General features: G+C 40.5%; 1 protein-coding gene across 2 annotated transcripts; it reads right to left on the reverse strand.

Moving 5' to 3' along the window:
• Positions 1-3306: 3306 nt before the first annotated feature.
• dtx1 (deltex 1, E3 ubiquitin ligase) lies at positions 3307-57100 on the reverse strand. Of its 2 annotated transcripts, none has more exons than XM_042487712.2 (10): positions 56583-57100; positions 55495-56122; positions 25887-26634; positions 16735-16796; positions 16427-16558; positions 13108-13169; positions 12787-12945; positions 10504-10665; positions 7685-7774; positions 3307-7358 (listed from the first exon to the last, which is right to left on the reverse strand). In XM_042487712.2, exons 2-10 carry the CDS (start codon positions 55751-55753, stop codon positions 7134-7136), a joined length of 1899 nt encoding a protein of 632 aa, XP_042343646.1. In that variant the 5' UTR covers positions 55754-56122; positions 56583-57100; the 3' UTR covers positions 3307-7133. The 2 variants fall into 2 exon arrangements, with proteins under 2 accessions (XP_042343646.1, XP_042343645.1); XM_042487711.2 differs by having other exon boundaries at positions 16427-16588; positions 56583-57095.
• Positions 57101-72089: the final 14989 nt, after the last annotated feature.

The following is a 72089-nucleotide window of genomic DNA, read 5'->3' on the forward strand; positions in this document are numbered from 1 at the left end:
ATCACCATAATTTGGCATGTCGAAAAAATGACCAAAAATCCAAGACTATAGTAAGGCAAAAATGTCAAAATAAGACATGTCCCAAAAACTGCTCAAAATAGCTGGAAAAAGCTCTGTAGAGCGTGCCAAGATGAGCTATAGCAAAGAAAGTTGCAGAAATGTCGAAAATCACCAGAATTTGGCATGTCGAAAAAATGACCAAAAATCCAAGACTATAGTAAGGCAAAAATGTCAAAATAAGACATGTCCCAAAAACTGCTCAAAATAGCTGGAAAAAGCTCTGTAGAGCGTGCCAAGATGAGCTATAGCAAAGAAAGTTGCAGAAATGTCAAAAATCACCATAATTTAGCATGTCGAAAAATGACCAAAAATCCAAGACTATAGTAAGGCAAAATGTCAAAATAAGACATGTCCCAAAAACTGCTCAAAATAGCTGGAAAAAGCTCTGTAGAGCGTGCCAAGATGAGCTATAGCAAAGAAAGTTGCAGAAATGTCGAAAATCACCATAATTTGGCATGTCGAAAAATGACCAAAAATCCAAGACTATAGTAAGGCAAAATGTCAAAATTTGACATCTCCCAAAAACTGCTCAAAACCACTGGAAATAACTAAGATCAGCCTGCCAAGACACGCCATAGCATTGAAATTTGCAAAATTGGACAAAAACACCAAAATTTGGCATGTCGAAAAAATGACCAAAAATCCAAGACTATCGTAAGGCAAAAATGTCAAAATTTGACATCTCCCAAAAACTGCTCAAAACCACTGGAAATAACTAAGATCAGCCTGCCAAGACACGCCATAGCATTGAAATTTGCAAAATTGGACAAAAACACCAAAATTTGGCATGTCGAAAAAATGACCAAAAATCCAAGACTATAGTAAGGCAAAAATGTCAAAATTTGACATCTCCCAAAAACTGCTCAAAATAGCTGGAAAAAGCTCTGTAGAGCGTGCCAAGATGAGCTATAGCAAAGAAAGTTGCAGAAATGTCGAAAATCACCATAATTTGGCATGTCGAAAAATGACCAAAAATCCAAGACTATAGTAAGGCAAAAATGTCAAAATAAGACATGTCCCAAAAACTGCTCAAAATAGCTGGAAAAAGCTCTGTAGAGCGTGCCAAGATGAGCTATAGCAAAGAAAGTTGCAGAAATGTCGAAAATCACCATAATTTGGCATGTCGAAAAAATGACCAAAAATCCAAGACTATAGTAAGGCAAAAATGTCAAAATAAGACATGTCCCAAAAACTGCTCAAAATAGCTGGAAAAAGCTCTGTAGAGCGTGCCAAGATGAGCTATAGCAAAGAAAGTTGCAGAAATGTCGAAAATCACCATAATTTAGCATGTCGAAAAAATGACCAAAAATCCAAGACTATAGTAAGGCAAAAATGTCAAAATAAGACATGTCCCAAAAACTGCTCAAAATAGCTGGAAAAAGCTCTGTAGAGCGTGCCAAGATGAGCTATGGCAAAGAAAGTTGCAGAAATGTCGAAAATCACCAAAATTTGGCATGTCGAAAAAATGACCAAAAATCCAAGACTATAGTAAGGCAAAAATGTCAAAATAAGACATGTCCCAAAAACTGCTCAAAATAGCTGGAAAAAGCTCTGTAGAGCGTGCCAAGATGAGCTATAGCAAAGAAAGTTGCAGAAATGTCGAAAATCACCATAATTTAGCATGTCGAAAAAATGACCAAAAATCCAAGACTATAGTAAGGCAAAAATGTCAAAATTTGACATCTCCCAAAAACTGCTCAAAACCACTGGAAATAACTAAGATCAGCCTGCCAAGACATGCCATAGCATTGAAATTTGCAAAATTGGACAAAAACACCAAAATTTGGCATGTCGAAAAAATGACCAAAAATCCAAGACTATAGTAAGGCAAAAATGTCAAAATTTGACATCTCCCCAAAACTGCTCAAAATAGCTGGAAAAAGCTCTGTAGAGCGTGCCAAGATGAGCTATAGCAAAGAAAGTTGCAGAAATGTCGAAAATCACCATAATTTGGCATGTCGAAAAAAATGACCAAAAATCCAAGACTATAGTAAGGCAAAAATGTCAAAATTTGACTTGTTCCAAAAACAGGTCAAATCCATTGGAAATAACTTATAATAACCTGCAAAGATGAGCCATAGCATAGAAAGATGCAAAAATGGCAAAATTACCATAATTTTGCATGTCGAAAAAATGACCAAAAATCCAAGACTATAGTGAGGCAAAAATTACAAAATTTAACATGTCCCAAAAATAACTCAAAATGACTGGAAAGAGGTTAGAATAGCCTGCTAAGATGAGCTATAGTAGAGAAAGTTGCAAAAATGGCCAAAATCACCATAATTTGGCAAAAAAATGACCAAAAATCCAAGAAAATGTCAAAATGTCAAAAGTTTGACGTGTCCCAAAAACAGGTCCAACCCACTGGAAATAACTTAGAATAACTTGCCAAGATGAGCCATAGTACAGAAAGTTGCAAATATCGCCAAAAACACCATAATTTGGCATGTCAAAAAAATGACCAAAAATCCAAGACTATAGTAAGGCGAAAATGGCAAAATTTGACATGTTGCAAAAACAGCTTAAAACAGCTGTAAATAACTGAAAACAACTTAGAATAGCCTGCCAAGACAAGCCATAGCACATAAAGTATCATAATGGGCCCAAAACATCAAATTTTGGCATCTCAAAAAATGGTTAAAAGCAACAGTATTACAGCTGTTAGAGATGCATCATAGTATACAAACAAAGGCCAAAAAATGCCATTATATAGTATGTTGAAAAGCTTCAAATTCTGACATCTAAAAATGGCTAAATTATGCCACACTTAGAATGTTTTCAGCCATTTCTTCTCCAGCATTATTTAAATGTTAATTAGAGATGATCTACCTGCAGTGATGCAGCAGCGTATCCCTTCCAGCTTTCTCATTCTGAGAGGTGAGCAATGGGAGGAGGGGGCTAAGAGGAGACTGACCCCAGAGCTGCTGGGTCAGTGCTGAAGGGGAAGAGGGGTGTGTTGACGTGGAAGCTGATCTCCCACAGGCCCTTGGTGAACAATCTGCTTTAGTATGAACCAACCACAACTCTTCACCACAGCTCCAACATACAGCAGCCAGTAAAAGAAAATTTACTGCTAGTGAGAACTGTTCCTGCTGCACTCCACGGCTCCAGCAAAGCTCATTTCTAACCATATAAAGAGGTGTGGAGCACGAGGCTGCTCAGGGAGAAGGAAATGGTGGAGGTAAATGACAGAGGACATGCTACCGAGTGGAGGAGAAAACGACAAAGAGCCAAGGTGACAAAAGGTCAAACAAACTACCCCTGTCCAGGGCACATTTATTTTTCCACAAGAAACACACAAACATGCAACAAGGTCATCACAATTCAATAAAGACCAATAGATTAAGAAGCCCTTTATAGTTTAATCAATGTCTCTATGTCTTGCTTTTAGTTTCTCTTTGTGAACCATTTTAAATAGCAATATGTAGACACGGCTTAAGAGAAATCAAACCACAGAAATCATGATTTTTAAATGTCAATTAAAATGGGCACTTCAAATGCAAAACATTCTGATGTTTTACATGTTGTCAAAAAGAGTGAGGAGAGCAGCCAAACGCTGCCTCGTCCCCATTTGTATAAATCAAATTTGACAGAGGAAAAAAAAAAACTTTCTAACTAACTGGAGTAAGATGCAAAACCACAGTGCTAAATCACCAGGAGACCTGGGTGATATCTCTAAAGAAGCTATGATGTTTTCATACGCAAGAAAGCTATGTCGTTGTTGACAAACTCACTCATAGTTTGGTTAACATGCACCTCTAGGAGAACATTACTGTGTCTTTAAAGGACATGAACCTAAGATTTGTTTCGACACACATTCACACACACTCGCACAGACAAACAGATAGAAACACACAGTATATGTATAAATGTTAAGGTATCATTTAGAGAGAGAAGTACAGTTTGCAGTTGACACCATTAGAGAGTACAACTTTAAATACTTCATATGTTGGGATTTAAGTGACTTCATCCCACTTCTAATCAAATGGAAAATAGTATGGAATGAATCTTAATAAGAGTTATACAGCAATGTTATGTAATAGTTCTTGTAGACAATCATCATTCAAAAAAAGACATCAAAAATATATGTTTTCTAATACATAGCATGTGAACATCTTCAGATCGCGACCCCTTTTATTTAGAATCCTGGAGGTAGGCACCCCACACAGAAAACATCCATTGTCATTAAAAAAAAAAAAAATCTGCCTTCTTGCTACACATAAATCATGTATTAGATCTTAAAAATAGTAAATTGCATAAACACCATCTCTTTCTCTCTTTTTTAATCAGACAAAAAGCCTACCAAACCAGGTTTTATTCATCATTATAAGTCTGTACACACCTGAAAAGTCTAAAGGGCCTGCAATCGTTCACACTACAAGGCCGACAAATGGAAAGGAAAAGTCAAAGAAGCAAACATTTGGATTTCTCTGGTTAATGAAAATCCACTTAACATGGAAAAAATTCCCTGATAGGTTGGAAGCATTCTCTCTTGCTGTCCCATATTATAAAGGGAGTCAAAAACGTTGTGAAGGAGAAAACTAAAGATGGAACAGGCCAAATTACAATTGTTTTCAGCACCTGGGTCAAAATCACAAATACTTCTGTGGTCTGTTTTAGCCAGAGCAGGCGCCAGAAAGTAGGGGGTTAAATTGTATTGTGTATTGGTGTAAGATGATTGAGACAACTGGTTTTCAGGGCATTTATAAAAATGTTGATCAGTGCACTTAGACTATCAACTGACTGGTCAATCGCACCAAACTATTGCTCCAGTTAGCTAAAACAAACACCAAGAATTATTTGTAATTTCTAATTAACCCAGGTGTGCCGTTTTCACCTTCGAACTAAACAAAGATCGCTGACTACATCCATTCCCACATTCTGGACAAGTACAAAAACAGAAATGGCCCGTTTGGGGGGAAGGGACATCGTCATGCTGCTAAAGCTCCCCCACCAATAATAAAGACACATTTACTGTATTTATTGGAGTCCCCCAGGGGGTCAACTACACAGATTCTACATTAAGGTAACGACAGCAGCATACGCTAAGACTACTTGTAATATAAGACGTCCATAACATGTCGTACATATTTCAACAGTCCCTGACATACTGACAAATTAATCTTTGCCAGATTTTATGTATTCATGTTAACATGTGCCTGTGTATAGATATGTGGGCCAGTCTGTATCTTTATATTTTCTATATATAAGAGTATAAAAATAAATTAAACTTACACCATTGACTCAAATTGAGCTTGAATTTAAAGGTATTTCACATCTGCAAATGTATATCATATATATTTTCTCAAAGCATCGCAAGCCGCTTTATAAACAACAAATTAAAAAAAAAAAAGACAGATTTAGTCGCAATTTAAGACGTTTTCCTAAAAATTAAACGACTGATTAAACAATACTGTTGCCTCAAAGTTCTATGGAAGACTATGATTCACTCCAAAATGAAGCTCACAGCTGGGTGCCCACGCGATAAACCTTATATCAACACCCCCGCTCATTAAAATTGATCAGATATATTTATGGAGATTAATGCAGCACTGGGTTATCTTTTATCTCTAAAGAAACAGCACAAGATCTCCAGCAAGGACCATCACAAAGTCTTTACCTCACGGGCATAAAGTCTGAGAGGGAGAGAGGAGCGTAGGAAGAAATAGTTCCCAGCGAACAACATACCAGACCAACACTTTCATGCTTCCTCGAATTAACTGCTGCTGCTGAGGAGGAGATTGAGGGCAGGGCCATACATCAGAATCGTCCCTTACAACTCTGAGCACACACAGGGAATAAGATGTTTCACTGCTCGCTATTCAAGCAGTGGAGCCCAGTGCACTGCCCAGCAGCAAACAAGCTCACAAGAGACTTGTGGATTGCAGGCGAACCCAAGATGGATCTCCAAGGGAGAACTGTTGAAAGAGGAGTGTCCTTGTGCGAGGAGCGTGTTCAGGTTTTCCCCTCAAGGACCTCAAGCCAGCATATTATTGCTGCAGAGCACGCAATCACACACTCGCCCCTCATGTATGGTCAGCATGATGGATCGTGCCGACGCCTGGGTTTGCCTCCAACAGGGAGAAAAATAATGCAGTCTTTATATTCACAGAGGTCAGCGTCATCAGTGTGTCAACAAAACAAATGAGTTTAACCTTGGAGCGTAGCAAATCCCGCTTCACAACCTCAGCCTGTCAAGTTACAACGCCTCGTAACAAGCATCAAACTGACTGGTAAGATGCCTGTTTCATCTATTTCACATTGCCTCCTTTACGGTCCACAAGGTTAACCATACAACATACGTTTATTACCAAACACTAATATTTCATAGCCTGTATCTCTCTGGAATCGACTTCATGCACAACAGAGCACACTTCCATTTTACAGAACAACTGACCTCAGGTACCAGAAAAATGTCACAGATGCCCCGTGCAACTTTACAGTCACGTCCCCAAATCCTCTCCTTCACATCACAAAACCAAATGTCACCACTTGTTACAGGACAATTAATTATTTGAGAAAAAAAGGGATGTAAATAATCAACTCATTTAGATTAATCCAGAGTGCTGATATTCTCTTAAAATTCTCTTCACAATATCAAGCAACAACCGGTCTATTGACATCTCACCCTATTGCTATTGATATTTAGCCAACCTTAATTATGAAGCGTTAGTCTGGGCCATGCATTCTGGAGTTGAGCATTTTACAAATATGCCTTGAACAGCTTCAGTTTAAATCTGAAAGGACTTAAATACCATATCAAGATGGAAATCTCACCTTGTCTTCACATTCTTCAACCCTCTGAGTAAATCTGGCATGAACACAACATGCTCAAGGCATGTATTTAGAGACAGCAGGGGGGAAATCTTAGGTTTTATAAACCAAAATATTGACCATAACCACGTCATTTATTTTGCTTCTGTTGCTCTTGTGCCACCACTTCTGCGGGGTACTTTTGTTTGTGGGGAGTAAAGAGTTGTCGGCTTCTTGTTGGCCCGTCATGCAGCGTCCTGTTCTCTGAGAGACAGCAGGGCATGGTGGGTTGTGTTCCTGTGTACCAGCTCAGCTGGACATCAGTCCTTCAGGTTGTCCTCGCCTACCCCCTGGGCTGACAGCTCTGTCAGGACGTTGTCCAGGTAGTTGGGGTCAGGGTAGCCGTGGCCAGTCAGGTTGGAGCCAAATTCTGTCTTGTGGTGAATCTCGTTCCACACCACTGTGTCAGACTCACCCGTAGTGCTGGACGTGCCGATGGTGAAGATGAGGCGTCGGTCCCAGGCCATGATCAGCAGTTTCAGGACCTGGAGACACAACAGAAGGTGGAGCAGGAAGTTATTCTCCCTATGCAGCAAGAAGAAAGTAATAATAATATTGGTCTTCTTTCATAATATCATTTTTTCTAAAAACAAATGTCAGACAGCTCACTCATGCTCCTCAAAGAACCAAGGTTACACAAGTAGCTCTAAAGTTTTAGTTAAACAAAATCTACAAGCACAGATTGCAGAAAAAGCAAAAAAGCTTTGCCCTGTGAAGAGAGAAATTGAATGTACTGAAACCAGCACGCTTTTAATGCTTGTCAAGCTTTTAGTATTACATCATTGTTTTCTGGACCAGTGTCGGAGCTTACCTTCCTGCCTTTCTCGTTGTCAGGGAGGTAGCAGTGTCGAGGGAACCCTCTTGCACTGAACTTCTTCCCGGGGCTGGGGTGCTCATTGGTCTGGTGAAAAATGTCAAGAGCAAAAACAAAAGTAACAACTCCTTATCTTCCCATTAAGGCTTAATTGTGTAGAAAATGTCAACAGCACCCACAGGAAGGGCTTTATTGTTAATGTTGCTTACAACGACCCTCATCATTAGAGAGGCATGCTACTGTAAATTTACAATTATTTCTTTCAGTATGATATTTTAGAAATTTGTTCTCAAGGCTCCGATTTAGGAATAAGCTAAATCCTAATAAATTCACAGGAGTGTGTGAATCGTGGCAGAGGAAGCACTGGTCACCACCAACATCTGCTTGGCAACTCTTCCCGCATCCCCACCAGATTATGCCCCACCCTTATTTACGAAGGATTATTTATGGTTACAGTTGATTTGTCATATCAAATTAGTCACATCATGATACTTATTTCTAGTGAGGTTTACATTTTGTTGCAAACAAGCTCTTCCAAGCCTTTTTGTGATTTTTTTTCAGCCTGTAATAGGCCTACTAGTTGGGGCAGATTAAAATGTCACTTTTTAAAAATGACTGCCTTCCTCTTTCTTTTCACTGGGAAGTATGAATGGTACAATGAGACAGACCAACAAAACAATGTGAATGCAAAGCAGATACTGAAAAGATACTTAAATTACACATGAGGAGATATTTGGGGATTGTAACTAGTATTTTTTGCTGTTATCCCTTTAAGTAATAATATCTAAGTCAATATCTATCACCGAATGAGGTAACACAGTGTTGATTAAATCGATGGCCTACTGATAAAAGTATTGTATTTTTTTATATATCTGCAGTATTATAAACTGTGTGTCTGTGGCAACATTCATGGAAATATGCTTTATAAAGTTACTGCTAATACAAACATTTCCTGCTGCAGCAGCTCTATGATAAAAGCATTTAAATGGTGAAATGTGTTGACTTTTATTATGAAGGGATCATGGGCAGGAATGGCCAAGTATGTGACCCACTGTGGGAGATTTAAAAATCAGCTAGCAGCAGTTAGCGGCAAACTCAAAGAAGATTAACAGCAGCTGTAAATGTCCACATATTGAGAAAACTATGACATTTGGGAGCTAATTACCCTCTAAGCAGAGGACGAGATCACAGAGATAACAGAGACGGTAAATGATTCCTATTGCCATTTTAATGCCATTATTATTGTTTAGAAAGCGCTGCTGACACAAATGTTATATGCCACACTAGAGGCAGATTTGGATCCACAATGCCGGCATGCTATCTTAAATCACACACAGGAATGGCATGATGTCGCCACTGTTTGGTGCTGTGTAAAAATGCAAAGGCGGGACTTTGTAGCAGCCGTAAAGAGCAATCTGTGTTTAAGAAAGGGTGATAGCCATCTTTTAGAAGAAGAGTCGCAATAAAAACCTGCACACCTTCAACCTAGGTCTGGGCAATATGGAGAAAGTCAAATATCACATATTGACCAAATTCCTCGATACTGATATTGCAACGATATTGTAGGGTTGACTAATGGTGCTTTCACCAAATATTTACATAATGAGATATCTGATGTAAAATCACCAGTAATGTAGATATAATGACTAAGTGAGTAAAAGCAAATAAGAGAACAGCTAGAACAGTCTGGTATGTTCATTATATCACGTCACTGTATTGTAATGCAGCCTTTAAAGCCAGGAAAAACTACCAATATTACAATATCCAAAATCTAAAATGATATCTAGTCCGATATCACAATATCGATATTGAAAAAAATATCATATCGCCCAGCCCAACTCCAAACCTCCAACACAGCGACATAACCAGCTCATTTCACTGTGCCCTGTTGTCTGCAGGCTCATGCCATGTGCAGCGTAAAACCAAATGGTTGCTCACAGAATGATGGAAAAGGCCAATTATTGCCCGACTTCTTCATTAAAACGACAATAGCTTGTTTTGCTGCCCCCAGGATTCTGTGACCTGTAATATTAAACCATATTTGTTGCTACCACCAGCAACTGCAGGTGTCACTAAATAACCAGGACTGAAACCTTCAAGATTGTCACTTACGTCTATTACAGAGTTGTGTATTACCTTGCTTAACCAGACTAAAATAGTCAGGATATTTAGAGTGTGGACTGCAGAGCGAGAGGAGAAATAGAAGCAGGAGACCAATAGAAATGCTCCCTGGCGATTGTGCTGCTGTGCTGACCTGAGTGGTCAGGTCACCCCCAGTATTCTCTGTCCCCTGGGACACTAAAGCCTGTTCCTTTAGTGGAAAAAGGTCAGTTTATTGACTCTATTAAAGCTCCTCTCAGCAGTCAGGATGAAATACGAAACCTTTTTATCTCACCTACCCAAACCCAGGCTGCAAAAACAAGCTCTCGCCTCCACCTGAAATGTGATGGAAATTCAAAATGACCTTTATACAACTGGTTTTATTTTTGAAATCTATTTGTTCTTTTAATATATACTAAATCATGTTTAATATATACTAAATCATGACCAAATTACTTATAAAAAAAGAAGCCCTGCAAATTAATCAATGCTGGTAAAGAGCATATATCTGCCCAGAAGCACTGTGTTATCTCTGAGAGATCTGTTTCGTCAGTGACTTAAATCGACAACACCTCACCTTCTTGCACTGACAACCGTCCGTCTAACTAAAGCGGATAAGCTGCAGTTGTAGAAAGGGCACAGATTTTGAGAGGAAAGACAGTGGATCAGGACATAAAGGCAGCATGGTGGATTTAGTGAAGTGACAGAGTCCTGACCTGGATCCCGGCAGGAATGTCGTAGACAATGCGGATGGTCTTGGAGTCTGAGTACCCGGGCAGGCAGTGGGGGATGACGTGGTACTCCATCTTCCCAGGAGGCTGGGTGCCTGTTTTCTCTCCATAAATGGTTTTGCATGTTGGACACTGAAGACTGCCATCCTGGTTTGATGAAAAGATGACTGTCATACTGTGACATTAACAACATAATAAGCTGACATTTATTGCGTAGTGTCATATTGCTCTAAATGGTCAGAATTTTTTTTTTTACTTCACCTGTTATTCATGCATAAAGTTTGCTGTTTTATTTGCGTACTTACATATCTGTGTCTGAGATTTCTGCCTTCAACCCAAAACAACGGATATGAATGACATTTAGGTTCTGGTGCCTAAAGGAATACTTTACCCTTCAGATGATAATTTGAATATTAATTACTCACTCAATTACACGGTTCCCTATGACTCCAAAAATTGCTTCCGTCTTTGGATTCTTTGTTCACAGTGGATGCATGAGAGAAAAACAAAGGTTTCTGCAAATGCAATGTTTTGGTTCACTCTCATTGGTCTTGTCAACCTCATGTCTAGCCAAAGGCAGCTGTTTTCAGTAAAAAAAATAAAAAAAATAAAAATAAACACACACTACACCAAGTACCAAACAGCAGAAAGACAAAAGTTATCAACTAACCAGCAAACCAAGTGGAAAATGTAGCAGCAAAAGAAATTTTGTTCGATTGAAACACAACTAAAAATATTGCTCTGTAGGCTAACTGCTGGATAAACAGGTACCTGTCTGCAACTACTTTGGATATATCAAATTTCTGAAGTGATAATATGTAAATGCTGTCCCCAAGTGGCCATAAATAAATGAATACCATTTAGAGCTGCAACTAACGTTCATTCTGATAATTGATTAATCGGTCGATTATTTTTCGATTAACTGAATTTAAAAAAATAAAATAGAAATAATACTAAAAAAAAGCCTTTCTTTTCTTCGTCCCATCACTCTGTTCAAAACAGATTATCATTGACAACAGTGCAAAAAGTTCAGTGCATAAACAGGCAGTTGCTTGAACATCCCTGAGCTGTCAAAATAATATTAAATAACAAATAACTACTAAATGAAATGACCCAATTCAAAAACTAAATGTTGACAGCTTTTACATCATACTGTCACCTTTCCTTACTTTAAAACTGAACATACATGTTTTCTTGTCGAGACTTACTCTGCCGTTGAGCTCTCCTCCTCCTCACTTTCGTTTTAGATGCTGCATCATAACCGTCGTGCTCGTGTGCCCTGTCGTGTCACTTTTGCATATTTTGCGGCTAACACACTTCCTTGTTTTGCATAACGTGAAGTGCTCCCAAAACTTTGAAGTTTTCCTACGAAGCGTCCTCTCTGCCTCCGCCATGCCTCTTCAAAACACTGCGACACAGCGAGTGACGTAATAATCGCGCGACACAACGAATCAATAATTTTATTAGTTGCCAACAAATTTCATGGATTGCAATCGATTTTATCAATTCTTTGTTGCAGCCCTAGTACCACTTCTTTCCAAGACGTTACTTCCTACAGAAACAACAGTCCCTAAATTCATTTGACAGGGTGTTATTGGGAGCAATAGGGACATTGATCCTTGACGTTGCTGTAGTCTTTCAATGCTATGACCAAAACAAAAAGAGTGAAAGCAGAAATCTCAAAGACAGACATTTCAAAACTAGGACAAATAAATCCAGTGTGATCCAGCCTTTTAACCGATAAATCAATTCAATATCATAATACCAACTATTGTTACAGCTGCAAGTTAAGGTAGAAAAAATACTCACATAACACTTTTTTTGGCTCACGTCAAAATAAACAAATGTTCACGCATTGCAGCACAAAACCTTCATTAGAATGACATTTTTGGGAGTAAGTTCACTGAATTTTGTGTTGAGCTCACCACTGAGAATCCCATCGTTGAGGCGCACCCTCTTATTCAAAATTTTGTTATGACTGCTCATTAAGCCAGCTTGCTTTTGCCTCTTCTGCGGTGGCAATTTTACATTTGTATTTCATGAAAATAAACTGAACTGGAGTAGAATGTATGACGATTTTACAAAGAACTGAGATGTCAAGACCGACATGACTGATCTGATAAGACTGTATAAGATCCCCATCTGTGTACAACAACATTGAACCCTGATCATCTGCCAGTGCCATGCCATCCACTAAGACATGGCGGGTTTATAATTTGAGCCTAGAGTGACATCAGAACAGCGTCTGGCTCACAAGCTTTTACCCACCTTATTGCCATTGTTGTACATGGCCACCAGGCACAGCAGATGGTACATGTGCCCACACTTGCCAAGTTTGCCCACCAGCTCTGGCTTGATGCCTTTGTGCTGCAGGACGCCTTCATAGCCTGACGACATGACCAGCCTCTCCATGCAGATGGTACAGTCCTGGAATATCCAACCAAAATACTTCAGCTGCCATTCTACATGACTGAGACTTTCACACTCGGTTGGGACATCAAACGGTCACAGAGTGCATCTCTCGGTGGGCACAAAACTTTTAAGTCATTTGTGTGCGCGCGCGTGTGTGTGTGTATGTCTTTTTCCTACCTCATCTGGCACCACTTTAATCTTCTCTGTGTATCTTCGCACCACGTCCTCAGGGTTTTTGCCTTGTCATGGAATAAAGCATAAAAATGATGAGATGACCATTGAAGAAACGCCAATTTTGCCACTAACTTACACCCACATATCACGAAAGTAAATATGAAAAGGGGGATGATGGACCACTGGATGGCATTTGCTTGTCATATGAACACAAGAGAATAACAGCTAGATCTTGATGGATGACAAACTTTCATCAGTTTCAGCAGGCTCTTTGGCCTGAGCGTGACTACAGCTCCACTTTTTTTCCTGGTAAAAGTGTGAGTGTGCATGTGAATGCAGTATACATGTCTGTGATGCTGAAGAGGAGGTCACCTTCAAACTGGCTCACAACAACCCAGCCATCCCCACACTCTCTGATAATCCCCGTGTGCAACCAGGCTAGCATGGCTGAGAGCACACCCACAGCTTACACCCCTAATACGCTTACAGGCAACCTCTTTTCCCCCGCAGCCTTTGTTTGTTCATTTGAGGGACAGGCAGCGAACAGAGGGAGGGAGAGCAGTGGAGGGAGACAGACCGAGTACAAAAAAAAAAAAGAAAAGAAAAGGTATAAAGGGAAAGAAAGACAAGAGGCAGAGAGCTGTGAAGAGAGGAAGGAGAGAAAACAAGAAAAAAAGGAGGAGAAAAGACAGAGGAGACTCAATTAAGCATTTTACGCTATTGCTATTTGATGGCTTCATTAGCCGGATCAAGAGCCTTTCTGACCTTTTTCTGTACAGGAAGCAGAGCAGGATAAGTCCAAATCTCCCTGCACGCGAAATAAAACACATCTCCATTACAGCCGTCCAGTATCTCTGAGTTCACAGTCTGTCTGCAGACAGCACATACAGGTTGTACTTTTGGCAGCTGCTTCATTCAATCTCAGTCTATACTGGTAACACATTTTTAAAGATCCACAATTTCCGAATAATTTACAGCTTATTTTCCTGTAAAAAATACACTGTGTTATTTGACACTAACTATAAGGTAAAATGGAGACAAAGTACAAGCAGCATGGCTTTAGAAAAAAACCACTGCTGAGCCGGCGTAATTTCAAGGCCCTGACACACCAAACTGACATCAAAGAACTAGTGGAGATGAAGGCCAACTTTTGCAGGGTTCCTTCAGCTTAAGGCAAGTCAGATTCAAGACTTTTAAAACTGTTTAAAAATGTAACCACTTTTTAAACTTGAGGTTAAAGACAGTTTTGCCAAAATGTTTATTGTTGCATAAAACAGCCAAAAAAGTTAGAACTGGTTAAATCTGGGAAATTTCTGGCTTTTGTTGGCAAGTTTTCTCAATTTTTTATTTTTCAAAATGATGTGACCATTTATTTTGATATATTACAATGCAATGGCAAAAAAACAACAAAAAAAAAACAATTGACTCATAAAATAATACTTGCCATGTCTGAGCAATTTTAAGACTATTTTTTAAAGACTAGAATACTGAGAAATTAAGACATTTTAATAACAATTAAGGATTATTTTTATATTAGGTAATTCAATGGCTTTTGAGACTTTTTAAGGACACGCGGGAACCCTGTTTTGTATTGCCTTATGTGGCCTCTGTTTCTGCCAAAATGTTTAAACTTAAATACAACGCAAAACTAAAGTCATCAGCCAATTAGCATCAAGTTCTGCGCCTGTGTGGAAGGAAATAATGCTCTATACCAGCAGGCGGTGGTGGTTCTTATTTGTCATTCAAAAAGGGAAAATGGAAGACTGACAGGATGGATCTGAGATGCTTGTTAGCCAGTCAGGACATTAGCAACACAACCTGACACTAAAAGAACAAAGGATATCTACCATGTGCTAGCAAACAATAATACAAATAGTTCCCAACTGTTTCTATTGAAGATCTCAGTGGCTAAAAAAATAATCTTACCAAGTATAACAAGTTTGTTTAGACCCCATACTGTTTTGACTTGAGCTGTCTCTTCCCGTGCACAGAGTTGAACTGCCAATCAGAGAGATTTCATTCCCCGCCTTGTCTGACGCTAATTCAACATGCTGACTCAGCCAAAAGACAGCTGGCAAGGGCACACTGGTGCAGATGGTGAGGGACACACCACAAAAACTAGGTGTGTCAGGGCCCTTTAAGCCTAACAGAGCAGCTAACAGGGCTATAGACCAAGTGTTATTTGCATTAAAGGGAAACACCACCTATATTAAGAAATCCTGTACTTTTTCTTAATGGCCTGGGAAAGTTAAATCAATGTTTGTGACCATGAGCTAATCTTTCTCAAAGAAGACAAAGACATTGTCTATGAAGCTGTTCCAGACCGTATACCCTATGGCATCACAGATTTGAGTTTTAGCACTCTAATTTTTGGATTTGGGATTGTCTTAGACCATAGAAATAACATGTATATATTTTGAAAATGGGCACAGCTCTCCTTTAAGTAGTATTGCGTTCTTCAGAATGTATTGATTTTTTTAGATGAGATTCCACTGATGAATGTCTCCATTTTAAGCCTGCTAAACATTTAGTCATTATTAAATTATCATTAAATCAGAGGCATAATCCTCTGCAGGAACCTTCTTTTAAATTAACAGTCACATATCAGTTCCTCCATAAAATAAAGTGTCGCTGCATCATCTGCTCTGAAGGGTTTGAGCGGACAACTACAGTGCAGAGATGGAAACCCAGCAGCCTCACTGATCAATTAGGACAAAGACTCCCTTGGGAGGCCGGCAGTTTCCACGGCTTCCATCGACCAGCACTTATTCAAGCACAAAGCCGTCCAACTACACACCGGATCCCCTCACACACCAGCTCAGTACAACAGTCCCTTGTTAATTACTTTCCTTACGACTGCCTCTGTCAATCTGCATGTGGTGTAACACCTATAAATTTGTTACACTAACACTTGCACTGCATTTGCTCGTAAATCTGAACTAGCAATCATAATTACATTTAATAGGTGATTTTTGAAAGGTACAGGAACGCTTTCCTTACTCATCATCAGTGACCTTGGGTGAGGGTAGACTTATTTAAACACCCTCATGGAGATTAAATGGGAGGCATCTGAAGAATAATTATGGAGCCTTGGTCACAATAAAAAACAGCTTTGGTTTAGTTTGCATGCTGAACAACAGACTAATTGACAGCTGATACAGAAACATCCTGCAAAGCTTGGCAGGACAGAGGACGTCTGTCAGTGGTTGGTCTATTCCTCTCAGTGTATGTTGAGTGTTTTCACAGACACAATGCAATGGTGGCATTTTCATTTTGTTCTTTTCATATAATTTCGTCCTCTCAGTGATTCTCTTCATTTTACCTCTCCTCAGGTGCTTTTTCTTGGTTTTGCGGCGCATGCCGTTGATCCCTGGCACAGGCTTCATGTCGCTCTTGTTGATGGGTGGTGGGTGCAGTATGGGCTTGGGGGCTCGAGTCAGACAAACCGGCAGACCTGCAGCGCACATCAGGATACCTGTCATACCTGATGCATATGGACAACAGACACACACATACACACACAGAAGAGTGGGAAAAGGACTGATTTGAAATGTTTTTCAAGTGTTTGACCACAAAAAGCACTCTTTTTTTAATTGTCTTCTAAGATTTTAACAATGAATGCTGACTGACCTGCTAGTGCTGGGTGCACTGGTCCAGATCCAGTTAGATTCTTTACTGGGAGGGCAGGAACCCTACAAAAGGAAAGATCAAAAAAGACTTTCAGGACAAATGTTTTTAAAAGCACCTCGCGGCCACAGAAAGTGACTGTCTCTCATTATACATTCATTCAGAGTTGTATTAACACCTCTCATGGTTATTTGGATACATTGTGATGTTTAGGAAACCTTGATAATCTCCTCTGTGTGGCTATGGCTGCTTCATGTTGGACCAGTTCACCCTTAAAATTATCATCTGTGTATCAGTGACTCACCCTGTGTTATGCTGAAACTGTGAAAAAAAAGAATTTATTTTTGCATGCCTCCACAGAGGACAAAGAAACCAATAACAGACAAAATTCTTGAAGAGTTGAGGTCAACTGTAATCCACGTCTCCTTTATCCAGTCGTATGCTCAGTACCCAAACAAACGCTTTTTCGCTGAAAATGCAGTATTTAAAACAATTTGGCATGAACAAACTCATGCATGGTGCATGCCTGGGCATGTGCCTGCATTTGAATTCTGTTTGTGCATCCATTGAAATCCTGTCTTCAAGTTTGTTCAATGGTCAGGAAGTGACAGGCATGGGTGATTGACAGCAGAACTCCTGGACAATCAACAAGCTGGGAGGAAGTATTTCAATCTAATGGAGTTCAAAGACATGCCTTTGCCCAGTTGCATTACTGGTCTGTGCAGGACACAGCGGCATGTGAGAAAAACAGTTCTCTCCACAAATTCAGGGTAACAATAGGTGAATAAATGATACACAAATTTTCACTTTGGAGATGACCTATTCCTTTAAATGGCTCTGTGACCTCTAAAATGAACATAAATCGTCCTGCTCTTGCACCACTGCCCTTGATGCCGCAGCTGAGAAAAGTGAGAACAGCAGCTCGTTCTGCTCTGCATGCCACAAAAAACACTCAAGTTAAAATGTCACATGTGCTTCACCACAGAGACAGAGACAACTGCGATGGGATGAGACAGCTTGACTCATGTACAAAGCACTGCAGCAGAGTCTGATTCAGGGTGACATTTGGAGAGGCTGGAGTTCACGGCAAACACAGACGACAAAGACAGTTGACTTGCGCACTCTTCCAGATCTGTGGAGCAGAGCGCACAAAAGCACTTAAGGCATTAATATGAGCATACAAGTCAGTGAGACTCTTTTCAGAAGGCCGGAGCCTCACTTCAACCAGCACCCAAAAGCAAGGGCCACAGAGCTGCAGAACTCAGCACAAGTTTCCTTCCCTTAGGTTAAAAGCCTGTGACATGACAAGACAACTTAACTAACAACAAAGTAATTTTAACCATGGGATGGAAATATTTGATTGATAAAACTGTAATTGCAATCAATATCTTGTTTTGAAAACACATTACAGTTTAACAGAGAAGCAACAAATAAATTGCACCATGTATGAGTTTGATGTGAGACAACCCCAGAAGAAAAGTCTGCTTTAGCATAAAAGGGCTACCTTAACACCTCATCACTTCTTGATCATCCAGCGGCTACTAGGTGTGAAATTTCTTATGTTATTTTAGCATGAACACGCTCATTAAAAAATATGCCACTTCACCACTCGTGGTCAAATGACAAATGGACTAAATAACTGTAGTGGATTTTCTTAGATACATTCTGATCATGTGGCAACCTCAAGGGCTGGAAAATGAAGCACACGACTGCCTCCGATGGCCAATTGAGCATAGCACCTAAAGCAAGTCACTCCTCATAGACCCCCACGTTAAAATTCCCAACTTTACAGCAGAAATAAACATGTTTACAGCCTGGTAGAAAAACAATTTTGGTCTCTATAGCTACATTCCCCCTTTGTAACAACTGTACGGGGGTTAAATTTTACAAATTTTTAACAAATTTACATTTTATTAAGGCTTAAAGTTATGCATAATTAGGGCATTGCCACTTTGAGTGACAGGCTGACTGCTATAGGTGTCACCTCAGCTACTTCAAGTCGCTCAACCCCCCTTCGCTTCTTCCAAGCCCCACCTTTCACCCAAATATTGTAACCTTAGGTTCTGGCTCCAAAAACACAAGATGGCAATGCCCAAAATGACAAACTCAAGGCTTTAAAATGGGAGCCAACAAACCAACTGGTGAGGTCACAGTGGCTTCTATGTTTTTGTCTAGTCAGTGTCTACCCAGCTCTAGATAAAGGTTATGGGAAATAACCCGGTTAAAGGGGACACTGCTCACTAAGCCACTTGTTTGTTATCTCAGTTTATCAACCACACACACACACACACACACACACACACACACACACACACACACAAACACACACAGGCACAAACTACTGTACATATACTTCTAAATCTCTGGACTATGAAGCAACTGAGATCTTTGGCCCTGCAGCTCTCAGGCGTTTCACAAATCCGCATCAAAGAGACTGCTTTGATATTAGCGCGAGCCTCTGTTCCTGTGCCAGGGGAAGCCCTTCAGTAAGCTGAGTGCAATAACGAAAAAGGACGCGAGGCCCGGCTGAGCCTGATGTGTCCTATCGCATCTCTGGTAGTGGACTCAGATCCACCGTGTCTCACACCAGAGACCAGGATCAAATAACTCCTGTAACTTACTAGACAGATGTGAGTCGAAATAAGTGACAGGACAGTGATGTGCTGCTGTGCTGAACATCTGATGTCAGCATGCTGGATTCAGGGGTGTGAAACCGAGGAAGGTTTCGTTTTAGGTGCAGGATTTAGTTTCAAGCAAAGACTACAGCGAGTGATTTCACACCTTCAACCGCAGCAGAGGAATTAATAGGTGAACTCTTCTCTGCAGCAACAAGTGCTAACCAGTCGATAATTCATGGCCCTCAGCTTCCCATCACTGAGTAAAAGGAACAGTTTCAGCTTTTCTGTTTGTTTCGTCGCTGAGGCAAATGTTTAAAGTGACAAACACAGTATCAAATGCAAATATGAAAAGTAGAATTTGATTGGCTGAAGCACAATCTGATACTCAATAAACCAAATAAGGTGCCGCCCAGTGGGAGAGTTCCTCCTTCATTTACAAATGCACTTAAGCCTAAATTGAATCAAAACACACCGTGAACAAGTCGCCTCCATTTATGAGTGCATGTATAATTTAGGCTGTTCAGTGAGAGCGCTGTGATCAAACAAATAATTTTCATTAGGGGAAGAAATGAGACAGCACACCATGAGAGCCCTTAAAACCCTCTCATTGTGTGCCGTCTGCACACTCTGCACAAACGACACACTCCTATAAGCGTACAGTAAGCCTACGGAGAATCTGTCAAAGATCCATAACATAACATTAATTAGAAATGCTTTTCATCTCCATTGCTCTCCAATTCTAGCAAATATCTCAACCATCAGCCAGAAACTGCATTACAAATTAAATAAACAATGTGGGTGAAACAGCTGCACGCTGTGTGATTGCACAGTCACCAAAAAACAACCCACAGCAGCTTCTGATGATCGCTATCAACTAGATGGAAAGAAACAAGCTAACACACTTATCTTAACTCTGTTTATGGTTTAGTTTTACAGAGACAGATAGATACACATCTTGCACACTATTTCCCACTTTGCTGTACTTCGTTATTTCTGCAAAGCATGTGATTGCCTCTCTATGCACTGCAGAAATTGTTCTTATACAAGGCTGAACTCTTAACCACCCAGTCAACCTGTGGCCCGTGTGCAGCTGCCACCCTTCATCTCATTCTTCGACATGCTGCTAAGCTCTTTTCTGTGCACCTCTGGATGCAATGACCCCGTCTGTCCCGGCTGCGTCTGGAGCGGCAGAGGTTTAAGACATATGCCACCTTCTCACACTCTGCTGACAATCCCTAATGCTGGATGATTTCAAGGGTTTAACTCTGGCTCTAACTTTTTCCTATTGCACCTTACTCCTCTCCCTCTCTCACGTCACATTTGTCTTTAAAAACACCATCATCATGATTCGGAGTGCATCAAAATCCAGACATTAAGGACTGTTCTTTATTTATGAGGGGAGAAGGGTCGGTGCTTTTTTTTGTTTTGTTTTGTTTTTTTAGCTTAGGGGAGGGGCATCTTTAAATTCTGCATTAATTTCAAATACTCTTCGAACCCTTAATTCAGCTGCTGGGTCTGAGAGGCATGTTATCATTAGAAATTGCCAAAGTTCTACTATTTATCACAGCAATAAACTGGTAAACATAAATCATCACTGGATTTTTAAATTTCCGAATCAAAACCATTTAATTCTACCAGTCTATCTATCAGTGGTTCCCAACCATTTTCCTTAAGGGACCCCTTTTCTATCATTGACTAAATTGACGACCCCAGACTAAGTGACATATTTTGTGGATATTTCCTATTACATCGGTGCATAACAATAACACTGCAGAATAACTGATAAACTGTACAAATAACACAAATAGTGAACACGGTAACTACAGGAAGTTTGTGTAAAAGGAGATTTGGATTAATTTGGAACAGATTTCCTGTGAATAATACATCAGATATGAGTTTTTTTCTGATATTTTTAGGATGTTTTTTATACAATTCTCCATCTGTCAATCATACTTAGTTAACAGACTTCTCTTTGACAAACTCGGTGTTTTCTTCTCCCTGATGCTTGGCCATTGTTCTGTTACCTCTATGGTTGTGTTAACGGCAAACTTTTCTAATGCAAAAGGAGTTCGTTGAGCAGAGAGTGAAGGCTCTGTGAATATTTGTTCATGTCTTCACTGTGCCCATATCTTATGAGTTTTTATAAAGTTTATATCTTTAATAATAATCTAAACTTTAAAAACTAACAATTTAATGTCGTTTTCTCCACAGAATTAAATGAAATGCTGAGATATAGGCTTACTGTATATATGTACAGTTTATAGTACCTCCAGGTTGGGAACTACATATCTCATTTAAAATTTCAACAAAATTAGACTGCTTGAACTAACTCGGTCCAATCAAATTTCCCTCCAGTCACTCGAAGAAGCTCAAGGACAAATATTTGTAGTCAAGATAAGTCAAGATAAAACAAACTTAAAAAAAGAAGAACAAGAAAAAAGCACACACACCCCAGCCACTAAATATAGTCCCTTACTACTCTTTTACTTCTATGCTAAAAAAGTCAATGCAGAGAGTATCCAATGATCCCATGTTGGCTTGCGCTCACATCTTACAAGCAATTACACCTCATTGTCAGTGTAAACAAGATCACGCCTTTGGCCTTTCCACCACAACACTGTTCTTTCCAGCACTCAAGTTTTGACAAGGCACGTTCCACGAACCAGGCTGAACCTTGTCACCTCTGCATTTCTTTCGCACTGCCAACTCTAATTTTTCTCTTCCTCATGACCCATTATCACGTTTTCGCTCCCTTCTGTCAATCACGCCTGGCTACACTCATACCATTGACAGAGGACTGTACTGTGCTGCTGAGGAGTTTCCATTTCCTATAGTAGTACATTTTCCCGTCTAGTACTGTAATTTCTGACCTAAAACTGATGCAATTATGTGATAAATCCAGCCTCTACGTACTTCGCCCATTAACATCACATTAATTATGGCCCCTGTCAGGTCAGGGCACAGAGGTTGCCGTCCCTCTTCTGTCTCCTGTTCAGTATCATCCTTCCTTTCCTGGGGGAATCTCCAGCCTGCCTCAAGGACTTAATCAGACTGAGAGCGATGTGATTCCCCAAATAGAGAGACCACATTAGGCCTAGTTAGGAAAGTGCTGACGGAGGACTAATATCTCCTCATCTGTTTATTATGCACCATAAAGACATTGAGAGGGGGGTTGGGGGGAGCAAACTCCAGGAGTGCTTAATTGCATATTGATGTGAGAAGCGGGAGGCAGAGGCAAGCCCTATCCCTGTTATGCTGAGAAAGGGTTACAACGTGAAATAATGCACTTAACACTGCACCTGAATGCCATGGGAACAAGTGATAATGACACCAGGAATTTCCAAATTGCATCAGTTTGGTCCAGATGAGCGCTCATGATTTATTCATTAATTTCAATATTAATTTTGATCCTGTGGTGAGCGCTGAAACAGAGCGGTGCAGCAGCTCACTGAGGGATAATGATCTCTGCACTCCACACAGAGCCCTCCAGCCACCACTCAAGAAGAGCAGTCTTAACACAAGCAGAGTGGAGCTCGTAAACACAGCCCGCAGCAGCGTGCACATGCAAACACACACACTTATTCCTTTTGTCGGATGACAATGCAGCTGTGTCTTAACTCAGTTTCATGGCAATGTGCGCAAAGAAAGTGCACAAGAGGAAGTGGTTGTGCTGAATAGAAAAGAGAAAAAAACCAAAGAGAACTTGTGACGCTCTTTCTGTGCTCATTCCACCCTATAATATTTCTTATCTTATATACAGTGGTAGAAGAAGTATTCAGATCCTTCACTTAAGTAAAAGTACTAATACCCCCCTGTCAAAATACTCTGTTACAAGTAAAGGTCCTGCATTGAAAATGGTACTTAAGTAAAAGTAAGTAAATATAGTCAAGTGAATGTTTTAAAAGTATAAAAGTAAAAGTACCCATTGTGGAAAATTCCTTAAAAACAAAAAATAACACACCCGAAAAGATTAATAAAAAGCTAAAGAAAGAACACACAAAAAACCCTCAAAATTATATAAAAAAGGAAAAAAGACCCCCAAACTCAACTTAATAGAAAAAAAACACCCCCAAACTCAAAATTATTATTAATAAGAGTAAAATAAAATTAAAAATCTCAACAAACTCAAAGTTGTAAAAAGTAGGAAAAAAAAACAACCAAAACTTGAAACTTATTAAAAAGAACTTGCCCTACAAAATCTGAATTAATGTAGTGGAGTAAAAGTATAACGTAGCATGAAAATTAAATACTCAAGTACAATACAAGTTCCTTGAATTTATACTTAGTATAATAGTATAGTACTTGAGTAAACGTACTTAGTTACATTCCACCACTACTTTCATAAAGGCATTAAATCCATGAAATCTTCATCAAATCATTTTAGCTTCTAAAATGTGAAAATTTGCTGCTTTTCTAATAAAAAATTATCTGAAATTGAAGCTCTATTTATGTTTAACAGTAAAGCCAGGAGTAAGTAACTAAGACACAAGACCCTTTTGCCTGTGTTTGGCACATGCAACAATGTGTGAGCTCAATAATTCAAAAAAATCTATATCAGACTGTATCTGTCATCACTATACATGGCCTTGTTTCACAATGGGTTGTCAGTTTATAGCAGGCAACATGTAAAGGCAGGTGGTGATATAGCGCATTGTGTCAAACGAGTGATAAGACAAACTGATGTGTTTACACAAACCAGCAGATGGTGCCACTTCTAATATTTGTGCACGCAAGACAGATGCATAGAGCAACACAATCCCCCTCCCCCCCTACCACTACCACCATTTATAGCCAACAACCAGCATTGTTGGGTTTTTTTTCAGACAACAGAAGATCAATATTTGAACTACAGACCTTGTCTTCAATGATACCCAGGTCATAAAAAACACACACTGTGCTGTGTTATCTTTGGAACAAATGAAATCCATCATTTTTAAATCATTAGTGATTGTATATTAATGTAGCAAAATTAGACTTGAGTATGGCTGTTTGTGAACGTAAAACAGCAACATAAACTCATGTAAACAAACCACAGCATGCCAAATACCTTCCTTGCACCCAGCACCACTTCTATTAGGGTGTGGGTGTGTGAAACACAAATTCGATGTTTTACATTCTGTGTGGGTTCCTCTGTTATCTGTCTGTAGCACGCCTGTGGGAATGCGCGAGCGAGTTCACATTTCACTTTTTGTGTGTGTGTGAATATGTGAGCTCTTGTGTCCTGCTGTGTGTATGTTAACCACACTCATCCTGTGTCGAGCCACTCGCCTGAGAATCAGCGCACTCCACCTCACCTCCTGCCTCTTCCTCTCTTGCTCTCTCACTCGCTCTGTCTCTGCCAAACCCCTTTTGTGCTGCCAGGTGAAAAAGTCACATTTCATCCACAAGTCCACCTGAGCTTTCACTGAATTCTTCAAAATATGGAGAAAATGACCCTGAATATGTCATAGCATGCTGGCTTTTTCTATCACATATACTTTTGCACTGGGACCCATCATACCCCACCTGCTCTCTGTATAAAACAAGGTCATAGCCTGCTATGATGAGCCTATACGTTTCCTTTCAGTGACATAAAATTAGGCCACAGAAAGTTAAAGCATGTGTGCCTTGGTGAAGGACGGCATTATTCAAACATGCAGTAAGTGTGTCTCCCCCCATGAGCGGCGAGAACAAAATGGAATCAAATTAGATCAGGAGCGGGTTTATTTTAGTAAAAGAAAGCAGGATAGGGGACTGAAGTATCGGTTACAACGCTAGACACACTTCTTTTCCTCAGCTCCTTTCGCTGAATCGCTCTGAGGTCAGAGCGCTCAGTTGAAGCTCCCATTTTTCCTTGATCCATTATTCATTCTTCCCCAGTGGAGCTCTGCCTCCATGGCAAATAGGTTTCCACGGCTACACCAGAGCCCGCTTCACATGCCTGACCGTGCACACACACACACCATGAAACAAAGATGCGGTTTCTCTCTCTCACACACACACACACACACACGGAAATTCCACATACAGCGTCAGATTCTTTTCACTTCCCATGACACAACAACCACAGCGTGGAGTGATAGTAACAAATTAGTTCAAAGCAGAGGCAACAGAACGATCCAGAAGAGCTGCAGTATTTCACGCCTATTGGGGCCAACATAAGCTCATTATGGAGCAGTAACCATGGCAGACACACATATGAAAGAGAGGGTTTCTTCCTTAGTAAAATCAGCTGGACCCAAGGCTTTTTCGACAGATCCACTGATCAGCATGTTTAAGAAAGCATTCATAAATCAGTAGAGATGGAGAGAAAAAGACGGAAAATGACAGTACAATACAAGACACACATGCAGGCTGAAGCTTTGTGAAGCAGACAAGCAGAAACGGATATTGGCTCTTTGCTTTTTATATCCTCCTATTGCCTCAGCTGAACTGTAAATTCAACCGAATCGGAGCATTATCCCCGCGCTATAACAAGTAACAGGCTGCTGCAGACTCTAGAAAATCCAAATTAGAAAATGAGGGGGGATGAATGATTGTGTTTGCAAACATCGTTACCCTGGTGGGATGGCTCCTCTGGCAGTGCCCATGGAAATGCGCTGCGTGCCCGGCCGGTTCAGGTTGTTCTGTCCGTTGATGGTGAGAGCGTGGTGGCCATGGGCGGATGAAAGAGATGGCATCACGGGGGAACATGGGAAGTTGGCAGAGGACAGAGGCAACTGCACCTGTTCAGCTTTGGCTTGCCCACCTCCCATACTAATGTTATTGTTGTTGGGGCCGGAGGAGGCGGATGTCGGAGACCAGAGGGAGGTTCCAGCAAAGGTGTTGCTCTGTCGCACTACAGAGAGGGTTCCTGTGGCGCCCGGGTTGCCCGCTGTCCCTCCGTAGAGCTTACGCCGCTGCGAGGCCAGGATAGCATTAGAGGCGGCCCTCGTGCTGTTGACCAGGATGCACTGCTGGCAGGAGCAAGGCTGGCCAGAGCTGGCTCCCACGGGCCACGACTGCGACTTGGGGATGGAGCCCATGATGAGCGGGTAGGCCAGGTCCATGCGTCTTCGGAGGCGTCGCTTGCGCTGGCTCTGCCTGTTTGTCTGACACATGCTGTTGAAGTCAATGAGGTAGCAGAAGCCCAGAGAAGTCAGGTCGAGCCAGGGGTGCTGCTTCTCGTAGGCGTTCTGGATGGTCACGCAGATCTCCATGTCATACGGCGTCCACGAGCCATTGTCGTTCTCCCACTCCCACACCACACCTTTCCCCGGGGCGGACGACGGCTCATAGAAGTTCCTCTGCACTGGCCTCATGGTGCCTAAAGAACAGAAAAGAAGGAACATGAGGATAATCACTAAAACATTTTTTATAGTCAGCTACTCTGCATTTTTATATGAGCAGGGCTCTGAAGAAAGTACTGAAAAAAAACATCACTCATGATAGAAGTGCAGAAGACTTTAAGTCATTGCATTTTTTTAACTGACTGTCTATGTTCTGCATCTTTGACACCTCTCTTAGCATTACAGATTCAGGTCAATTAACTGATTTGTCCACAAAAAACTGTTCTCATTTTGAAAGCTGCTTGAAAATTAATTAAAAGTGTCATTAAAAGTTTACTACAGCAATATGGTGTGTCACTTTCATAAAGTTGGGGGAATTGCAAGAGAGAGTAAAACAAAGGAACTGACTTCTAGTCTCTAATATTGGTCAAGCTCCAAGAAAATCCGAAATTCTATATTTTAATGCAACTGGAAAGCATCTTTCATCAGACTTCAAATGTTTAGCATGTAAGTAGGTTTTCTTCAGTGTATAATCACCTGAAAATAATAGTCCTTATGTTTTTGTTACCTTAGAATGAGCTGTTTATAGGGAGCTGGTTCTTGTTTATAGAGTGCAGTGTTGTACCGCCATGTTTCTACAGTAGCCCAGAACGGACAAATCAAATGCTAGCTCTAGATAAGGACATTCATAATTTGCATTGGCCACCTTAGTTAGCAGCCCCTCTGTGACAAGTATGTTGGAAAAACACAGATTTTTGAGGGTTTTCTTTTTTTACGTGAAACTGCTTTATTTTACTGGTTTTAATCTCCTGTTCCAAGTAAGAGACCCCTGCAGATAATTCGGCTCCTGGTAAAAACCTCCTAAACAATGAACACTTATGGAATCCTAACCCGCAGAAGTTTCAGCTGGTTGCTATCTGCAATCTTCACCATTAAACTCCACTAAATCTTACATTGTTTCTTTAAGTCTCTAGCTCAAGCTGAGGTAGTAAACTGCATTAATTCCATGTGTAAAATTGATTGAGTACCCAATTCATTTTTTTAATTAATTTTATTTATTGGTCTATTGGTGGAAAATGAGATGATGCTAATTTAATAAGTAAAAATGCCAGATATTTCAGATATCTGGGTACATTGCTTGCTTTTTCCCTATTTCATGACATTAAACTCTGTTAACTTGTGCTGAGAATTTGTCATTTTCTCTGACAATTAATTAAGTAAATGAATAATTGTGTAAATGATAACAAGAAAAAAAAGCATCAGTGGATTAATCTCTGGCGACATCAGCCCGAGGCAGGATGCAGTTTTAATGCTGCTTCAGTTTCTAGCTCATCAAGGGAGCTAACAAGTGTTGAGAAAGCAACATGACCAACTGATGGGGATCAGGTGTAACACTTCACTACCTGCCTGCGGGGATGTGGTTGCATACTGTAGCATTAAGTCAGCAGCTAAAGATACAAACAGAATTGCAACAAGCTAGGGTGCACAAGCTAGTGAGATCCCTCCTGCCAGGAAGCTCTGACTGTGTATTAAACTGCGTGCATGGCCTTTCAGGAACACAGACATCATACCCACAATCCCCTGCTGTCTCAGTCTGCAGTCTACTGTTCTGTATGGCGACAGGAAGGATGGGGGCGTGAAGCCGGTAGCTTTGTACCTCTGTACCTCTGCTGATGGCCACTCAGCTCCCACCTCCATTATAACACAATTACTGTAGTCACATGGGAAATCAGGACACCTTAGCCTATCCATCTCCCCGCTGCACGTCGGCAAGGGTATCCAGGCACTCCGACAGAGACCGTCACCACCCCCCCACACCTAATTTAACGGGTAAATGCACACTCCCCTGCCAGTGAGGACCAGGGTGATAATGGAGGGAAGGAAGTGTGTGCAGAGGATGAATGGATGTGGGAGCGAGTAGAGGGGTTGGTGGGCAGCGGTAACCCCTCATCCGGCAGCCCCGTTTTGGCTCCGGAGAGTAAAATGCATCAGCAGAATCAGCAAGTCTGACCTTGAGTCTCTGCTGCAGACTGCTGCTAAAGGACTTGGCTTGACGGCTAATTTCATTTGGAGCTGCTGAGATTCTCTCTCTCACACACACACACACACACACACACTCACAGATGACTGCTCCGTGAGCCAGCTGCCTGTGTCTCTCACGTCTTCACTCAGTCAGCTATGCACAACGTTTTCTGCCAGTTGCGTCCGTGCCTGCTCACAGCTTGCTTGCTTGCTTGATTTCTTGCATTTTCTCTGAGGATAATACTGAAAATAACAATGATTTCACCTTAATGGATTTCATTATAAAAGACTAACTCATTTTCTGAAAGCCAATAATTTTATCTGTACTTTTAGTGTAGCGGTGGAAAGCGAGCCACACGTCCAAACCCTTTATTTCTGCGGCTCCCGGGGGATACATTAGGCCTGACACTTTCAGCATGGCTTTGTGTTTCTGGCCATGATTAGTGACAGCTCCACACAGTCTTGCTCAGTGGTAGGTTTAACACAAGCTTCATAAATGCTTGAACATATGCAGATGTGATATTACCAGGCATCAGTTTAAACATCTCAACTTTGGTGTGGAGAGATAAACAGTATCTCTCTTTAAAAGCCTATTAGTGCTGATAATTGTTCATGAGAGCTCTGGTGGAGGCTGCTGCATGAAATGTGCTCAGCTGAAAGATTTTCTATAAAGAGTTCAGTGGGCTCTGAGGGATGGCTGTTTGGCAGTCAGATTTCTTCACTGTAGTTAAAGTGAGGAAGGACATAGCTTTGCTCTGCATTTGAAGACCTACCCCCAGTCTGGGACTCTCATGTAGTATTAATTTAAGTCGCAGAGCTAAACAACCAGTTTTCCAAAAAATAAATACCCAGTGATTTTTGAAAAACCTAGAAAGTTTAGAGGGTTGTTTAACAACACTTACTGTGGTTCTGAAAGTATTCCATCTGGTTAAAAATGAACCTGTTGCACATTTAAAACATTAAAAACATACTCAGGTTTTTAAAGATTACAAAAAAGTAAGATTTTCATTCATTTTGAGATTTTAGATTTTTCTGCATTGTGTACTTTTACTTTAATACTCCAAGTACTTTTTCCTGAACACTTACTTTTTCTTACGCAAAATTTTCATCGCAGGCTTTTTACAAGTAAGTGAGTGAGTTTTCAGAGGTGCTGAAGTTAGCTGTTTCCATTTGTCGCCATCATTTATCGCTGACTGTATAAATATTGGACATAGCCACCATGATATCACCCATTGGTTTGTGGACTGCTTTTGTGCCTCAACTCGAAAGCCTCGACTTTGGCATTTTGGCGGTTGCCTTCCTGGTTTCTTTGGAACCAGGTTTGGACCATATTTGGACTATAGGGTCCAAATATGGTCGCATGTTTCTTTTAGTTTGCGTGGTGCATTTACAGCTATGGTTGACTGTGATAATGCTAATGCTACTGCTAAATTTTCCCAGCAAATAAAGGCTTAAAACCATTCAAATAAAATGAAAAATTGAATATCTGACTACATGGCCATGTTCTAACATGACGCCGCTCAGCAAAATTCTGTGTGCACGAAAAAGGTGCCTTTTGGCGTAGTGCACTTATGCCAAAAACTATTTGACGACTTGAGACTGAAAACGGGCTGGTTAAACTAAGCTAATCATCTCCAGGTCCAAACAAATTTCCAAAATGTCGGACTTTTCCTTTAAAGTTTGAATTACAAAGTCATCTTGTTCCTCATCGAGCTTTGCTGAATGTAAATGCTACTTTGCACCTTTGTTTTCACTTCTTAATAACTTTGGTGAATCTGGTTGTTTCTTTCAGACCTGACCGCTCCTTTATTGCCTTGTTTGACTCCTTTTTAGAGATATTGCTGCATTCCCAAATCTTCTCACTTTATAAGCACAACTATTGATACCAACTAAAAATATTGCCAAAAACTATAAAAAGAAACAAGTTAAAACAACACAGAATAATTCTTTATATATTTGCATTCTTTGACACCTTGAGAGGAAAGAGCAGAGTCCACAACAACACACAAGTCCTGGACCTCACATGGGAAGTTTAATTCAAAACATACAGCCTGAAACTCTGCACTCCGCTTCCCATTCTGCTGTATATACACCCGCCTCTGCCAAAAACCAGGCCTGAGTTGTTGGTGTTCTCTCTGTGACCCTTTACGCTCTTCCTATCAGGAAACTAAGCGAGAGTGGCCACTTCCTGTCTGACCCTGTGTGCCTTTGGCAGCCATCTTTCCTGCCCTCCTCTCACTTCCCTTGTCCTCTCTCCCACGATGTCCTCCAACTGTCTTTGCCCAACGCCAGCGTGGTTCCCCTCGGGTGAGCTATAGCCGTGTGATGTATAGTCACATCAGGCCTCACAGTGGGACTCTAACCCCACTGCCGCACAGGGCCAGGTGGGTTCAGGGTGAGCTTGGCTGTGCTCTCACATCTTAGCTGGGGGTAAAACTCCCTGCAGTCTGTTCGCCACATGAGGCCGTGCCACTCTTCATCCTTGACAGTTTTGTTTTTGCTCTGGAAGTGAAGGAAGGCATGTCTGAATCACTCTTTTAAATGGAAGGACATGCAACATTAAATTGCAACATCCTTGACAGCCCTCAGAGGCCTGCTGCAGGGAGAGGGAGCAGATTGGCAAACTGATGCTCTGTAGCTCCTTTTTGTGGATGTTTTTATCACAACACAATAATGCACATGTTGTATCTTTAAAAATATAAACAGTGTGACCTGGAGATGTAATTTAACTTCAAACCAGAACTGCAGACTCCTTTTATTAATCAAAAATAATAATTCTGACATTTTTGTTATATATCATTATGTTCTCTTGTTTGCTGCATTACGTAGTAAATGTGAAAATATCAGGGGGGCAGCTGCCTCTTGCATCATGTGGGTTATATGAAAAAATAAAGTGTACAAATGAGACAAATGCAACTGTTTTATCTTTCAATAAAAAATAATTTACTGTCAACTTAACAAGTCTTTGCTGTAGGGCTCTGTGTTGGCAAGAATCTAGCGAAACAATACACAACGTAGGTTACGATTCAATGTTATGTTGAAATACTGGAGGCAAGGCGATAGATTATGGTATTTCAAAAATCGTGATACTCAAGTGTTTCGATATTTTCTTACACCCCTACTTTGCCGTGGTCATGTCTGCTACCTAATAGGAAATGTCTGTGCTGTTAGGTCATTGTTTGTTTGCTTGTTTGTTGTCTGTTAATGACAACACATTCTTTCCCCCTGCGTAGTTCCTACGAACTGCGTGGATAGCCCTGCCATCATGAGGTAAACGGAAAAAGTGAACCGGTTTTATGAACAAATAATGGAGCCACATATAGTTTATTTTGAACAACAAGTCAAGGGCTTTTTAAAATTGGTCTGAGGGCCATGATTGGCCCCAGGGCCAGACTTTGAACACACCTGATTTAAATAATCAAATAACTAACATAAAAATAGGAGCGAAACTGTGACATTGAAGGACCTAATTCACTTTTCTTCAGCTAAAATTGATCTAGGGAGTAAACCCTATTTAAATCTGTCACAGAGGCTATTGATGTATGTGTTCTTCTCACGCCAACACCTGCGGTCACATAGGAAAGCGTGATGAAAGAGCTCTTAATGGAAAGATTCATGCACCTGATTACTTCAGGTAACACCTGAACAGCTGCTGCAAAATGTATGAGTTTCAGGCTTTTGTTGTCACAGAAACACTGAGGAAAGGTTTTGTTGTCATGGAAGCCGTCCCTAGGGCTGGGAGTAGTGAGAGGCGGGGGGGTTGCCCGTATGTGAACGTTCCTACTATTCCTTTCCCTGAGCACAGCGCCATCAGAGTCAACTCCTCCTCCGCTCACTCATCTCATCTGCTGCTGACGCCAGCTTTCCCTTCGCTCTCCACCGTCTCTCCTGGCTCCTCACCAAACACTGTCTCGCTGAGCCATTCTTCACATTTTCCACTCTGTCACTCACTGGACCCCATCCTGCTCTCACACGACGCTCAACACTTGGACAGGAAGCAGGAATCTGTGTCATTGAATTAGGGCCCACATCACCTTGTAGTTAATACTCCTTCTCATGCTGCTGCTGTGGGAGGAAAGGCGGAGGAGAAGCGGCCCGGTTTAAGCTCTATAATATATACTTAAAATTGGCAAGCCTCATCAATTTCCCCGGGGCTGCGTTGATCCTATTAAAACATAGTGCTGCATTTTTCCTTTTAACTACAGGAGGAGAGAGGCCAGTAACAGGTCCAGCATCATACGGCTCAATGTTGTCTGAGAGGTATTTAAAGCTAGCTAATCTGTGGTCTCTGCTGGAGAACAGGCGGATCCATGACAGGGAAGAGACACAGCTTATACAGAACAGAAAAAAACTGTTTGAGTAGTGAAGAAAACTCCTCTGTCATTAAAACATTACTGTCAATGACTTTGTCCTTCTAATCAATTAAACGCTTGATCTATAAAATGTACAAAAAATAGTTAAAATACCCTCTGCAAGTGTGCAGAGACCAACGTGACAGCTTCAGACGGCTTGCTGTGTCCGCCAACAGTCTAAAATAACATAAAACAAGAAAACAGAGGAGAAAAGGAAATCCTCACATTTCAGAAGCTTAAACCAGGGAATATTTTATATTGTTGTTGAAATGACTTTTTTTTTTCAATAATCAAAATTCCTGTTTAACTTTTATTCCATCATTTAACTAATTAAATGTGCACACAGTCAATTTTACACCTCAATTTCCGTTTACTCATCACAGAGAGTAGCCTAATATTAGCCTATAAAAACAGTTATATGATGGCAATCCCTAATGAGGTAATCAGTTATTTTGGCTCCGAGACACACTGCCTACATGAGCTGCACGTGACAGCGCTGCTGCAAAGTTTCCTGCTTGCTATATCTACTGAATTTCCACAATTAAAAGTTGGTACTCAATGCATTGCATTGTCAACAGCATGGCCAGTGGAGAAAAAAAGACAGTCTAAGGTCCCTTATAATGAACAAACAACTAACTGCCTTTTCCTTTAAAGAAAAAAAATCAATATTTTTCAGTCCGAGGTTTCTTTTAAAGTGGCAACCAAACAGAAAGAACCTCGGATTACCATGACCTGGATGACTGAGAACCTACACAGACAATATTTTTCAATGTTTCCCCTACAATGTTTTTCAGGCCCAGTGGTACACACCGAAACACCCCTAACAGATGTGACACCTGGGTTGATGAGGTTGGCTTCAGTCCGACGGCACAGGGAATCAGCAATATAATTATTTGTGTTCTAATTTTTGTTCACCCTGTATTTAAACTGTTGAATTATTTCACTTTTTGTTCTTGATGGTATATTTCTCCTTTTCTCACAGACAAGTAGTCAAAAAGATGACAAGAGGTCTGTTTCAAGCCAGTAGGTAGTTTCAGTTAAACTTAGAGCAACAGTAAGGAGAAACAACAACACTTGAGGTCTTCTTTCCAGACTAAACTCACTAATTTGCAACACTTCTCAACATTCGCACAATGAGAGATTTATGACAGCAGAGACAGGAACATCCATTTCTGCTTGAGCTCTAGCCACAGACATGCAGCCACAGCTTGTTGCTTGTGTGAAAGACAAATCTCTTTTCAGTGGCTTTTAGTTACTTGAACAACAATGCACGGAACACCACAGCATTGTTCTCACTCTACTCTCACTTTTACTTCACCAGAAAACCTTTTATGTTGTTTGTTAGGCTGTCACTGCTCTCACTAAAGCTACATAAAGCAGAGAGGTTCTCTGAAGGCCTGTTAAAAGTAAAATAGAAAATTGCTACTGTGACGAGACAGGTGAAGTTACAAGAATACAACTAAAAAAAATACTGTACATCAAATGGAAAAATGCAATCAGTATTCCGCCAATTTAAAAAAGGCAGTCAACAAACCAATGCGTGACATTATGGCATTATGGTGGCTATGTCCATCATTACAGCTATAGCACAACAAAGTAGGAAATAACAATAAAAGCAACACATAAAAAATCAAATTACCAAATAGTCTGCTTGCTTTCTCATGGTAGAGGCACAAATATCAAGGAGAAATTACAAAATCAACAAAATTTGCAAGTCTATAAACTTGGGCATGCAAAATGCTCTTCATCTGAACGAACCCAGTGTGGTATGACTGTGCGGTACGGACCAATACCCAGTTGCAGCAAGACTGCAAAGACTGCAAAATTGTTTAAGAAAACAGTCAATTATACAAATTTCTTGTCTCACCACAAGAGACTCTTGAACATAAAGGGTCATAAATGTGCAGACAAAAAATTAGGCTAGTTGATCCAGTAGTTTGTGAGATTAGAAGTGGACCCCTCCAAGGTTTTGTATAGCAGAGAAAATGTAAAGCATAAATATGGTGAACAGATAAGTGACAATGAGTTTAATTGTATCCAAGGTGGGCTTCTCCTTATTAGGGAAATCTCAGTTTTTCAAGTCTGCCTTAAAGTATACTTAGATGCTCATATGTACATTGAATGAAGCATTTTTTCCTCCATGCTGCAGCAAAACTTTATGGATGGCACCAATGGTCTGTTACTCAATCAGTTGACAACATCATCCAGATATAAATATCTAAACTACTGGGTGCATTTTATAGCCGGACCAATACTGGACTTTTGAGGCTGATACAGATACAAATATTTGAAAGTTAAAAAATCCAGCACTATATATTGGCCGATTGTATTCTTTTAACAACACATTACATAAAGAAGCAATCTTGATATGGATCCTCTGGCTCATTTTTATTTTAAATTGTGACGAAGATACAGCAGCAGAACATTTTACAGTGTAAAAATCAACACTTGTCTGTGCTTCCGTGGAAAAACTATGTAAAGTGGACACCTCTCTGATTTATCAGAGACATGAAACATCCTGAAGTCATCCTTTCTTATTCATTCAGATCAAATTTGGCAGCAAAGTGACATCATCCATTAAAGTGCTGCGTCGGACAATCAAATACATGCATGCACAAATTCCTTAAATAGGTAGATTACTTTGTACTGCAAACTGAAAATTGATGACATATTCTAAAATAAATCCCAGACTGTACTTCCTGGATTAGATTTCAATTGTCTCAGTGGTACCTTAAAGAAGACGCCCCAACCCTGCACTGTTGTGACGGAGGGTTGTTTTCAGTCTGAATCCCCGCTTAGACTTGTTGAAAAATTTCTCAGTATTATGTTATGTTAGTATTATATATATATTGGCTGCACCTCCTCCTCAACTTGGTAACACACATAAATACAGGCTTCCATATAAGCCCTCCTCTGTCAAACTGTGATTTGGTGCACAAGTATCAGATTTTTCAGGCAGCGGAAAGTGCTCTTCATTTATTTTAACAGATAATCAACTTTTGTTCAAACAAAAGACCTACAGGATGTGAGCAGCACAGCGTCAGTGCATGCACAGGCCATGAATTATCATCATACATCTTTCATAATATCCTACATATGAATAGTGATCACATGATGAATATGCTAATACATTCTACAGTATGGGGGAAATAAAATAACTGAAGCACGTTTGATGTTTTCACATAAACCCCAGAGCACAGCTTGGGAAAAAAAAGGACTTTCATCTCCCAAAAAGGCCTTCACAAACAATACATCCAAGCTGGCTATTAGAGATGATGAAGAGACAGAATACTGCAGAGCCGTTAAAAATGCATCACAGACTGAGAGAAAACATCTGGCTGAAAAAGATCTCATACTATGAATATGATAAGAAGTGAACTTTTCATTTGAACGCTTGTATCAGAGGCTTCAGATGTAAAAACGCTCTTGCTCAAAAGGCGTTGTCATACCTGTACATCAAAGTCGGAGAGATCTGTAAGAGCATTATCTGCTCATTAACAAATACCCCGAGATCAGAGACCATAATAATGAGGATGACAGTCTGGCATAAAGCTGGTTTAACAGCATTATACGTTACAATCTTGCAGCTCCCCTGCTCTTTTCTCACAAAATCACACGTTAAAGCTCATTTTCTATACTGAGATGACACTTTCATTTTTTTCCCAGAATGCAGTTCTTTATGATGAGCTACACTGGTGAATAGCGACGTGGATTCCCTTAAGCGTCCTTGTCCTCTTTGTCGGCAAACGTGATGGATGAACAAAAGTGGGAAAGTTGCCGCTGGTCGCGAGGCAGGGGGAGACACTGATGGAGGAGGGAGGAAAAGAGGGTAGGAAAGGAAAGTGATGGGAAAAGACGATTGGAAAGGAGGGATGAAGGTAGAGGAAAGGGTGAAAAAAGGAAGAAAAGACATGGAGGAAGGAGGGGAGAAGGAAATGAAGATGGAGGGGGTTGATGGAGAAGGGCCAGGTGAAGGAGAGGAGGAAGAAAACGAAGGAGAAGAAATGCTACGTGAGTGTGTAAGGAGGGAGGGAGTAGATACTGAAGGAGGCATGTGATGAGTGGCGGTTTTCTGCCAAATAACAAGAAAAAAAAGAGGATGTCTCACTTCTGCCCGAGCTTAGAAAGTGAACACTGCAGTAAAACAGGCCCCGCTAATACAGTTTTGCTGCCAGCAAGACAAAGTGGTGAGGAAAAGTGGCTTAACTCCCACTGCAACCGTCCTCATCCTCAGCCCCTTCAAACTCCAGACTCTCCCACAGCCCGGCCTGGGGAGCTGGCCAGTTACCGTGCACTTGTGCAGAGTTTGCAGTTACTGGGGTAACATAAAAAAAAGATACAGAGGATAAAAAAATCTTCAGAAAATGAAGTTATAGTCCTGTCCACCTGCCAGCAACTCTACCGCAGTGAAGCAACAGACCCTGAAACAACCTTCTGACTCGGTGGATGTCGTGACCGTCCTCAGCTGAGGAGCTTCAGCTCTGCCAAGGATGCTCTCTGACTCACTTTGTGTGTGTAATCACTCCGTGCACGTGTGTGTGTATGTGTGTGTACCAGAAGTGGTACAAACTGAAGAGGTAAGTGTGTCCGCGTTTGTGTGTTTCACTGCAATCGCATACACTTCACACCACTTTAGCCTCATCACGTCCAGCAGGAACCTCGTTAGTGTGTCAGCACCATGCCGTGCCGTCACCACGGCAAGGGAGTAGGAGGTACGGCTCCAGGCACTGGCTATAACACACACATACACACACTCCCAAACCTGCAGCTTTGGCTACACATGACACAGGCCAGCAATGCCAAGCAGCAGTGTCAGGGTTACAGTGAAACAGGTTTCTTGTTAGCACATAGAGTCACTTTCACACATGGAAAACAAAATTCTGCGTTGTTAATTTTTCCAGTTAAAGACAGCAGAACTGGCTCGTAGTATGACAAAACTGAAAACAGCGACAGCTTATTTGGTCGATGTAGCTCTTGACAACATTTCAACATTTTCTTCTGAGGTATGACATTTGCTAATTTTCTGGGATTATTGCCTGCTTATCCCCCGTGCACTACAGAGGCTTTTTAATGTTATCACAACATTTCTTCCCATCCCCGACAGCTGCCAACTGATGACTTCTTATGCCTGGGCGCTACAGAGCTTTCTTATCCTGGCATCAGTCCAATGTGAACACAGGTCTGCCAAGTAATACTGCACAGCACAACATATTAAAAAACTAAAGACTGTTTCTCAAACGTGAAAATGCAATGCCTGTAGCATGAACCAGATTGACAAAACAAACCAATATGTTATATGAAGCATTCAAAACGCAAATATTGTGGAGTGTACTATACAAGTCACATGAAGCTGAGGTTTCTATCGTAAAAACGACATTTGCACACGGATGTTTACTATGCCAAAATTACTGGAGAAAGACTATGTAACTTTTGTATTTACCATGTATCACTGAGCTGTAACTGTCAGCTGCAATTCTTCAGACTTTGTGAACATTTCATTTGAAAAGTGGAAATCTGCCAGGGTGTTTTCATTTGGGCCAAATTTTCATTTTTATGTTTCATTTTGAACTTCTGGAGCAAGAGGATACTGCATCCTATTTGTGGAGCTCTGTATGACATTCAGAGGAGTCGTATAGCAGTAAACAACTATAAGTAACATCATCCTTGTGTGTGTTGTAATCCAAGTTTCTCTATTCACTGTCGTAGCAGCAGGTTCAGCAGCATGTGCATGTTAGTGCATGTGAGTTCCTGTGAATGTGTCCAAATGGCTAGACAATCACCGCTGGGCTGAAATGTCCCCAAACGGTTATCGGTTATTGGTTATCGCCAATATTGTGATGGTGTTGTCCCAGAAGTGTAGTACCCACCCCCCTTATTCCCCCCCAGGTCAAAAAGGCTTGCTCTCAGCACTGATGCCATTGTTAGCACCATTCACACTGTTAGCACCGTTCATACGGTTAGCACCATTCGTGCAGTTAGCACCATTCGTGCAGTTAGCACCATTCGTGAGGTTAGCAACGTTCACACGGTTAGCACCATTAGCTGTGGGCTCTGCCCCCATGGCGGCTTGGGAGCCATGTACAATCAACCTCTGAATCCTCGTAAAGAGCTTCTTCAGATTGACTACAAATAACATTACACCAATCCTGTATTCTTGCTGAAAACCTAGTTTTACTTAGTTAGCATTTAACTTTTAACAAAACAATGAAATTATGATTTATGTGTATATTTGACATATCGTAACATATATCAACATCAAAAAGTACACAATTTCTATCGCTAACATATAAATATATTGTGGTGCGGCATTAATATGTCAGTATAAATATCATGATGTTTCATTACCAACACATCACTTAGACCTACAGCTAACCTTGTACCGCAGACTGCATCGCTCCCTCCCTCTATTTAACACAAGAGAAGGTGACACATACACACACACATGCACACGCACACATCTACAAAAAACCCACACCCCAACATGGTGCAGTATTCATCTGTGACAACACGATATTTCATGTCAGCCGTCACACCAGCACGACAGACTGTACATCAGTGAAACCATTTTGCCTGCTCAGCGGAAAGCTGATTGATGGCGGCACGACATCAGCGGAGGCTTTGAGAAAGAGCTCACGCAGTTCTTCATGAGGTGACCTCTGCCACTCTGTACATGCAACACTAACTGCTACATGACTGAATCATGAATCAATCACACTTGATGAGGTTTATGTACACTGCACCATCACTGCACACAAACTGAACTTAGCAAATGATGGCAGAGTGAGGTCAGATTCTAGAAAAAAGGAAGATATGTTCATGCATGCATAACCACCAGCTCATCTCTTATCACACTGTCAGAACGTCACACACTTCTGACTCACTTCTATATGACCTGTGGGCAATTGTGTGCATACTCTATACTTATCATACACAAAAATGTGAGCATTAGATCGTAAAGAATCTTCTGGAAAAAGCCAGAAATACCACATATTATACCCAGATATAGAAAAACAAAGATACCATTTTCTACCAAATGACATCATAACGTCAAGGCTGTTCGTGGGAGGCACCTAGAGGGGAAAAACTGCTCAGAATATTACATTTGACAAATAAAAGGAGTCTGACTCATTGAGATGAACAGCATGCAGTAAATGAGTTTGCTGAGACAGGCTTTTATAACCTACTTCATGGCTGTCAGACACAGTCAGGTCTTATCAGAGGAAACGTCTGGCTACATTACAGTAAATTGTCTCTGTGCCAGACTACACTGGTCAGCTTTGATCAGCACTAAAGTGGACACAGTGTGAGAGAGGTCAGAGGGCATCTGACCACCCTACGGGGACAGAAATGATTTATCCATATATTGTAACAAACACAACTTCTCCTTAAGCAGCCTACTTTCCAAAGGAGTTTTTATTATTAGTCCCACACCTTTTCCCTGGTGAATCACAAGTGTAATCACATCTTCTCTGTGTTCATGCTACAAAATTAATGTAGAGGCGCTCATTTTATTAGCATTAATAGCTCATCTTAATAGCTCAATTATTTTTTACTGCAATATTTGTATCATGTGCACTTTTCATAAATTTCACTACAAAGTCTATTCAAAGAGGAACACAGGATATTCAGGGAGCCGACTCTTGCTTTTCGAGGCTAAATGTCAGTGGCTGGAATAAAATCAGGGTCATGTCCTCGTTGGAAAGTTGCTGTTGTATCACTAAAAGCTTTTATCGAGCTTAAAGCCTGAACACAAGTCCGATGGGCTTTATCAAAGCCTACAGAGGTGTAACAGGGGTACATTGACTTTGAGGGTCAAAGTCTGTGGAGAAATTCATTTCACAAATCCACTTTTCAGGAGTCATCAGTTTGGTTGTGGTGAGAGAGAGGTGGAAGAGAGCTGCTGAAATGATACTGTTCCTGGAAATCAGGTATTGTAAGTAAAACCCTCACTTTTGTCACTCTGATACTGCGTCATAATGAAAGGTTGTTTACAGCATAGAATCAGATCAAGCGTATGACTTCATGCTCTCGAGGCTCTAATAGCTGCAAGAGACATACATAATATATATGGAGCTATGGTGAATAAATCATTAATGATTTTCTGGAAATGCTTAATTACTCTAGAACAGATGAGGGTCAACTTTGAAATTCAATTTATGCTGCACACATAGAGGGTGTAAGGAGTGGGATTATTGGTATTAACGTGATACACTACCCAAAAGACGTGCTAAGAGCTACCTTTAAAGATCTGAAGCTCAGCTGGAGGCAGTGTATTTAACCGTACTTTGGAAAAAATGATCACACTTTGGAACATATTGACCACAAAACTAGAAAGCACAGAATATCCCGCAGTAGTAGTTGGAGAATTCGAAGTACCGTGTTAAATCTGGTCACTAATAGAATCTACTTTAACACCCACCTTTCAAGCCAACTAGAGTGTTTGTTACTTTCAAGTCCTCCCTCACTAAAAAATGTGCCATGCTCACTTTAAATCTGAGTCAACACAGATGTACAAACTGATGTGGAAACTTGAAACCTCCAGAGAATATACACAGAGAATGGGTTATTATTCAGCAGGAGATATCGTCTGTCCAGCACTTAAACTTTAGAAATGAAAAAATATTTGTATATTTCAAAATTCTGGATTTTTCAATAAGGGAGGAGTGGATTCAATTTCAAAAAGGTAATCGACTTATTTAATTTTACATTTTTTATTTAAATTTTAATTGTATCAGACTATGGGGGAGAGCATTTTCTTTCATGTTATAATAATATAATATTATAATAGTAATAATAATAATAACAACAACAACAACAACAACAATACTAATAATTACAATAATAATTCAGATGGACGGTGGCTGCCTGCTGGCTTGACCATGGTTTATTAATAAACAGCTTATGACTGAGTACCACAATTATATTTCTTGAGTGCAAAATATTTGCAAGATAACGCAAAGGTTTCTCTGGAAAAAGCAAATGTATTTATCTATTATTTTACTCACTCATCTATTTTTTTCTGGGGTCCTGTATTAGACACAAAGCATGCTATATCGAAGTTGTACTTTCAGTCTAAACAAACCCCACAACCTTTTTAAGCCCTTTTTTATACCTACTGTATCACATGCAACATCTTCTGGAGCTGCTTAATCTCATATAATGAGTGAAATTCTCACAGAAGGACTTAGATAATATTTTGGGGAACTTTTTAGTTAATAATTTGAGACACTGTACTCTGCAACTGCTCTCAATGTCCACCTGAATGTCTCACATGACAGCTGCTGAGCGCAGACCGTGATGGAGCTTGCTATTTACCCACATTAGCTTTCATGCGTTTATTGAGCTCATTTGACATAATTGCTCACTCAATTCATTTTAAGCTTTTCTATCGTCTGTTCTTTTAACATAATCTAAAGATGGATGAAAGTGACAACTTGGGCTACACATCCATCATTTTCACATTACATTTTCTTTGTTTTTCACCTTTACATATTAGCTAAATTACATACCTGTTATCCTCCATCTCATGCTTTCCCTTTTCTCCCCGAGTTTTTTTTCTTCTGCTATTTTTCTTCTTCTATTTCTTTTTAAACTTTTTTCCTGCCATTCCAAGTATCGTTTTTTTCTGATGGAAGTATCAATGTTAAGTGTAAAGCTTTTTTTAATTGATTGGTTCTTTAAAGCTTTGGACTTCCATCTAAAGTACTAAATAAATAGCCTTAAAAAAACATTCATTTTACCTAAGACATTGTTGTAATGACTTTCATCTCCTTTTGAATTGACAAATGTCTCTCTGACTGAGTGCATCCATACAAAGGACAGAACAGAGTAGGAGCAATTACCATTGAAGTCTGATAAAAATTCACCTTGAGGCACCAGTGATATAAATCCCTAGAGAGTTTGCAAGTTCTCATTAATAAGTAAATGTCTAAAAAAGAATTTAAAAAAGCGATGGTGTGTTAGCAGCTCTGTTGGAAGGCAACAGTGGAGGTTACAGGGGCCTCAAGTATTATTCACCTCACAGGTTACTGCGGGACGTTCCTCACGCTGAACAGTCACAGCGCCTGGACTCTCCCAAGGAACCATGATTTAGAAGCACTTACAGGTGACACGAAGAACAGAGCAGAGTAGAGGAGGGTGAGTGAGAGAGACTCACATTGATATTCAGCTGAGCGCCTGGGCTGCAAACAATCAAAATAAGTGATTGTTTTTGTATGGCTGAAAGTAGGAGTGTGAGGGAATGTCAGCCTGGTATGTGCATGCGTGTGCTCGTCCCGTGCCTTGTCGCAGTAATTCCTCCTCTCATTTCCATTAAACTGAACGGCCAATGACTGCGCATTCAGAACGCAAGTCACTCTGTACTACAAGCAGAACAAACAACCACAAGCATTATCTATGATATTGCCATATCATAATCTACAGCTGAAGTTACTCGACCATTTATTCATTACAGTGCAGTTGATATTAGGACTGCAAGTGATCGTTTTATAGTTAGTTAGAATAGTTTTTTTTATTAATTAGAATTAGTTTTAACTAGTAAATGTTTAATTTTTTTTTACCATAGAACTTCAGAAAACAGTGGAAAAAAATGTCCATTACAAGTTACAAGGGCACAAGGTGTAGTCCTCAAATGGCTTCTTTAGTCAGACATCAGAAGTCCTGTGCACACAGAGCTTGTATTTTTCATCCAAAATTGTCACACATTTAATAATAAATATGACCTCTTGTGTCAATCATGTTTACAAACTGACGCAGAAGCTTTCATTCGTCAAAAGCTGTTTGACTAAGAGGCAGTGAAGGCAGGGCGCACAGTGGCTTTTTGGGCTGGGCAATATGGAGAAAATTAAATATCACAATATTTTTTGAACAAATATCTCAATATCAATATATGACCATGACAATTTTGATAAATAATCATAAGTAACATGAATAAAATGACATAGTGGGCAAAGGCAAATAATAGAACAGCTAGACCAGTCTGCAAGTTCAGGATAATACATCACTTTACTGCAATGCACCCATTAAAACCAGGAAAACACGACACTTACAATATTAAAAAATCCAAAATCTAACACAATACTTAGTCGCATATGACGAGATGGATATAATATTGATATATTGCCCAGTGCTGACTCAGATAACCTATTTCAACCGATCACATAGTAATATTCAGGCGGATGCTGATGATGCGGAAGAGGATGTAATAGAGAATGAGGACCAGACAAAGACAGAGTGACAATGTGGAGACAAGAAGGGAAGACAGCTCAGCCCCTTCAGGTAGCCATAATGCCAAAAGCGAGATGCAGGTAGTGACCAGCAACAGCCAGGGAGGTACCTCCAGTGAAGGTAAGCCAAGGAAGTCTCTCTATTTCGCCTTGTAATGCACATTTTTGCAATGAATGAAACAAACTGGAGTTAGTTTACAAGATTGCTATGTGTAACTGGGTTTTGTTTTTTTTTTTACATTCAATTTTTAAAAGCATACAAAAAATATGGATCAATGTACAAGCCCATGGATACTCAATACACAGTGACAGGCCTGTAATAACACACACATTTATTGATATAACAACTTAAATGTTTTTTTATTTATTTAAAAATGCTGATTTAAATTGTTGTTAAGATATACTGTTGATCAACTAATCCTTCCAGCAGCACTAACCAATATGTTTTGAAACTACTAAAGGAGTCAACAGCCATAATAGCAGCTATACTAAGGCGGTGCTTTGCGCAAAGGAGGCTTAAGTCAGCATGCTATATACTTACTACTACTACTGACAATGTTAACATGCTGCAGGTTTAATATTTACCCTGTTCACCATCTTGGTGTTAGCATGCTTACATTTGCTATATAGCACTAAATATAAAATACAGCTGAGGCTAATGGGAACATCAACACAACAGTTCTTAAATAATGATACACTACAGTAAATGGACCTGCACTTGCAGAGTGCCTTAGTTATCTTCAGGACACTCAAAGCACTTTCACACTACAAGTCACATTCACCCATTCACACACTGGTGACCGAGGCTACTGTGCAAGGTGCCACCTGCTACTGAGCTTAAACAGAATCACACTCAAATGGAACAGCAGCAGGAGCAATCAGGAGCAATTTGGGGTTCAGTATCTCACCCAAGGATTATACTGCCAATCTTCATATTAGTGGACCACCCACTCTACCTCGTGCTGCCTAAAATAGTAACAGATGGAAAGTCAGGGGGTCGCTATCCTTAGAGCCATGACACAAGCGTGGCTAAAAATGTCTTCTTTTTTTTTTTTTAAACCCTGTGCATTAATAAGGATAAGTAAAAATGTGCATGTTCACGTGGTCAATTAGTGTTTATATTTTCCTTTCCTTTGTCATTTAGCATGTGGTTTGTGTGTATAATATGTTCATTTTAAATGGCACTGCGCGAAAAAAATAAAGCTGTATTGAATACAGTCAGTTTAGTCTGTGAAAAACCATATGTAGGCTAATGACAGGAAAAGTGACTCTGTTGTTCCCTCAGAGTGTTTGAGTAACTGGATCACAGCAGAGTTGTGACTCCTGCCTGTGTGTTCAGACTGTAGGAAGATCTTTCTTGGCCATTACAGTGGCTTACACTGGAACAATGACGACTGTCTTACCAGTAAGATGCTTTTGAGAAAGCCATCCCAGTTTCAGCTTCAGCGATTTGTCATGCTGCCGCTGCTGTGCTAAAGTAGGCTAAGGGTGCGTTTTTTTATAAAATGAGTGAAAATGCTGAGACCAAAACAAAAAAGTCCCGCGCTGTGTTTATGCGTTTCACCGAGACTGATCAAGGGAGCTCGCTGCAACTGCTGGCAGCCCGAGTTGCATCAGTGCAGCTCTGGTCTCAGTCAAACGATGCTTTCTGTAAATGTTAGACCACACACTCCTGTAGATCAAAGACACCACATTTGTTACAGTAGGAACACTCTGTCCCTTTGCAGTATGACAGCTCCCAAACATCTGGTTTGTATACTGAAGAGCTTGTGTGCCATGAAGCTATTTTTTTTTCTTTCAGCACAAGAGTTGGGTCAACATTTCCTGAGTAAATCACATTACTGGGAGAGGAGTGTGAGAATGCTTTTGAATACTTTTGAAATTTTGATTAACATCCTAGACATGTTTCAAATAGCAATCTGTCAAGACATGTGAGCAAGAGTTTAGGGATGATGCCTCATTCCTATTCTAGAGCAGCAGACTGGACCGAGGCAGACGACAGGCCACAATCTGACTGACCTCCCAGACCAGCCTGATAAGCAAGCGGCGCAGAGAGCAGCTTTAAAGCTGCTTCCCTGATAAAGGAGTATGATATCCACTTTAGAAGTTAAAAGTGGTGACTCACTGGATCAGAAGTTAAAAGGAGATGTGAAGAGACGCTTCTGCTACTATTGCCGCAGGCTGCCAGAAGCTGCACAGCCTGCTCATCACTGCAACGCAATAAGGATGTGGACAGAGCCGACCAAAGCACTACAACCTTGGGAACAAAGGTTGCTCTGAAGTAGAAATAGTCCCCTGACTGATGTTTTACAAAGTATTTAGTAAGTAAGTATGGTGCTAAAATTATTATTCAATTTATGAATGCGCAGAAGATTCATTCCGACGACTGTTTACTCAACATTTGTTCTTACCAGCTTCTAAAATCTGAGGATTTGCTCCTTTTGTCTGTTTGGGTTACTGTAAATCAAATATCTTTGGGTTTGGACTGTTGACTATCTGACAAAACATGTGAATTCAAGATGTCAAATAGGCTCTGGATAATTAAGGTGGGTATATTTAACAATTTTTTACACAGACTAAATGTTGAAAATCAAAAGAATGATTGACAGCCAGGTTTAAAAAAAAAGAAAAAGGAAAATAACTTCAACTTGCAGCGCTGAAAGTAAATGTATACTTTTAAAAATTGGTGCATTTGAACTTCAAATGCTGAAATTTACTAAAAGAAGTGTTTCACAGGTAGAACCATGTGGGTTTTTTTCATGAGATTGGGATGTCTATGCAGAAGCAAAGGCTTTTGAAACTGGTGCTACATGACCAGAGAAAAGTGACTGTGGCAATTTTTTTGCTCAAGAGGTAAAAACATTACGACTACCCAAATGCATTGCACCATGACAGACTAATAAACGTTCCCACTGGTGGGTGAGGTAATGTAATTTGACAGGAAACAATATTGTGGTTGGCTGTTGACAAACAATCTCATCTTAAAGCAACCTTAAGCTACAAGATGTTTCTGAAAACATCCGAGGTGAGAAATAGGCAATGCAGAATCTTGGTTTATATTTTGTCAGCACTTTTTTTTTTACTGTTTGATCACATTATTTTCAGCATCCGTTTTTACCACACAGAAAAAATCATGGTGCCCGCTTCCTGTTTACAAACTCTTGCTTGTAGCAAAACAGGACATTAAAATATGTTTTTGAAAAACATTATTGGAAAGAAATAGGCAGTGTAGTGACAACATATTGGTTTATATTCTATCACCACTGCCTAGTTTTATCTAGTTTACTTCATTTTTTAATTTGATCTGAGTTTTTCTGTTTTTTTTTTGGGGGGGGGGGTCTCTCTATTGATGCACTTTTATACTCTTTAAGTCCATGATGGCAGCATTAAAACTGCACCAAATTACATGTTTTGCATCATCAGTCAGACTTTTGCTCAGTGTGTGTTTGTGTGTGTGTCGGGGGGGGGGGTTACCACAGTACATACTACCCATTGTTATGATACAAAGCTAGTTGAAAATCGGCAGAGTATCCCTTTAATTTTCTACATTTTGTGTCAGTATAAACAAAGAATCTTGTAATATTTCTTGTGATGGTTGCTGGTAAAAAAAAACCCACTTTGGACTCTGGCATCTGCCTTTGTTCTTTACTACAATATATGACATGCAGTCGGACAGTTGACAAAAATATGTTAAATAGATAATTAAAATCGGCACACTTTGAGGCCTTATATTTGAGACTTTGCAGCGCTGAAACAAAAGCTGTATGTGTGAGCGAAAGAGCAGGGGAATGTGCACAGCTGAGGGTCTTTTCAGTGTTATTATCCCTCCCTCCACCCTGACTGTCACTTTCCATCAGGAAAACGCTCCACCTCTCCCTCTGTTCCCCTTCTCTCCTCACCTCTGTCAGCCCCCCCGCTCCTCCTCCCTCACCCCAGCGCCACTCCAATCCCTTTCCTGCCGACATCTGAGTGGAATTCAGCCAGCTGGTTCGAGCTATAATGAACCCCTGTGTACAGTGACACCTTAAAGTCGCCTTGGATAAGCAACATTTTGAATTTGCTAAACACCTTCACTGACAGATGAAGGTTACAGAAACGTCGAACAGAAAAGAACTTGGTTATTACACAATATGTCTGTCTACAGTTCACATGACTGAAAGTGCAGTCGGAAGGTGACTTGCTGAATATCTAAAGATATCAGAGCTCCCCCTTTAAAGTCGGAGATATGAATCATCACTTGGAGACCCCTCAGTCGACTGCTAGTCAGTTTGCTCTGCAGTGTACCTCTGGGGACGTTGTGGTCGCCAGATTTTGCTGCAGAGTTAGTGCTCTTGACTTTCACTCTACTCTTTGACAAAAAGTTGCGGACATGCAGGCAGCGACACAAAGGAAGAGAGAGGAGAGACCGTCTGCTTAGTTTAATTGATTTTACTGATTTCTTTACCCTGTGTCATGCACACAAACATGTGCCCAGCCCTTATGGGTTTATAAGACACCATTACAATATCATTGCAGTGATCAATCCAGCACTGCTCAGTCACCAAACAAAACTGTGTCTTCTATCCCAAGCCCGATAAACAAATTCTGCCACACAAAAACATAATTCAATTTTTCATAATCATCCAACCAAAAGAAAGCAACATAAATGGAGGTTGTTTTACTGAAAAGTACATCCCTTATATCTTTGTATGCAGGACAGTAAAACAAAAAATGCACCTCATTCTCAAGAAGTGGTGAATTTAAAGCTCATAGCAACTTAATACAATGCAATCTCTGGCTTTGTTTGATATCTAATGTCAGCAAAAAATGTTGTTGCACATTTTCGACTTATCGTTGGCACCGTTAGCTTGTTTACATGAATGCCTCTGTCACTGAATGCCCCATGGATCCCGTTCAGGCTTTAAACTTTGTATGGAAAACAAAACGAATCGTCGAATACACATCCAGTTGGACTGGCAGAATTCTGAGTCGGGCACAGGCCTGCTGAACATGGTACCTCCTAAGATCTAGAATAATGACAAACAGGAGTCCTACAAAATCCAGGCCTTTAAAGCATACAGCATACACTGCGAAACAACTCAGCGTGTCAGCAAACATCACAGTGCTGCTGATGTGTGCACATGTGCTCCAATTGTAGACACGTATAAAAGCCCCTGGTTCCGTCTTGTTTTGCATTCCTATTTGTTTCTTGACGTCTCTGTTCTAAATGTACACTTTTGAGCCTTCGGGCGCCACTCTTTCCTCATTCTGCTTTCTTCTGACGCAAGTGGGATTTCACAGTCAGAGCTGATGCATACAGCACCTGACCTTTAGCACGTACATAGCGGGAATCCTTTTTACAGCTTCCTCCCACAGACCACCAAAACAGTTCCCACACACATTTACTACATACAAAACTGCATTAAAGACAAAAACCTGAAGCGCCGCCCTCTTTGACAATCTGCAGTGTTACACACACTGCAAGTTTACAGGCAGTGTCCAAACCACAACCACAGCTACTGCTGTTTGTCAGCTTAACACAAAACAGACATGAGAACATGACCATCTCGTCTTTGTTTTCTGGTGTTTTTCACCGTAATTAGTCAGGGAGGGCTGTTAGCTGAGGGAAATATGCCAGAGGAGAGGAGGTTCTCACGCCTGTGGAACCAATACAAACAAAAGCCTGCTCCGGCAACACAGCAGCCAGCAGCCGCTGATAGGGGTTATCTCTGCAGTCACACATGGGCCATCTAACAACAGTGAGCACCGAGCAACTGTAATGGCCTTTGCAACGTCAGGAGCACAAAGATAATAGACTCAGACATAAATTGCACACACCATGCTGTCTCTTTGATCTAAGTTGAACTGAAATTTTGTTGATGGACCTATGAGCTGCAATGATGCTGCAGATGCTTTTGCATTTCTTTAAATGAGGATTAAAAAGTTCTTCGGCATATTTATGATAAAAAAAAAAACTCATCTTTGAGCCTCTGGGTGGGTGTTTCCCTTGGCAATGGCTGACTGACATCTGCAAGCCTGTGTTGCTAGGAGATCAACTTCTGTGGTGCGCTACTACACGCCACAGCCCTGTATAACCTATGAACAGCAATGTTTCCCCTTCATCAACTATTAACCATTTAAACCTGCAAATACTCATTTTTTGGGACACTAAGGGGAAATAAAAGCACTCCTGACATTTTTCACTTTTTAAGTTATTATGGCAAACTTGTCTGCATGCATTTGCATCCAGCAATTACGGAAGGATGCCTTAGTGTCTAGTTTTATATGATACTAGTTCTTGTCTGTAGCTTAAAACTGAACTCGCTACAGCAGGTTGTATTTGCTAGGCTGCCACATTCAGCTTCACCTGTCATAACTGGTGCTTTGTTTTGGCCAGAAATATGGCCATTGCCTCTCTGCTCCTTTCATTTTCTTTTTCTACCTGTACTCTGGCTTCTTTTTTGGGGGGCTCATAACTTTTTGTGAGACATTTTGCCTTAGCCAGTCAGGCTGATGTTTGTTTTACACCTTTACTTTAGCAGCACATGCGTGTTCTACACATCTGACCCCTCCCCCCTGCAGTTATTGCAAAAATGGTGCTCGAGCTTCAATTGCACCATTTTCATTGCACCAATAACTGCAGGGATGGGATATCAGGTGAAAAGGTGAAATGTGTTTATTGATAACACTGATAACACTATATGTATTTATCATGTAACTTGTATTGTTAGTGATATTAATAATTATTTGTCATGGTTGAATTATAGAGAAAATGGTTGAGTTTCTTACTCCTGCCAGTCAGTTCATTAATAAAAACATCACCTTGTAAGACAATGTCATGTTTCTGCTGTTGTGATAGGTTTTTAAACCTGTTAACTGTGCCTTTAATGACTACCTGCTACAAGGTAAAATCCTCTTGCAGTGATATGACCATGGTAACCAACAGAATCTGTCTTCATTTATGGAAAATATTCAAGTTTTGAAAGGTGCTGATGTTACATCACTGATTCAACTATCTCTCACTAATGCTCACTTAATGGTCTCTCTGCTTTGTGCCACCTCTCCATCATAAGAGAAAATACAGAAGTAGTAAATGCTTAAAAGCCAGGCAGCAGAAGCAATAGCTGCAGTGTGAAATCCATCTGACAGACCACAAGTGTTGGTATATGATGGAGATGGCAGATAAGCCTATGTGTTTGGCTATGGGAGTGGGTGTAGTGAAAGGGGATCAGTCCACAGCAGTGTTTAGAGGTTCAAACGCCCCTCTGGGGAGGAGAACAGATCGATCCTCCCTGGCTGGGAGCCAATCCTCTCCCTGCCTTCAGTCAGATATTCATCTACACTATATATAAGCCTCTAAGTCTTCAGTCATGCTGTATATATAAAGCACTGGGGTTCAGGACTTCACCACAGACTGGTGTTCTTCACCAGCAGTTGTATTATGAACTTTGTGCCCTGTGTTTCTGAATGCCAACTAAACACAGATGTGTTTAGGCTGCTCTCCACAGAGAGGGGCCCTGCCACATCGCCTGTGGTGCATGTGTTGTCGTCATGATGCTCTGATTAAAGGGAGCCATGGAGATAAACTATAGCTGCTGTCTCATTAGTTGGAGTAACTCTGCCTGGTTCCCACCCACAGGAGCTCCTCCCAAACCCACATGAGGAGCAGGGCACCCCCACAAAGCCTGTAGGGACAGGACACAAACACCACAGCTGCCACAGCTGGCAGAGTGCACCGTCATCAGCAAACTCACTGATGTACAGAAACAAGGACATATCAACACACAGGGGACACCAAACACTCTCGACTCTCTTTCCAACTCTTGCCAAAAAAACAGCCTCAGAGGACGAGCTCACTGGCTCCACGACAAAATGGGGTTTCCCCACAGGGACACTCCATAAGCCTGCAACAGAGCAAGTGGCTGCGGGTGACCTGCTGAGCTACAAATATAGCAAACATCCGATGTGAAACAGATGCATCACAATCCATGTTGAAACAAACTCACTGAGGCCCTTTGTGTGAGCAACAACATCACAGCAGCCTGGAAGCGAGGCCTCATGGGAGCACGGATCGATGGCTGTGGTCCGGCAGTGGTTTGCCCATGTTTGGGGACAGGACCGGATCGTGCCGAGGAGGGGGAGAGAGGGGGGAGAGGAGGCAGCGGGCGTGCAGGCTGCTGTCCGTCAGGCAACACTGTGACAGGTTTATCCCAGCCAAGGGGGAAGGTAACACACCGACCTGCACAATGAGGACCGATAAACGTCAGGCCTAGCCCCAGCGCTGTGGTAATGGCTGACAAACGGCTCAGTGGCTCATCTCGCAGCCAGTCAACCTCAGACACGCGTGCTGCTCTGTGTTATGTTCTATCAGAAGGGAAGACACCAACTAGGAGAGCAGAGGTCCAGCCCGGCATCTCCACAACCCTCCTGACAGTCAGGCAGAAATGCTGCTCTCTTATTCAGCATTTCAAACATTAAAGAAAATTACTCTACAATACAAAATTTTAAAAAAAAACTCTTAATATATCAAGTGCTATGTACACTAAATGCTATATATAGACAATAAATACAGAATATATTTGTCATGTGGGGTTTGTGGCTTTTTCAATCCCTTCTATAGCCTTCACACTCAGTTTTGACTACTTCATAGTCCTTCTGTTATGTATTGATATTGTAGTGATTAAAATAGTGCTGGTGGTGTCTACATGTTGGGATTTTTCTGATGATGTAATTATAAAAAGCACTTTAAAAAATGCTTTATCAGCCTAGTGAGTAATAAAGCCTGTTTCCTGTGTGTGCGGCATTAAAGGTCCCGTATTGTAAAAACTGAGTTTTCCGTTTCTATTTCATATATAAAGAAGGAACTATATAAAAAAAAAAACTGAAAGAATCAAAATGTTCAATCTGCAGAGAAATGCACACAGTCTGAATTAAGAAATTGTGCCCTTAAAAGCTGCAAGGCCTCTGCAAATTTGTGATGTCAGAAATATACTACATAGACTGTTTTGGAGTGGATATGAATGACATCAGCTGACAGGAAGTAAACATAGACTCAAGCTGTTGCCTAACAAAGCAATTTCAGTGAAAGATAGATCTATCGATTAAGATAGAAAGTGCCAATATTGTGCCGTTACAGTCATCTCCCCAACTGCGATAACAATGCAGAGACGCCAAGAGGTGTAAGACCCAGCAACAATCACCAATCAAACCCAAAGTACGAGCATGGACCTGAAGATAAGCATAATAGGGAACCTTTAATATTTCAACAATGGCGTCACGGGTGATATCCAGTGGTGTAGTGGTAGTTGATGAGGTGAGTGTATTACTCGGTAGATTGGTGGGTTACTGTGGAGGAAGTGTGTAAACTGTGGATATATTCCAATAGCTTTTTGGCTGATAGGTGGGTAAAAGGTACACTGCCAGAGGAGATGGGTATACCACATAATTCTGTATATACCCTTTAGTACACCACTCGTGATATCAGGAGGACAGGATGAGATGTTGTTTTTTTTAAAAAACCTCAGTTAAAAACAATCTGCCCATTTGTTTTGTTTTTTTCTCATTACTTAATGTTCACGTTTATTTTTAAAGGGGCAAGTACATGGCTTCGCCCAGTGACACATACCACAAAATGTATTGCCAGGGCTTGTTAAAAACGCCCATCTGTAGCTGGGTTATTACAAAAACACATGTAGAAAGTGCATACATGACTACAACTCATCACAGCTGTTGGTACTTTTGCAGTTTTTAACCAGTTACAGAAACGTTTCATTACATTATTATTTTTTTTTTCCATAATCAGGCAGACAGTTACTCCAGTGACCTTTAAAATTTGAGCTCTATTCCTTATTATTCTGTATTCTGAGTAGCAGTGTCAAATAAATCCACAAATATGCATGTATGGAAATATGAAAGACGCATTGAAAATTAATGAGAGGTGACATAATGCAAATCCGCATGCAGAGAGGTCACCTTCTGTATCATTTCCCTGTACCACTTGTAATGCTCCGATGTTACATAACGCCTTCAAATAGGAGACTTGTCACTGACATACAGTGAGTTTTTCTCATTGTTAATATTAATCAATGAGGTGATGACATGTTTTTTTCTTGTGTACCCAACATGTCCCTGGAGCATCTGACACAGAAGTCACAATCAGTGGCTTGATTTATTACTAGCTCTAGCACGGTGTAGCTGAATCAGAGGAGAAGAATAATTCAGGCAGCTGAAATTTCTACAAGGCTGCTTCTAACAGATGTCTAGAACCTCCCCCATATCTTTGCTTCAAACACTGGGACAGCAGGAAGGTGAATGCACACACACAGATGAACACAGAGAGTCTGTTGAGCCTTGGTGGAGCACAAAAACATCTGGTCTTGTTTAAAAAGGTAGCAGTCATCAGAGAGAATTACAGTCAACCAAACAGAGGCTGTGCCGGGTGGATTTTACTAAAAAGGGCATATTATTACAAAGATTATTTTCACTATTATTATACTACCGTTAGCACATTAGGGTCTGAGGTAACCAATCGCTCACTGTACATAATGTTGATCCCATGCTGTTTTGTAGAACCCACGTTTAACATCAAAACTTTTTAAATTACCACTCAGTAGTTTATACACTGTGAGGTTACTGCTTTAGCGTCTCATGTATAACCACTTACTGTATCTGTCCATCATATGGCGTGAAATCAGTTGAGGTGAATTAATGGTTAAAGAGCACTGTGAGAACTGTGTATAGTTATTGTATCACCAAGCGCTATTTTGATTGCCATTCTTACATCTAAATGACACCACATTTGATAGATACAATCAGCCGAGAAGAGTGAGGAGCACCACTCTGAGCTCCAGCACTCATTTGCCTGATGAATGCACAGCTCTTCCAACATGGTGACCTTTGGGAAGGTCATGGCATTCCAGCAGCCGCATAAAGGCGCTCCTGAATGAATAAATCATCGCAACACTTGTCATCTTTGTGTCCTGTTTGTTGCAACATCTCTAAGCTCAACCTGTGGCTCATCTACATGAGTCCCAAAGCAGACAGGGCATTCAGGACTCTCATTTATTCCCCTGGAAGTTACATAAGATTTGTGTAGCAACCAGATCAAGGCTGGCTCTGTTTTAATCGGTCCCAGTGTGATAATATGACATCATGTGTGGTGAGGACAGTCAGAAATGATTCATTCAGTTACCTATTTCAGATGATAGAACTACTGTGTAAACATCCCCATAATGTAGTGATGACTGTTGTTTTCTATTTACGTCATGTGTTTTTTCCCTGACATCTGTGTCAGTAAACAAGAAATTGACATTTCTCTTACCCGTGTCCTGTCGAAACTGGTGCATGGACTGCAGGTCGATGATGTAAGGAGAGAGCTGGGCATCCACCTGCCCCAGAACCACAGTACCCCGGGCATCCCCCTTCAGTACATTCTCGATATGGTGGCAAACCGCAGCACTGTAGGGCCTCCAGCGTCCATGTTCGTTCAGCCACTCCCAGACCACCACCCTGGCCAGGTTCTGAGGGGGGTACCCCAGCCCATTGACAGGCACCAGCAACCCTGATCCTGGACGAGCCATCTCCTCTGTGGTGTCTGTGCTTCAGCTGCTGGCTATGTCCCGGGCTAGAACAGCACTGCAACCCTGTCAGTCAGCTGGAACATTTTCATCAGCGCCAAACAGAAAAAGCTTCAATCAGCGTTTAGTGTGGTACTCCTCAGTTATCTCATGCTGCTTTCATGCATGCAGCTCTGCTGGAGTCATCGTCCACAGGTGCTTTGTGACCGCTGGCTCTTTGATTAGCCAAAAGCAGCCTCTGTCCTCTTGTGTCCTGTCGTGTTTGAAGTGGCAGACGTTGAGGATGATGATGATGAGATTTGCAGCTGTGGCAGTCTCAGTCCTCCACAGCCGACCACAGCAGATCAGCAGCAGATAGACAAGAGACGCTCTCTGAACAAAAGATGAAGAGCAGAAACACAATTGTAAGCTGTGATTTAGCCTATCCTGTGAGTTATTTCTGAACAGTCAGGCTCTGTTTCAGAGGAAATAACAATAACCAAATCTGTGCTATAGTCCCAGTGTGGCCTGTGCCTCTTGGCAATACTGTTTACTTAAAGTGCAGGGACAAAAAAAATGTATATGAGCTGGTTCAGCAGCAAAATAATTGTGGTTGTCATCAGATTTGTGCGGAGGGGACAGAGCAGTGTGCATAAACAGACAGATGCTATCATAATCCTAGCAGACAGAATATCACTCAGACATTTTCCACACAGAAAGCTGTTCAGGTGCAGTGGATGCAGAGCAAGGATCACCGTCTCTGTTGCTTCTATGATTTCTCACGAGTATTAGATCTTAACGCTAGTACTGATTGTTTTTCACGGCATGCAAAATTCATTCTGACGATACAGACCTGTAGGCTGCAGTTGTGGTGCCACACATCTGTCAGGTAGAGGCTGCATTTGACAGGCTCCGGCCGAAAATCAGACTGCAAAAAGAAAAAAAAACGAGTGCAAATCGCGAAACGCACCTGTCTTCTCACATCTGATTTTTTATGTTTTCCCTTATCCTTTAAACTAAAATCTTCCGTCAGAGCCACCTCCCGCAGCTCCAGTAATTCAATGTTATTGCAGGGAAACCAAGACGTCGTTTTATTCCCCGTGAATCTGCTACACAGACTACACCAGCTTGTTGGTCCGCTGTGTTAAAGTGAATGCATGTCCCAGTTGCACGGTTTTCAGTGTGTGAGGTGCGGAGCCATTCCGCTGTCCACGCGCATTTCTGCCTGGAACACCAAATAACGTGCATTCACATAGTAAACACGCATTTCATGCCGCCCGCAAATTACGCGAAAATGTCCAGGCGCACCTGTATGGATTGCCGTTGAAAATCTCCAAAAGCGTTAATTATATCAAAATAAAATTAAACGACTTCCGGTGACTAATTTCAAAATAAAATCCCCTCTAACACATGATTTCATGGAACAACTGCTGATACTAAATGAGGAGTCGCTGATTACGGTAACCTACTAATATAAACACAAGGAAAAAAAAAAGTAGAAGAAGAAGAAAATAAATAACTTACATATTGTGACCATATTAGAGGGGAAATACCCTTTTTTAAAATTTTCACAATAGATAATCAAGGAGACATGATTCGGTTTAGGTATTTTGGCTATAGGCTATAGCCTTCAGATTAGATACACACCATTTCTTTTTATTTTTTGTGTTGATATGTCTTCCGAAGAGCTAAAAGTATGAAAAAAAAACACTGTAATATTAAACCTCAGTAGATCAACATGTGGCCCTCTGGGTCCTTGTTCAACTCTACCTAATTGAAATGAGAGTGCTGATTTATTTGTTGCAAAATAGAATAAATGCTGAAAGAACTGTGAATAACACTGATACCTAATTAGGGTTCAATGTTATTTTATTGTCAATCACAACACTGTTGCAAACTAAATGCAGTTATAGTTCCTGTAGTTATGCTACACAAGAAAACAAAAACAGCAATGTATTTGTATCTATTTCCGCCACTAGAGGTCTATGGGCAGATAATATGACCGGCATTATAACACTTTCTTTTAAATAATGTAAAAAAAAAACAAACAAAAAAAAAAAACAACCCATACAAATACGTTTGTACCAACTAAGTTTTCCACATTACTTAAAAGAAATTCTAAAGTGTTAACATTAAAAATTTGACATGAGGGAAATATTGTCCATAACTTTTGACTGGTCTGTGCACAAAGCATCATAGATGTCAATTTATTTCCATTAATGGATGATGGGGATAGCATGGATAAAATTGTTCACTTGTTAATTTGTTTACAGGGGCATCATAACGTCAAATTTTGATAAAGTGCAACTATAAGAACGCTATGTCAAAAAGAAATGATCAAAACATTGCAGAACATTAAGTTATGCCTTTTTGAGTCATAGATTTTTAATTTGTGGTATTTCTGCTTGTCGTTATGAGTTCAGCGGTGTTGGAAAAGATAACAGTCTAATACTTAAATCAGATATGATCTTATTTGAATTTGTATTCAATTTGAATGGTCGTCTTAAAATGACCTGGCTTTCAGTGCCTTTTTTTAGTTTAACGATACATTTTTCTGAATTAATCGCAGATGCTTTTAAAGACAGCAGGGTGGTCAAATGTCTGAATCAAAATTTCATAGACAATTTCATGGATAACGGATATTGGTACTGTTGCTTGTGATATTGCATTCTGTAGAAATTTCATGTTAAAATGATGCTAAGGTCTGCCTGTTCAGGGTGTTTTGTATACTGTAGGTAACAGAGTTGAAAAGGTTCATGTAAAATACTGCTCAATGGGACAGCAGTACCATCTGCTGTCAAAATAATGAAGCTGCAATGAATAGAAAAAAAGGAAGTTTTGGCAATCCCCAGCAGATCGAAGAACCACTAGGATAATGGCTCTGCTTTCCTGGCCTTAAGGCTGGATATGTAGAGGGTTTTATATTATAAAGGGCGTTGCCTCACTGGTTACTTCCTCCCAAAAGTTCCTGCACTTAAGCATGGGACTGACACAGAATCTGAGGTTGTTTCAGTTTCAGCTGTGTCTGTTGACACTACCTTGGTGGCTTTAGTCCAAACTCTGGTGGGTTTTATCATTTTCATCGTTCTTTTCATGATATCATAAATGTAGCATTAGATATTCGTTTTTTTATACGTACATATTTTTTACTTCTATGTGTGACTCTTGACATTTTTTAAAATTGCATTACATTAATACAATTTAATTACATGTGCATGCATTAATTGCACTAACTGCATTCTTATGCTCCCTCGTGACCACTTGCCACCAAACATTTTTTTCTGTCTTGTACTGTTTATATAGAAATGAAACATGTTGCCCCTTTCTGTTGATCAGAACTCTAAAAACAGCTTGTAGAAAGCAAATATCGTTAATATATCAAATGGATATAGGCTACCATAGATTTAACACTATTAATCATGTTGCAGTTAAGCGAGGTAAACATGTCTGTGAATGTGATCCTCTGTCCCAGCTCACATTAACTGACCCAGAGGGTCAAGTGCTTTAATGTTGATTTTAATGCAATTTGACAGTTTTGACATGTGGAGGATTTAAGAATAAAACCAATCACAACTATAGAGGACAACAGCATATATTTTTTTATAAGGAATTCTCTCCTTTGTTCAAATCCAGGGTATGGTATCAACTTGGTTCAATAAGACAGGCTCTCTTGCCAGCTTATCTGATACCACTTGCATATGAAAGGTGCAAAATCAAGGGAACCTTATCCTTGCATATCGGTTTGTAACCTTTGGGCAAGAAAAATACCCATGAAGTGTGTAGAGACCAAGTTAGAGAGGATTCTTCAACTTCATACCCACCAAGTGGCTTCAATTATATGGAAAAGAGCACCATCATGTGGCCTTTTGGTGTTAGTAAAAGTTTACGGGAAGTCATGTCTCAGTAAATGAGCTAGTTTTCAGCTTTGATGAAGCTGTTGTGCAGCCTAGAGCCACCAGAGCTACTGTTTCTTGGTGTATTATTATAAATATTCTAATAATATATATATTTTATAATAATATAATAATAGATAGATATAAGATATAATAATAAGATATAATAGATTCTCTTTGGGTTTGTACTTGTGTGATTGTATTGTTATTATTATAGTTTATTTATTCTATAAATAGTTAAACTGCATTGTTGGAAGGAGTCTAACTTTTCAGTGGTAACAACCATTCTTGTAATTGCTTTGCATTTGACAATAACTTTGTACTTGAACCATATATAATATAATATAATATAATATAATATAATATAATATAATATAATATAATATAATATGACATATCCTGTACTAGAGAGAGAGAGAGAGAGAGGGAGGAGGGAGGGCGAGCGAGCTCATTTGCATATGGAACTGTGGATTCTAGAATTGCTGAGTCATCTCTTAAATGGAATGGTCATGATCTAGGTAGGTAGGTAGGTCTCAGGCTTTTCAAGCATTAGAGACACAGGGTTTGCAGACTTCACTTGGGAATTTCTCTGGACCAGAGCCTCTCACCAACACCTTTTGTATCTGGACATCCACTGGCGACCCACTGAAGGAGCGAAGGAGCCATGATCAAGTGCACTGATCATGGAAGGTGTGAGTTAAAATATTTATGAAATCTATGTCGCCCTGGTAAGTACCTCTAAGACTTAAACCGAGTACTGAGTGAAATTTTCATTGTAATTTGACATACTGTGCAAGGTCTGAACCAAATTTAAATGATTGTTTTTGTGTCCACACTAACTGACACACATAACAGAGAAATAAGCAGTAATATTTAACTAACAGGAATAGCTTAAGTAAAGTTCTATTTTATTTTCTTAAAGTCATCTGAATTTAAGAGTTGTTATCAAGGTTTTAGTATTTGTTCTGGCAGCCTTGTGCATCATGTCCCTGACATGATATCAGGATGACTTGAAGTGTTAGGCTTTAACATTTACATAAGTAAAAGCTGGAATACAACTTCATATTGGAATTTCTCAATCAAAATCAAGTCTTGTGTTCAAAGTTCTTACAAGTATAATTATATTTTGCATTAACCTGTAAGCAATACAATAGTGTTTGTATAATGCTAATTGTAACTGTTTTATATAGGCCAACATTTGGGTAGATTTTTCAATAGCAAGGGACTCCATAGGTTTTGTATATGAGATCTTAATCTGAAATAATGTGTCAGACAAATGTGGTGCAGTTAAATGTACATATTTTGCCTCTGAAATGTAATGTTAAGGCTATTTTACATGGGGCAAGTCAAATAATTACATACATTTAGACCACGCACTGATTGCTTAAATTACAATGAGCGTGGAGACATGCTTTTTATAGTGTGCAATAATTATTTGTATCAACTATGAAATTTTTCCACAGATCCTTCAGGTAAGTGACAGTAGTAATACCATAATGCAAAAATACCATACTACAAGCAACTAGCAACACTGTTTATGTTATATAGTGTTTGATTATTTATATCACTATTAATAATAACGTGTAAGCTTTATTTTAGCATTGTGGTTCCTGGAGGTGAAGCTTATTTACCTATTCTATATACCGTTGTTTTGGGGTCTTTAATCTATGATAGAGCATAATATTTTGTTAATTGGAACAACTCAAGTACAAGTACCACAAAATCGTACTAAGGTACAGTACTAGTTAAAATAATTTTCCACTCTAAAAAGTAAAGCTGCTATGGAATTTCTATGAATTAAAGGGCAGTCATATGCTGCTACACAGAGGTGGAAATTATGATGTTATACGAAGGTGGAATGGTATTTACAAAAGTATTTTTAAATGCACGTATTTAAAGCCAAAATTAAGTACAGAACCCCACACTCATTGCAACAATCAAAATTTGAGTGAAAGCACATTTTTTATCATGTGAAGAGAATATGGTATCAACTGTGGGACAAGTTCACAGATCCTTGAGGTAAGTGACATTTGTATTACCATATTGCAAAGAAAAAAAAATGTCTTTCTGAATTTGTTTCGAAGACTGTTTCCATATGATGTTTCATGCCTGCCCAGAGCCAAGCACACACATACTGGCAGCCACCCTGTCCTCACCTCTGGTAAGGATGAAGTGGGTGGAGGGTTCATGCTAGTGTAATATGTCTTAACCTGTGGCATCCCAGCATTGTATCTATTTACAAACGCTGCTTTATGGAAAAACTGGCAGTAATGCGGAGACCCTGTGGTTGTGGGCTTCAGAGCACCTGTTGTCTCTAACGGCTAGGTGCTTGCCTCATGTTAAAGGGCGGAGTCCTGCCAGATGAGGCTTAAGAAGGACAGGCTGACGAGGGCGAGCGTGTCTGTGCAGGTTGTGCAAACCATCCAGGCAGAGAGAGCAGGATCCACCACTGCCTGTTACAAGGTGGTGGAGGGTTTAACACTGGTGTGAGTAAAAGAGGCCAGGTCCCCTGACGAATGTAACTATTTCTTTTCTTTACTTTTTGTAGTGTTTGATGGATAGAGGGATGTTTCATTCCAAAATTTAAGTGTATGCAGCAGCGATCTCTTCCGTTCACGAGAGTTTTAGTGACAGACTGATTTTAGCCCATGTTCTTGCAGTGGGTCAGTAAACCAGGTGATGTGTGCCTCCTCCATGCAATGGGACTTGCCATTGATGCTTGAGGCCTTGGTGAAAAAATTCTTTAGGTCTTTGGCGTGCTCTTCTCTATAGACGCTGTGATTAATAACAGCTTGCACTGCCCTCAGCATTGTATGCTGATGTGATGTTAAATGCGCGGCCCCTCAGATGCACTGAACAGCTGTTAAGAGTGCCGAGGGCTGGTGGGGCTGGTAAAGCCCATCCAAAAAATATCTTGCGGTATGACTTTGTGAGTGTCACCCAAGGTGACGGGCAGGACCCTCCCACTGTAGTACACACAATGTACGGCACTGTGTCTTTTCACAATGCAGTCAAAAGGGGTAGGGCTGAAATCTTTACCGAGGTAAAGAACAGCACTCATGACAAAGTGATTATTTATGTCATGCTGAGAAGAAATATGAAATTATACATTGTTGTGGAAATCAAACAGTCGGGTCACTCACTCTCACAGCTGCTTGACAGCATATTTCTTCTTTGTGAACTGAATCTTGTTCTCCACCCACGACTGAATGAGTCTCCTGGTCTGCTCAGGAATTCGTGTTTTTACAGCAGAATGTGAACACTGCTGTACAGTGCATAAACCTGCTGCTTGTTTTCATTTTTAGCTGCTGTAAAAATGGAAACAATTAACAAAAAAATAATTATACTGTTAGCCACTAATATAAGCCAAAGTAACTTTATAATAGTGGCAGAAATAATTACCTCGCAGGACAAGTTAAAGTACGTAAACACATTAGACCAATATACCGTTAACGTTGTCTGCTGTCTTCTTATTTTCGTCCTTTTTCCTCCTCTGTCGTTCTTTCCTCTGTTGTCTTCTTATTCTCCTCATTTTTCCTCCTCTGTGTTGTCCTTTCCTCTGTTGTCTTCTTGATCTCCTCCTCCTTCCTCCTCTGTTGTCTTCTTATTCTCCTCCTTTTTCCTCCTCTGTCGTTCTTTCCTCTGTTGTCTTCTTATTCCCCTTCTCCTCCAGTGGAGGACCACTGTTGTCCTTCTTTCCTCTGTTAACTTTTTCAATCTCCTCCTCTTTCCTCCTCTGTTTTCTGTCTTTCCTCTGTTATCTTCTTAATCTCCTCCTCCTTTCTCCTCTCTTGTCTTTCTTTCCTCTGTTGTCTTCTTAGTCTCCTCCTCCTATCTCCTCTGTTGTCCTTCTTATTCTCCTCCTCCTTTCTCCTCTGTTGTCCTTCTTATTCTCCTCCTCCTTACCCCTCTGTGTAGTCCTTCTCATTCTTCTCCTCCTTCCCAGTGTTGTCCTTCTTATTCTCCTTCTTCCTCCTCCTCTGTGTTGTCTTCCTTATCTCTGTTGACCTTCTTATTCTCCTCCTCCTTCCTCCCTCCCGTGTTGTCCTTCTTATTCTCCTCCTCCCTCCCCTGTTATGAGTCTTTTTCTCCTCCTCTTTACTCCCTTGTTGTCGTTATTATTCTCCTCCTCCTTCCCAATATGTGTTGTCCTCCTTTCCTCTATTATCCTTCTTAATCTCTTCCTCCTTCTTCCTCTGATGTCCTTCTAATTCTTCTCCTCTTTCCCCCCGTGTTGTCCTCCTCCTTCCTCCTCTGTGTTGTCCTTCTTATTCTCTCCCGCCATCCTCCTCTGTTATCCTTCTTTATTCTCCTCCACCCTCCTCCGCTGTTGTCTTTCTTATTCTCCTCCTCCTACCTCCTCTTTTGTCCTCCTTGTCTCTGTTGTCCGTCTTATTCTCCTCATTTCTCCTGTTTTGTCCTTGTCCTTCTACCTCTGTTGCCCTTCTTATTCTCCTTGGAAGTACCTCCCGTGTTATGAGTCGTTTTCGCCTCTTCCTTCTTCCCATGTTGTTCTTATTCTTCTCCTCCTTCCTCCCGTGTTGTCCTCCTTATTCTCCTCCTCCTACCTCCTCTTTTGTCTTCCGTTTCCCTGTTGTTCTTCTTATTCTCCTCCTCCTGCATCCTCTTTTGTCCTCCTTTTCTCTGTTGTCCTTCTTATTTTCCTAATATCTCCTCTTTTGTCCTTGTCCTTCTACCTCTGTTGCCCTTCTTATTGTCCTCCTTCCTCCTGTGTTGTCCTTCATATTCTCCTCCTCCGTCCTTCCGTGTTGTCCCTCTTATTCTCCTCCTCCATCCTGTGTTGTCCTTATAATTCTCCTCCTCCGTCCTCCTCTGTTGTCCTTCTTGTTCCTCTTCTGATGTCCTTCTAATTCTTCTCCTACTTCCCCATGTTGTCCTAATTCTCTTCCTCTTTCCTCCTCTGTATTCCTTATTTTCCTCCTCATTACTCCTCTGTCCTCCTGATTGTCCTCCTCCTTCCTCCTCAGTCGTCCGTCTTATTCTCCTCCTCCATCCCCTCGTGTTGTCCTTCTTATTCTCCATCTCCTTCCTCCTCTGTTGTCCTTCTTCTCCTCCTCCTCCTTCCTCCTCCTCTGTGATGTCCTTTTTATTCTCCTCCTCCTTCCTCCTCTGTGTTGTCCTCCATTCATCTGTTGTCTTCTGATTCTCCTCCTCCTTCTTGCTATTTTGTCCTCCTTTCTGTTGTCTTCTTGTTCTCCTCCTCTTTTGTCCTCTTTTCCTCTGGTGTCTTGTTATTCTCCTCCTTCTAACTCCTCTGTGTTGTCCTTCTTATTCTCCTCCTCTTTCCTCCTCTGCGTTGTCTTTTTTCTCCTCCCCTTCCTCCTCTGTGTTGTCCTTATTCTCCTCCTCCTTACTGCTCTGTTGTACTTATTCCTACTACTTCCTCCTCTGTTGTCCTTGTCCTTCCTCCTCTGTGTTGACCTCCTCTGATGTCCTTCTAATTCTTCTCCTCCTTTCCCCCGTGTTATCCTTCTCATTCTCCTCTTCCTTCCTCCTGTTGTCCATCTTATTGTCCTCCTCCTACCTCCTCTTTTGTCCTCCTTGTCTCTGTTGGCCTTCTTATTCTCTTCATTTCTCCTGTTTTGTCCTTGTCCTTCTACCTCTGTTGTCCGTCTTATTCTCCATCTCCTTCCTCCTCTGTTGTCCTCCTCCTTCATCCTCTGTGTTGTCCTTCTTATTCTCCTCCTCCTTCCTCCTCTGGTGTCCTTCTTCTCCTCCTTCCTCCTCTTCTGTATTTTCCTTCTTATTCTCCTCCTCCTTCCTCCTGTGTTGTCCTTCTTATTCTCCTACACCTTCTTCCTCTGTGTTGTTCTCCTTTTGTCTGTTGTCTTCTTATTCTCCTCCTCCTTCCTCCTCTTTTGTACTCCTTTCTGTTGTCTTCTTGTTCTCCTCCTCTTTCCTCCTCTTTTGTCCACTTTTGCTCTGTTGTCTTGTCATTCTCCTGCTTCTTCCTCCTCTGTGTTGTCCTCATTCTCCATCTCCTTCCTCCTCTGTGTTGTCCTTCTTATTCTCCTCCTCGGTCCCCCCTTGTTGTTCTTTTTATTCTCCTTCTCCTTTCTCCTCTGTTGTCCTTATTCTCCTCCTCCTTCCTCCTCTGTTGTCCTTATTCTCCTCCTCCTTCCTCCTCTGTTGTCTGTCTTGTTCTCTTCCTCCTTCCTCCTCTGTGTTGTCCTTCTCTTTGTCCTCCTTCTTCCTCCTCTGTATTCCTTATTTTCCTCCTCTTTACTCCTCTGTCCTCCTGATAGTCCTACTCCTTCCTCCTCTGTCGTCCGTCTTATTCTCCTCCTCCATCCCCTCGTGTTGTCCTTCTTATTCTCCATCTTCTCTCTCCTCTGTTGTCCTTCTTCTCCTCCTCCTCCTTCCTCCTCCTCTATGTTGTCCTTCTTATTCTCCTACGCCTTCCTCCTCTATGTTGTCCTCCTTTCGTCTGTTGTCTTCTTATTCTCCTCCTCTGTCCTGCTCTTTTGTCCTCCTTTAATAATAATAATATTATTAATACTACCTTGCAGTATTTATAGTATGCTAGTCAAAATTAGCCCCAGTTTTATGCTACATTAGTGATGCTTACATAATAGTGTATTTGTAAATATAAAACGTTTATTATGTTTTTTTGTGCATTTTTGGGAGTACATTTTAATAGATAAGATTGATGCTAATACTTTTTACTTTGGGAAAAAAATGAATTTGGGACCTTTACTTGTATTATTCTGATAAAGTATATTATTCTATTATATTGTCACTTCACCCTTCATAAACTAACCAGTTTGCACCTCTGTATGTACTTCTGTAGTTACACTTTTCTCATGCATTCACATTTTACTCCAGTTAATTACTTTTACATCCTGTCTATTCATTCAACTACTGATTTATATCACTCACTTCATATTTTACCTATGTTATACTTTACTCTTTAATTTGCCCTACTTTATATCTTTATATATAGATTCTCTTTGGGTTTGTACTTGTGTGATTGTATTGTTATTATTATAGTTTATTTATTCTATAAATAGTTAAACTGCATTGTTGGAAGGAGTCTAACTTTTCAGTGGCAACAACCATTCTTGTAATTGCTTTGCATTTGACAGTAACTTTGTACTTGAACCATATATAATATATAATATAATATAATATAATATAATATAATATAATATAATATAATATGACATATCCTGTACTAGAAAGAGAGAGAGAGGGATGGAGGAGGGAGGGCGAGCGAGCTCATTTGCATATGGAACTGTGGATTCTAGAATTGCTGAGTCATCTCTTAAATGGAATGGTCATGATCTAGGTAGGTAGGTAGATCTCAGGCTTTTCAAGCATTAGAGACACAGGGTTTGCAGACTTCACTTGGGAATTTCTCTGGACCAGAGCCTCTCACCAACACCTTTTGTATCTGGACATCCACTGGCGACCTACTGAAGGAGCGAAGGAGCCATGATCAAGTGCACTGATCATGGAAGGTGTGAGTTAAAATATTTATGAAATCTATGTCGCCCTGGTAAGTACCTCTAAGACTTAAACCGAACTTATTCACTTGGGCAGTGCCAATAAGCCAATACTGAGTGAAATTTTCATTGTAATTTGACATACTGTGCAAGGTCTGAACCAAATTTAAATGATTGTTTTTGTGTCCACACTAACTGACACACATAACAGAGAAATAAGCAGTAATATTTAACTAACAGGAATAGCTTAAGTAAAGTTCTATTTTATTTTCTTAAAGTCATCTGACTTGAAGAGTTGTTATCAAGGTTTGAGTATTTGTTCTGGCAGCCTTGTGCATCATGTCCCTGACATGATGCACAGGATGACTTGAAGTGTTAGGCTTTAACATTTACATAAGTAAAAGCTGGAATACAACTTCATATTGGAATTTCTCAATCAAAATCAAGTCTTGTGTTCAAAGTTCTTACAAGTATAATTATATTTTGCATTAACCTGTAAGCAATACAATAGTGTTTGTATAATGCTAATTGTAACTGTTTTATATAGGCCAACATTTGGGTAGATTTTTCAATAGCAAGGGACTCCATAGGTTTTGTATATGAGATCTTAATCTGAAATAATGTGTCAGACAAATGTGGTGCAGTTAAATGTACATATTTTGCCTCTGAAATGTAATGTTAAGGCTATTTTACATGGGGCAAGTCAAATAATTACATACATTTAGACCATGCACTGATTGCTTAAATTACAATGAGCGTGGAGACATGTTTTTTATAGTGTGCAATAATTATTTGTATCAACTATGAAATTTTTCCACAGATCCTTCAGGTAAGTGACAGTAGTAATACCATAATGCAAAAATACCATACTACAAGCAACTAGCAACACTGTTTATGTTATATAGTGCTGGATTATTTATATCACTATTAATAATAACGCGTAAGCTTTATTTTAGCATTGTGGTTCCTGGAGGTGAAGCTTATTTACCTATTCTATATACCGTTGTTTTGGGGTCTTTAATCTATGATAGAGCATAATATTTTGTTAATTGGAACAACTCAAGTACAAGTACCACAAAATCGTACTAAGGTACAGTACTAGTTAAAATAATTTTCCACTCTAAAAAGTAAAGCTGTTATGGAATTTCTATGAATTAAAGGGCAGTCATATGCTGCTACACAGAGGTGGAAATTATGATGTTATATGAAGGTGGAATGTTATTTACAAAAGTATTTTTTAAGGTACCTCTACAATGTTGCATAAAAAAGAAGTACCTAAAATGCACGTATTTAAAGCCAAAATTAAGTACAGAACCCCACACTCATTGCAACAATCAAAATTTGAGTGGAAGCACATTTTTTATCATGTGAAGAGAATATGGTATCAACTGTGGGACAAGTTCACAGATCCTTGAGGTAAGTGACATTTGTATTACCATATTGCAAAGAAAAAAAAATGTCTTTCTGAATTTGTTTCGAAGACTGTTTCCATATGATGTTTCATGCCTGCCCAGAGCCAAGCACACACATACACAACGGCCACCCTGTCCTCACCTCTGGTAAGGATGAAGTGGGTGGAGGGTTCATGCTAGTGTAATATGTCTTAACCTGTGGCATCCCAGCATTGTATCTATTTACAAACGCTGCTTTATGGAAAAACTGGCAGTAATGCGGAGACCCTGTGGTTGTGGGCTTCAGAGCACCTGTTGTCTCTAACGGCTAGGTGCTTGCCTCATGTTAAAGGGCGGAGTCCTGCCAGATGAGGCTTAAGAAGGACAGGCTGACGAGGGCGAGCGTGTCTGTGCAGGTTGTGCAAACCATCCAGGCAGAGAGCGCAGGATCCACCACTGCCTGTTACAAGGTGGTGGAGGGTTTAACACTGGTGTGAGTAAAAGAGGCCAGTTCCCCTGACGAATGTAACTATTTCTTTTCTTTACTTTTTGTAGTGTTTGATGGATAGAGGGATGTTTCATTCCAAAATTTAAGTGTATGCAGCAGCGATCTCTTCCTTTCACAGGAGTTTTAGTGACAGACTGATTTTAGCCCATGTTCTTGCAGTGGGTCAGTAAACCAGGTGATGTGTGCCTCCTCCATGCAATGGGACTTGCCATTGATGCTTGAGGCCTTGGTGAAAAAATTCTTTAGGTCTTTGGCGTGCTCTTCTCTATAGACGCTGTGATTAATAACAGCTTGCACTGCCCTCAGCATTGTATGCTGATGTGATTGTAGGAGCCGTATTGTGTCACTGGTGGATTATTCGTCTCTTGATTTGCTTGGTCTGGTTGCCACGGTGATGCACAGGGCTTGGGTCACGTGGGCACTGGGGATGATTGCCGTAGGTGATATAGGGAGCTGGTTTACCTGCACGTCGAGGGAGAGAGAGGAGTGTAGGTAGCCGCAATTTTTGTTGACCGCCTTTGTTCAGTTTATTGCTTTGTTACATATTCGCCGCCAGTGCACGTTTATCATCCTTTAGGCGTGTGCAACCTGAAAGCCGCTGAAGTAGCTGTGATGTTTTGAGGTATTAAATTATTAAAACTTTCCTGGACTCAGCGTGCTTATGAACCAGCAGCAGCGCGTCACACCAACATACAGGACCTCATCCTCTCAAACGACTTTAATGACAGGCAAGTCGTTACATTTGTCAACAAAAAAAGGCAACAAGGAAGCGACCGCTCACAGCGCAAAGGCATCAACGGGACAGCGGTGTCAAATAAAGACAAAGCGCCACATCACATCTGTCATGGAGGACAGGTAAGCTCACCTGTGCATGTACGTGGGTGAAGAAGGAATCCGGATTGCATCAATGTCGAAGTGTCTCCATTTGGAACAGTTGAATAAAGGGATGCTGGTCGGATATGCGATGTCTGTGCATATGTTTGCTCCGTGCGCTGAATGACGCCTGTGCTTTGTTGCCTGTGTATGCGAAAGTTTATGATGTTACAAGGAGGAACGCTGGTGATGCCTCGTTGAAATGAATTGCTCTGATTGATTGCGCATTGTGGATGGATTTAAATGTCACAGTTCGCTGAAACTGAATTAAAAAAAATGAGTCAAACAAATGACGGTGCCTCGTGCTCTGAGATGTCTAGGAAAAGGGAGAGGAAACTCACTGAAAAAGCTCTGTTGAATAAAATTGAAAGCCTGCAAAATGAACGTAAACGTGTTGTGGATAAAATTAAAGGGTTGATACCACAAATGTTCATGAAACAAAGGGAAAATGTGTCTCAAGTGAAACAATGTTTGGGGGATATAAATACACTTTGTGAAAATGCTACAACCTCACACAATGAACTGTTGCCTCTACTTCCTGAGGATGAACTCAATAAACAAAAGAAATGGTTTTCAAGCATTATGAACTACAGCAATACATTTCAAAAGGACACTCAAAAATGGATTGTTGAAACTGAACAAAGAATTTTTCAGAAACAACAAGATTCACCAGAAATACCATTACTTTCTGTGGAAATGAATGAAGCAAATGAAAATGAGGATGACATTAAACCAAGTGACAGTGTTTCAAATGCTGGAAGCCACAAAACATCTCAGTCACAATGCTCTTCAACCTCTTCTGCACGTTTAATGGCAGAAGCCGAGCTGGCAGCCTTAACCATGAGGCACAAATTATTAAAGGAAAAGCACGCTTTGGAAGAAGAGGAACAACGCCTGCGCAAAAGGAGAGAAGAGCTCAAACTGAACACTGAAATTGCAGAAAAAATGGCAACACTTCAAATTCTCAAGACAAAAAGCACAAGTGGAAAAAGAACATCAAAAGTTTCGGATGGAATGAAATCATATTTTGAAAAGGCACAAGCTAAACAGTCACTCAATGTCAATGCAGATGAATTTATTCCAAAACAAACTGAAACAAATAAAACCATGAATACAACTTCACATGAACAAAACCAAATGCAACTTCATATGAGCCAATTCAACACACAAGACTCACATGGTCAACAAGGAGTGGATCTGGAGTAATCGTCATCAGCAATGACGTTCTTGGCATCATGAGGAAACAAAATGATATAACAACATTGCTAATGCAACAGCAATGCCTCTCAGCCCTACCTAAAAGAGAAATTCCAATTTATGACGGTGATCCATTAAAATACCACACGTTCATTAAAGCCTTTGAGAATGGAGTTGAGAGGAATACAACTAACAGCTGTGATCGTTTACATTTTTTGGAACAACACACAAAGGGTCATGCTAAAGAACTTGTGAAAAGCTGTCAACACATGAATCCAGAACGAGGATACACAAAAGCAAAAGCTTTATTAAAGGAGCAGTTCGGAAATGAACAAAAGATCGCCTTTGCTTACATGGACAAAGCCCTTTCATGGCCTCCAATTAAATCAGAGGACACAAAGGCCCTGCAGGACTACAGTCTCTTCCTCAGAGGCTGTTGTAACGTCAGGGAGGACGTGCAGTATCTTTTGGATATGGATATGCCTTCGAACATGTTGACCATCATTAAAAAACTGCCCTACAAATTCAGAGACAAATGGAGAAACCGAGCATGTGAGTTGCAAGAACGACACGACCGAAGAGCTAGATTCACAGATATTGCTGACTTCATTGAAAGGCAAGTGAAAATTATGACAGATCCTGTGTTCGGCAACATACAAGACTCTCAACCAATAATGATTAGAGGAACAAACAAACCTAACCCAAACAAGCCACAGTTTCGTCCTGGAAACAAGGGGAGCAGTTTTGCTACCACTGTAGGCCCTCTGGAGAACAAACATCAGTCTGCAAGGAAAGAAAAGGAAATTAAACAAACGGGAAGGAAAGTATGCATCTGCTGTGGAGGAGGACACACATTAGATGTATGTGTACAAATGGGAAAAATGCCTCATGAGAGGAAAATAGGCTTCTTAAAGGAAAATGGCATCTGTCTTGGCTGCTTGTGTACAGGACACATCAGTAAGGATTGCCGTAAAAGGATTTCCTGTTCAAGATGTAGCCTTAAATATCCCACTGTACTTCACAAGGAACCCG

The sequence above is a fragment of the Plectropomus leopardus genome, chromosome 4 (genome assembly GCF_026936395.1).
Source record: "Plectropomus leopardus strain MGB_pleo_1.0 chromosome 4, ASM2693639v1, whole genome shotgun sequence".
NCBI classification, from domain to species: domain Eukaryota; kingdom Metazoa; phylum Chordata; class Actinopteri; order Perciformes; family Serranidae; genus Plectropomus; species Plectropomus leopardus.

Excerpts from the sequence above, each read along its gene's own strand:
- dtx1 (XM_042487711.2), bottom strand. The coding sequence starts at position 55,753 with ATGGCTCGTCCAGGATCAGGGTTGCTGGTGCCTGTCAATGGGCTGGGG. Across the intron at positions 26,635-55,494 it reads CCAGTTTCGACAGGACACGG|GCACCATGAGGCCAGTGCAG; the intron begins GTAAGAGAAATG and ends TCTGTTCTTTAG. Across the intron at positions 12,946-13,107 it reads TTAAAGTGGTGCCAGATGAG|GACTGTACCATCTGCATGGA; the intron begins GTAGGAAAAAGA and ends TGGATATTCCAG.